This window comes from Diadema antillarum, unplaced genomic scaffold (genome assembly GCF_040938485.1).
Source record: "Diadema antillarum isolate AM-2024a unplaced genomic scaffold, OU_Dant_1.0 scf00000203, whole genome shotgun sequence".
NCBI lineage: Eukaryota > Metazoa > Echinodermata > Echinoidea > Diadematoida > Diadematidae > Diadema > Diadema antillarum.
Window position 1 is genome coordinate 1,039,775 of NW_027271092.1, and position 72,089 is coordinate 1,111,863.

A 72,089-nucleotide genomic window follows, 5' to 3' on the forward strand; every position below is an offset into this window, starting at 1 on the left:
GACCCGCTCTTTCAGAAAATATAAAAAAGTCAAGTTCGACTAGGTTGACCCATTTCACTTATTTCCAGTCCTCACGCAAAATCAGTGTGTGCGACTTTATGTTCGTTTTGAGGTGCACTGTCACATATACATGTAATAGGATAAAGACTTTTTACATCTGTGACTACCAGTCCTTGCATATAAAATATACAAAACATATCTCATTCATCATTATTTGTGAAAAGAATAATACCTGTTTTGTTTTAGAATCCAACAGAGATCCGACTCAAACTATGCTATTTTGTTTGAATAATAAAAACAAATGAGACAGCAGTTCTCTCTTCAGTAATTTAAATTGCTGAACAGTTTTGCCCAAACGTAAATGCGTCTATTATTAGCACCTTCACATAACCTTTCTTTGGTCACATTTGCTCTTGAATAAAAGTCATGTGATATCATATGGATAAATCCTCTTTTCAACCAACCATTCCTAACACATAAAAGTCACTTCGTCACAATCAAATCAACTATTGCTTAAAACAATTACAATCACACATCTGATCCATTCTAGGTTCTACTACATCAAATCTGGAATGTCAGCAAGGTAGGATGGCGGTATGATAATGCTGAAAAATTACATTATACCAAACTACTGCAGATCATACAACTTTAGATCACAGGGTACACCAACTATAAAAAACACATGCAAATCTACACAATGACTCAGCATGACAAACCTTAAATGATGGTAACGGCAGTGCAATACACCTGTATTCTTAACTCCACCATTGTGTGTGTCAAAACTATTAATGGTGATCGATACTCAGATAAATACTTCTTTAAATCTCTTACTAGACAGCACATTTACAAAATACCCTGGTCCCTCCTATCAATATACAAATAATGACTGCTTATGAGGGCACAGTTAAAATTATGGGCCCAAGGTGATGTGAAAACCGTAACTATGCCCGAAGCGAAGCTGAGGGCATGGTTATGGTTTTCACAGCACCGAGGGCCCATAATTTTAACTGTGACCCGAATGTCAAGCAGTTATTTGTTTTATATACCGAAAATATAGAATCTTCTTATCTGATTGGTTAAAAGGGGAGTCATGAATTAGGTCTAAACAAGGACTAAAAGCTGTTCAAAATTATAGCATCCGCTTTGATTTTGAAATGTAATAAGATTGTTAGAACTTACCAAAATTATGACCTCTTCTAGTTCTACTGGAGTACTGTGTCGATCCATCCAAATCAGAAAGTTTGACTGAGTTCCACAAAAGAGTCAGTAACAGTTAAAATCCATCACGGATGTTTTTGAAATCCATCAATCCAACTGTTCCAACACAAATAATTTAACACATGCACAGTCAAGAACAGTTAAACATATTTACAGGTGGCTGATTTCACACTTCTGAAGTTACTTCTGATGAAAATGCACCACGCAGTTGTGAAAATTGTAACTGGTGGGTTTGTTCTCCTGGCTGCTGGTGTTGGTTATACTGACAGGGATGTTCATTGTGCCCCGTGGTGAATTAGCAATGTCACGCAAGATTGCCTCCAGATCAAGATCCTGATTTACATGGCCAGGAATGTTATCAGCAATCGAGGAAGTTGAAGGGATGTCAATAGCTGATGGTCCCGCAGATGGTGCGATTTGGAGTTGCTGGTTTGGATTAGATCTAATTGTTGAACTTATGGCACGGGCCATTTCTTCCTTCTTCTTCTCTGTGGTTCTTGCGTAGTGCTTCAAACTGGATTCAGAATGGTGACCAGACACTGACATTATGTCCCTGTCTTTAAAACCTGCATCCCTCAGAAACGTGATGCTAGTAGCACGCAGACAGTGATTCGTATACACGCGGGTTCCAGCTTTCAGGGAAATTTCCTTCATCTTATCACCAAGCTTATTTTTCCCAAGTGGAGAGTTGCAGTACCATGGACCTGACCTTGGCACTTCTGGCTTGGGTTTCTGCCAGAACCATTCACATTCTGGGTTGAGCTTTTCCACATATGACAAGAAGGAAGCCACTGGACATCTCGCATCATTTGTTTCAATCATCACACCACCTTGGCTCTTTTCAAGATCATCCTCACGGTTGTTTTTTGTGAGTGTATCGTTAAAAGTTATGTATCGCTTTCCAGTACGCGACTCCACATTCACCTCAAAACTATCACGTGTCATTTCTCGCAGATTCTCTCGTCCTCTGTTGCAAAAGTACAACATGAAATCCAAGAATACCTTGTTCTGAAGGCCCAATGGATCAGATACATCCAGAGAATCTTGAATGATGCTCATATCTTCCTCGGCTATTGCCATCTTATGTTTTACATATCCTTTTCCCTTCTGTTTCAATGTTGCTGAGAAGCTCTTGAAGATTCTTGATGATCCAGCAAAATCAGCATGCAGGATGATGTCAGATTTACCTTCATTGATGAAAAAACGTTGGAGCCCAAAACGGATTGCCTGCATGGTCTTTTTGCAGTACAATTCACCATTCTGTTGACGTGCGCTGCAATAGAACTTCCCGATGATATCATCCAGGTCAGAATTCGGCAGTGCAACTACCGTTGCCAAATCCATACCAATAAGCTTCAAGTAATCTTCAAACACCTTCACCGCGTACTTCACTTGTTGCTTAGTACTCTTGCTAGCAGCGGCATCCATCATTGCCTTGAGTTCCTCATCATTCACTAGGTGAAATCTCTGATTTTCAGCCATGTTCTCGCTATTTTGACAGATGTAAACAAATGCGCTACTACGTTTACTCAGGGAGGTGAGAGGCGAGACAAAAAGGAGTGGGCACTCTGCCCTGAGGGTTTTCCCTATCACTCAACACAGGATTACAAGGGATCAGTGCCCCAACGAACAAGTAAACGACCTCTTACGTAACGAGGTCAGTCTGATCGTTATCACTGCTGTTTGATGTTCGATCCTCGGGGCCGCGGTGATTTGGCCCTCTATCGTTAGGAGTATGGACAGGCCAGTTGACTTGTGTGTGTTCACAAGGACGTGTATGAGGGTTTTACATTCTTTATGCAGGCTCACACGGCATATGCTCTTGGGACCTGCTAGTCTAAGAATTCAGCTCTCGATAGATACAAAAATTTTGAAAATCGGCCAAGAAGAAGTTGAGTTTTGACAATGTAACTGTTTAACAATAGCCATTGTTTTGTTCTTGTTTTAATCAAATTACGACGCAATGTCAAGTGTAAATCCTGACTAGTGCTGACGAAATTCACCTGTAGATCAGCAGATGTTGGGGTTTTTCTTTAGTCTGATGTATCACTTCATTGTTCGCTCGTGTTGGTTCTCTTGTCATATTTTTTGGGAAACTTGCATACATCCGCCAAGACATGTTTTTTCTGGTCCCACTAACATATTTTTGTGAGCAATTTTAGTTCTCCAGGGGATGAAAACACTATCTGAATGTTTTTTTGTTGTATGCTGGGGATATATTGAGGCAGGAGGGCTCGAATCTACAACAGAGTGGTCATGATGGAGACTACTATAGGACCTAATCTTGGTGAAATAACTTGCCTCCTTGCCTGGTGTATGGTGAAAACATGTGAGAGTTCAGTGAGAGCTGAACTATCTCACATGTCCTGTATCACTGTATGCCTGATAAGATGTTCACCATGGCGCTTTTTTTTTTGTCTGTCTCTCTGTTTTTGTTTTATTCTTATTTGAAAGCTGAATGGGTATTTTTATGATGGTTGTTGCTGTTGTGGTTAGTATTTTCTGTGCTAGCTTGGTATTAAAATTATTATTATCATCAGACATTATTAGGGCCTGTGTTCCACTACTCAGCTGTTCATGTTTCCTTCACATTCTTTCAATCAGTATGTTATTATTGGTGCTGCTAATCATTATTATTAAATGTTTTTAAGTCTGTGTTAATTTGTTTCCATTTCATGTAAAAGTTATTTCACCATAATAGCATGCAAAGTACATTTGTTCCCAAGAAATCTTATAGTACATGGACATGTAAATGCACATAAATTATAATACCTTGAATACTAGCTGCAAAATTCAAAATGTGACCATGCAACCAGTTCACTGCACATCACAATGCACCAGTGTTGTTTGCAGGCACAGCAATGGGTAATGCACCAGTTATGCACCAGTATACACCACCCATCCAGTACCACGTGGAGTAATCCAGGTTCTGGCCAGGGAGGGGTGAGACCCACCAGCCTGTTGACAAGGATTGCGCATGTGCACTGTGCGGCCAAGCGGCAGTAATCTAGTTAGTGGAGTGGTCTCTTGGGGAGTGCGGCTCCGAGGATGGTTCAAAAGACACTAATCCAGTGCCCACTCCTTTTTGTCTCACCTCCCTGGTTTACTACACGTACCGTGAACTGGCAGCGCGAAGGTCGATCGTCGTCTGCGAACATGAATGAAACTTAGGTCAAATCATCGCGCTGCGACCTGTGCAGTGACCGCTAGTCTCATTTACAGCACGCTGAACGAATGCGCTGCGGTCGTATCATTGGTGCGTACATAATGAGCGATCTATGTGTACGGGGACGCGACTGTCTCCAAACCTATTACAGGGCACAGTTGATCAACTGTGCCCTGCCCCCGGTCACAGTTACTAAAAAATGGGGCACAGCTATTTTCATGACTCCCCTTTTAACCAATCAGATGAGAGGATTCTAGATATGAGGTATATAATACAGAATCTTACTCTATTAGGGTAAGCAATAGGAATAATATTCCCTCTTACAACTTCAGTGGTATTACATCATAAACCCACAACATTGCTCCTACACTGTACTGTACATCTCTGACTCTTCCACGTTACCAAGATCATATTACATAGTTGCATTAATTAAGTAACGATAGTCAATAAACACCATCCAATCTTCCTATCACACTATGTTAGGCATTCTTTCTTTACTCATAACACACTGACTCACTACGCTTATCCAACGCATCTTGAATTGACCGTGTACTCCAACCCCACTTAGGCCTACAGTCTTTACGTACTGCAGTATATCATACGCACAAGCCTACGACCGCAGTGACTCAATGCGCCTATACACAACACACATATCCGCAGACTAATTCACACACATTACGACTGTGGCATAGACGTGCGTACTATACATACTAGGTGTTGCATCAAGCCAAGTGTAAACCGTACTCCTAACACCAAATTATCCATCTTTAGAATAACATCATACAATCTAACAATAACACTTCCAAACCTGAAATATGTATGTATAATATGACATAATGGATACTGCATGACATTGTGCCATAAACTGGTACTTCATGAAAAATGACGGAGTTCCACATAACGGACGCACTCATACTCACCTGTATAAAACAATGGGAGAGGTGCCCCAACAAAATTGACAGAGGCCCTCTATAGTTCAATGACAGCATACTGTGATCCATCACATCAGGCTGAGTCGGAGTTTGGAACGAGATGATTTTTCTTGATCCAGGCAATAACTTTGTTCAGTGCAGCAGTTTATCTTTCTTCAAAAACTCTTGCATCATTAGCACTAATACTGAGGGTTTTATCGTCAGCGAACATATTCATGATACCTTCTGGAGTAAACTAAAAAAAAGACTTCACATAAATTGAAAAAAAAAGTCCAAGATTTATAAAAAAACCCTTGTGGCACACCTAATTTGATAGCTGAGGGATGAGACTTAACCTTGGCTCCTTTGAATTTTTGAACCTTTTGTCTCTGGGGTCACTTGCTGTTTATCACTTAAATATGATTTGAACCAATGGACAGTCGTCTTATTGCACCCTATACACGAGAATTTACATAAAAAGTAGTTCATGATCTACACTATCAAAGGCCTTCCGATTAACTGTTAAGGCCACTCCAGAAATTAATTTTGATTTGATGATTTCATAATTTTATACTCATGAGTGGTAAGATTGAATTGGGCAATAGTTGTTATTGAACGAAGGAATAGTTGTTATTGAACGAAGGATAATGCTGTTTATCACTTAAATATGATTTGAACCAATGGACAGTCGTCTTATTGCACCCTATACACGAGAATTTACATAAAAAGTAGTTCATGATCTACACTATCAAAGGCCTTCCGATTAACTGTTAAGGCCACTCCAGAAATTAATTTTGATTTGATGATTTCATAATTTTATACTCATGAGTGGTAAGATTGAATTGGGCAATAGTTGTTATTGAACGAAGGAATATCACCAGCTCTAAATATTGGCATTACCCGAGCCTTTTTCCATTCAAGTGAACAACTCACGTTGACAGGAATTTTTTGATAATATCACAAAGAGATTCTGCATTAACATTCTTTGCCATCTTTAAAAATTTGCAGCTGGTGTGATCTTCTCCGGATGTTTTTTTTTTTTCTGTGCCAAGATGTTCACGCTGTTTCAATACAAAATCTCTTGCTATGACATTTAAGTTAAATTGAGACTGAGTTGGACCAATGTCTTTGTCCTCATCAATTATCCTCTCAGCAGTATTCCTCTGCAGATATTTCGTAATAGTAGCATTAGAAATGAAAAAAAAAAGTTTGTTGAATGCTTCAGCAATATTAGCGTTGTCCGGTACTTTTTCACCATCAGCCTTTATGGTATTGGGAGAAATAGGTGATGACTTAGGCATAAAGTTATCTCAAGTTCCTATACACTTTTATTGTTGTTCCGACATAACATCAGTGTAATGTTGTTTTTCCTCATTCTCATGACATGAGTAACTTTGTTGTTTAGATACCTATAGGTCTTCTAAAGCTCATCACTATGATTAATTTTAGCTGCTTTGAGAACTTATCACTTTCCGTCATGAGCTTAACAACCTCATCAGATATCCATGGACACGCTTGTTTTCTTAACAGCTTTTTGCGGAAAGGTATGTACTCGTTGATTTCATTGTTGATTAGAGTTAACCACATATCCAACACATCATCAACGTCTATATTAGTCCATGGGCCATGCCAGATATTGGTACCATCTGAGGTGGAAAAACCTTTTTGGTGTCATTTTGTTTGTCGGGCATAGATATGCTTATCAAGCTATGATAGCATTTCCAAATGAGTAGCTTAGTCATAATAAATGAATTTTTAACCAATTTGGTCTCGTTGTTATATCCCTATACTTCTGAATCGAAAATAACCGCTATACAAAGAAGAGCACTGTCTTCTGTATGTTCCATAGAGCTGTAAGATGCAGCTCTGTGGTATGTTCACAGGTGTTCTGTTGTAAACGCGGTGCGCTTAGTCTTTATTCAAGGCAGCGAAGGGAATATCCAAAGGTTATGATGTCCACAGCGCTTAGTCTTTATTCTAGACGGCGAAGGGAATATCCAAAGCGTATGATACAGTGTATATCCTTTTATCTAAAAACAACAACAACATCAACAACAACAACAAAACAATTCCTCGTGAATTTTACCGTATTTTTCAATTATTTATCATTTTCCGGCGAAAATGCTACGATGAAAACGCTACAACCACGCCAATGTCGCTTTATTTCCATCCAACAATATAAGATAATGCAAAAACAATGTACGGGTACACCACGATGAACAGACTGATTTTTGTTTAAAACTGATGTATTTGTTGATAGGGTAGTATAAAAACAGTGCAGATAATCCCTTTTATGAGGAACTTTAGATATAACGGTACATTGGTCTAGATAAAGACTAAGCGCACCGCGTGACAGCTGTGGATATCATAACCCTTTGGATATTCCCTTCGCTGCCTTGAATAAAGACTAAGCGCACCGCGTTTACAACAGAACACCTTTGGACATACGGAGGACAGTGCTCTTCTTTGTATAGCGGTTAGTTTCCGATTCAGAAGTATAGGGATATAAAAACGAGACCAAATTGGTTAAAAAATCATTTATTATGACTAAGCTACTCATTTGGAAATGCTATCAAATGCTTGATAAGCATACCTATAAGCAAACATATCTATGCCCAACAAACAAAATGACACCAAAAAGGTTGTGCCACGTCAGGTGGTACCAACAACCCATTTTTCGGGTCTTGGCCCATGGACTATATTTATTATGACCCCGGCAAGGACCTCTTATCAAATCACTGTAAAATTCCTCCTCATTAAACATTTGAATGAGTTAAATTCTGCATATTCATGATCTTCTATAGGTCTTAAGCTGAAGTCCCGAATTGCATACACCAAAATAATCACTTATTCGCGATTCACTTTAAAGTTCTATGATACTGAAATCAATTGCATTAGAAGAGTAATTGTGTACTTCTTGTGGCAGTATCAATTAACTTACTTAGCTCGTACATGTCTATATAAGACATAAATTCTTAGGCTTTTGCCTCATTTTAATGTGGCATACAACTACAACTGAAATCACCTTATACAATGTATAATACAACTCATATATTCCGAGAGAGCAGAATCCAAATTCCTGTCTAGTTCGTCGAAGAAATCAACGTGAGAATTTGGAGGTCTGTAAAATTCCCCAATCAAGGATGGAAGGCTTATTTGGATAATGCAATTCAAACCAAAGATATTCTGAAGTACATGTAGATGAATTCAAATCGTCTCTTAGTGAGTTATTCTGTAATCGAATCTTTTTGAAAATTAATACAGCCACACTACCACCATGTATTGTTCAATCATTACGTAATAGAACATATTCATCGATAAATATGCAGTTCAGTATTATCAATCATGGAATCACAAAATGCCTCATTCAAACGAATAACGTCAAGTGATGTATTTCTCAGAAGCGGAGCAACCGAACAATTTATTAAAATATTAATGATATCACTATTTTTTTTCAATTCATGTGGTTATTCATGAAGAGTATTGTGTGCTTTGCCAATGGTTAACTTATCATTGTGATAAGAATTTCGGTACCAACTTTCAAAGCGCTGTTAGAAATAGGTTATGATTTCGACTTCGATAAGCTAGAACCCGCACAATGTTCATCAGAGTTAGAGCGAGAGGTTAACAGCATGTTGCCGTCACGAATCGTAGATGCTCGTGCAATCCCTGTTAAGCTTTTGTCAGTGGAAGCCATCGGTGGGTGGGGTCGATTTCAGCCTCTTGGTGGAATTATCTTAAAATCCTGTGTGGATCCCGTGGCTTCAGCCAATGTCAGCATACGATCTCTGTTGAGTAGATGCAGTGGGTTGCTCTATGGTTCGCTTGATGAAATTTCGCATATTCGAAGCAAGAACACATATAGCTCTAACTGTCTTATTGATGTAGACCCCATCTTGTTCAAGATGTCTGTCACCGATGCTATTGTCAATGAAACTCCTGCGCTGTTCATTGGCAGCTAATTTTAGGCGATCTTTAACCCCATCGACTCGGCACCTCAGATGAACTGATTCCCACCTGCGATATGCACAATATTAGAGAAGGCAACTTCACACCCGTTAGTTGAATCACGTCCAGTAAGGATATCATGATTGTCATCTGCGGTCGATTCCGTACTTCCATCATCTTCCGACATATGTTGTTTGCCCCGACATGCAGAATGACGTCTCCTTTCGTCTTTACACCCTCGGTAACCTTCTTAGCGGAGATATCTGCCACCTTCGCCTCTGGGTGTGGATGTCAGATCACATTGTGCCTTCGGCTCAGAAGGCGGCCATTGATGTACTTTATTATAGAGTCCCCTTTCGATGTCAACATCTGGTAGATCGGTGAAGAGGCGCTGTCTATTGTCCTCCGTGCACTCTCTAATCTGGTCGCTTGATACTTCCAATGTAGAGGTAGATGCTCGGGAAGCACAGATTCCTGACAAGTGAAAACCGTTTTAATGATGTGACTGATAACTTTATTGCCGCAGTCTAAAAACTGGAAGCGTAGTCAAATTCTTTGCAAATATGCCAATTAGTTTTTATTGGACTGTAAACTTTTAGTTTCTGTTGGTTTGGTTACTTCCTTATGGTCCAGTGGGTTTTAATAGAGTGTGACGTTTAAGTGGACGTCGTTGGTCCTGTTGGTATCTCATGGCATAGATGTTGGGTCAGTTTCAACATTTTGCCTATAAAGATTTCAATTGGTCCAGTTGGTTTTGATGATATCAAGTCTGATGGTGTCCATTGAATCATTAAGTGCCAATCAGGTATTGCTGTTAGTACATCAAACTCCAATAAAAACCACTCCAAATTATCCACAAAATAAATGGTAATGCCGTTCTAATAGTCTCTAATGGATTGCTGACCTGGAAAAAAATACCTGAACTGATTGAAAGTGATATAGACTTTTAAAAGAGGTAGGAATAGCAAGAACACAGGACATTGGGGTGAGGAAAGTACTCTCCACACCCCCCCCCCCCGACACACACACACACACACACACACACACACACACACACACACACGTGCTACGAGCATGGCGCGACAACGTCAAGTGCATTCACACATGAGCTGCATCACTGACGGGTCCCCAGACTTCCCCACCACTCGTGACGTGAGTCGGGGTGTGAACTACACCTCCTTGGTGCCTGAAGCACATGAACGCTTTCGGTTCTGGGTGTTGATGAAGGCTCCTAAATCCATGATCTGTTCAAGCAAGTTCAAGAACAGGAGTTCCAACTGGCTATGATTATTCAAGTAACCGTATGTTTGCTAGGGATGCACAGAGACATTCACATGTGCAACGCATCTGTGACTGAACTGGTGATCGGCGTAGAATCGATGCCGCCATCTTTCTGAGTAATCTGAGGATTCATTTTGAATTAGATAATTATAATGTCTATTTTGCTCGTTTATACATTAAGTGACATGAAATTTCACCAAAATAATGAAACATATAAAGTATAGAGGCCCTGCAAAGGTGTGATTTTACCGCATCAGCCAATCCTCATTCTTCTCACCCATGTTAATCAGAATAGATGTGAAATGCTTATTTCTTGTTTTGTTTTGTTTGTTTCGTCCAGGGATATTTATCTAAAGGGAAATGTGATGGGATTCGGGTGCGTGGTCTACCCTATCAAAAGATATTAAACCTTCATCAAATTGTTTAAGCCTTAGTCACGGAAGCAGACATTATTTGAATATCATGAGGAGAGGCTTTTCCTAGCAACAAGGTTATTGTTATAGGTCCTATTCCTCTGCCTGTCTGGTGTACTGTAAACTGACATACGATGAATACGGTGTGTGTGAATGAGACTGGCATGTTCTTAACCGTCTTGTACAGGAGATATCGCACGGTAGTTTTTTAATAAAAAACACCAAACAGTCTTCCCTTATGGACTTTATCATTGCAAATATTGTGATGATAATGGTTATCTATCAGCTCATTGACAATACTCTACAGGCCTCTTTGTTTAGAGACAGACATTATGGCATACAAAGCACCACGTTTCGAGCAGTATATAAATCAAAAATGCAATAATGCGATTTTCTCCATACATTATTCTTTACGCAATAATTATCAATGACAACAGACAACCGTCTTTTCCGGTGGGACTATAGTATCATCATATACATGACCATTACATGGACAACGCTATTAATAAAATATGTGAAAATTTCACAAAATTGTATTTGTCATAAAAATTACAGATTTCATCGGCTTGTTATGCTGACAAAATATGTTAAGGGTAATATAGTCCTATTACTTCCCCTGTTTTCTGAAAGAGATAAATCATTACACTGCTCTTTCATTGTGCTGGAAATGTAAAAATATGTTGAATTTTCTTTATATTTCTTAATACTTTTGTTTACAATGACATCATGAATTGTAGTAGTCTCCTTATCCAGCGATGACAGCGGCTTAAAAGTTCCCTATGTATGTACAATTGGCTAGTATCCTCTGTTAGCTTTGTCATGCAGGGTCACCAAAACAAGTCAATATTAACATCCATTTACTATTTAAACTGCATGCAACTTAAGGGGATAAATAGTTTCCATAGTTGTACCTGCGAAATGTACAATCATGCCTGCAAGAAGAATAAATCATTCGCACTGAAACCTTGAATGGACACGTGGTTTTCTTAACAAAGCTAAAACCGCTATTCAACACTTCAATCTATTTTTAAATCAAGGACTACTTAAGTGAAAATTGAAGCATATCGTATTTCATACTACTTCCTCGACAATGATTAATTGTCTTATAAAAACACATAGACCAGCTTTTGAAAACAAACTTCTTCTTTTTTTTTCAGGGACTCGGTTCCCAAAGAATAGAAGAACCAGGCTCATTCAATACTTAGTTCTGACTTCTGGTATGAGTTTAAACGTTCAGTATCTTTATCCTTGGCATTTTTTCTATTCTAACGACTCTTAAAGGACAAATTTACCACTTGCAAATGAAACAAAAACCCAGCATTAGCGCTTCAAAATAATTCTAAAAAATGAGTTAGGGATAGAAACAACTAATGTAAAAATTTGAACCAGTATATTCTATGCTAAGTATTGTTAAATATTCAAAATGTGAACAATAGCTATCGTAAAAATATTTCCAGACTTACCCGTCTACAGTTATGGTTTTATAAGAAAAATAGTCATATCTCCTTATATTTTAGGCTTTATTGAAAAAAAAACAAAACAAATATATGGTAGGATGTTTTGTGATACAAGTACAACTGACCCACACATATGCATCAAAAGTGATATCTTGAACATTTTTTTTTTATATCACTGCTCCCAAAGGTAAAGAGGACCTTTAACCTCGAGTGTATACGTATCATCTATTTGTTCACGATGTGTTTCGTATGATTTATGTGTATTGTGTTTATTCATATTGTGACACTTCTCACATTTCGTACGATACATTTGAATGAAGATATCTCGCTCTCACTTCCAATCGGAATCATTGTGATTGATTTCGAATGAATATATTTTTGGATGATATTTGCTGCTTGACCTTCACAATTAATACGAATGTTGAACCCATTTGACTGTTCATCTTCAGAGACTGTCACGGCTTCCAATGACATAAAAATACGGGCATCATACATTAATTAAACAGTACATCATCACTTTATTGAATTATTAGCTACATAGGCGTTGGCGTTCCATGCCAAAGACCCGGGTTCGATTCCCGGCGGAGACCAACATTTCAACTCTTGTACTTTTCCGAAAAGGAGGAACAGTGAGAGGAAGAATGATATCAAAGCTACGCACCGATTTCTCCTTCCTTTCTCATCTCTCTCTCTCTCTCTCTCTCTCTCTCTCTCTCTCACACACACACACATATATACCAAACTACAAAACAAAGCATTGAAAGAAATAACGCCATAGAAATAACAACATTGTAGCACATTACATTTCGTGTACAATATCATACTATAACTGTGATTAACATGATGAATGTAATTTGCTATACATCATATTAATACTCCATGCATCTGACAGCATTAGATTCAAATGATGCCAATTGTCTCCATTTATTGCGTATCTACTCTCACTTTCATATCAATGTATGGAATTGATCTAGCATGTCTAGAGAGATCTGAACGAGTGACTAAGTGCTATGCGATGTTTACCAAAGTCTAGATGTTTTCTTCAAGGCAAGCGCTCTTTACAAGCCTTGCAAAACCACTCATGAAGAGCAATGCTAAGACGTATTGAAAGCGCATTGTTCTGCAATCAAAAACAAACTTGATACGTGTACTTACGACGGAGAGGCACACACACTGGTGTGAAGTGGGGAATACCAAGTTCACACGCAAAATCAGCATCAACAGGAAACCATCCACAACACAAGCAGCCACGAGCAAGTGAGTTCCATCTTTGAGTGTCTGAGTTGATTTTATTTGAATTATTTTGTAGGCTGAGGAAAGCAGGCAAAATATATACTGCATGCATAGCAGAGATTGTGTGAACAAATGAATGAGTTGCCGGTCAATGTACACACGTGTTCTTGGATTCAGGACATGTTATAATACAGGAAAGGGTTTAGAGAATCTATAAATAAATTATAATCATATGTTTTTGCTTTGATTTCCTTCATCAAGAACGGGAAGTGTGGGGATATTACTAAAAAGTAGAACTGAAATAAAACGAAGAAACTGAAAAATTGTCACCGTTCACTGATTGATCAAGGCACATTTGGCTGCTGATCTCTGCCATTGCGAGGGACGGACGGCTGGTGGGAGCTGAAAGGGGCGGAGTATGCCCAAGCGACTGTACACGGAGGAGTCTCTTCAGGAAGCCCTGAAGCGGGTGAGACTTGGCGAGCTGTCTCAGCGCCAGGCTTCCGTCCAGTATGGCATTCCAAGGAGTACCATCTTCGACAAACTGAGTGGGCGGAGGCCCGAGGAGTACTGCAGAATGGGACGCGCCCCTTACTTGACACCTGCTGAGGAGGACAGGCTGGCACAGTGGGCTATCCAGATGTCTCGCATTGGATACGGCAGGACCAGGGAACAGATCATGCAGGTAATACTCTTAGAACCTTTCTGTCGCAAGACATCTGCCGAATCTAGCCTTCTGGCTCAAATAACAAACCAACAACAACAATGAAATTTAAAAAAAAATCTTGAGGAGCTCAAGATGGGGTGTCGACAATATTTGTCGTTGTCCTACCAGGCGACACACCTGACATTTTCTCGAAGATGTTAAGGATTTTGTTATTGGCAAATGCTATCGTCAATCTTGCTTGAAACGTGAGCATTTTGACCAAAAATTGAGATATCATCACCAAAGCATGCTCTTCATTTTTTTTTATTTCATGCAAACACTATCAAGCAATGTGATGCATTTTTATTTGCAATTATGTGACCACGACATCATGTCATACAAAAGACAAGTATTGTCTACCACGATGATGAATATCTTCCGTACTAAAGACAAGTATTTTTTGTTTAAAGGGATGGTACAGTATTGGTGGAGATGAGAATTGGGCTTTTAACTTTTTGCAAGATACCAAGAAAACACTCATAATATAGTACAGAACATACCATTTTAAGAGGAATTGAAAGTTTATTTGATGAAAATCGGGTTTGGCATGACTGAAACATCCAAAAACAAAGTAAAACAAAGCGATCGTAACAAAGTGTGGGTCCCACACTTTATTAGAATCGCTCTTTTTTGGATATCTCAGCCATTTCAAAACCAATTTTCATCAAATAAACGTTGAATTCCTCATATAACACATGCTCTTTCATATTTCAAGAGGTTTCTCATTATTTCACCAAAAAGTGTTAGAAACCCAAAATTAGGTCTCAACCAAAACTGTACGATCCCTTTAAATCATGTATCGTCCTTGCTTCGCATTACACTGTAACAGTTCCCCCTTTTTTGTTAGTGTAAATAGCACAGTGCTCGTGTGATGTAGCAATGAATGTTATTATTCGCTGTCTGTAATATGATCGCGTCTTTTCCCTTTTCTGTTTCGATGACCTGATAATTACTCCCCCCCCCCCCAATCAATATGCCATTGTGAAACAGAATTATAATTATTGTATCGCCTGCCAACGTGCTATGTGCAACTAAATTGTAATTTGCTTTTTATTTCGGATGGCAATACTCAGTAATACGAGGTCAAAGGAATGTTGAATTCTCTTTGCATCCATTGTTGTAGGTAGGGATGTTGACGAGTTTGATTATTTTGACAACATACGTGCTTATTTTATTCTCAGCTCTTTTCTAGAAGGTCTGGAGTCCGTGTGTGTGTGTGTGTGTGTGTGTGTGTGTGTGTGTGTGTCTTTGATTCTGAAAGTGTGTTACCTTATAGGCGGATTCACCCAAGACAGTATTTGGAGTCGGTGAATGGGGAACCATTAAAAATAAAGTACTAGTAGCAGTAAAGGTCAATATACTGGACATTCTGTTTAAATTGTGTGTGTGTGTGTGTGTGTGTTAAATTCACGTGAAGTCTTCGCTTAATACGAAGGAAAACAGTCCGTGATGTCACAGTAGGCAGGGCGGATCCAGGAATTCTGTAAAAGGGGGGGGGGGTGACTAATATTTCTGGTGGCACTTCCGGGTTTCATTTCATATTTTTTCTTTTTATTTCTTTTGTTTTTTACGAAAAATAAAGGGGGGCGTGCGCCGTTTGCGCCCCCCTCTGGATCCGCCACTGGTAGGGAAGACGATTCACCTAGCAAATGGAAAGAAAATTCGACAAAACGTCATTTAAAAAAATAAACAAACAAACAAACCAACAAAACAAAACAAAACAACAAAAAAACTGTCATGTCCTGAACTTGACATTATCTAAGGGTGATATTATTTCCCCCGTCGTTTCAGGCAGGAAAGTCAATAGTTCTTTACATTATTCTAAAAAAAAATCAAGTATATTAAATTTTCTTATGTATTGTCCCCAAACTGTGACATCTAATCATGCTGTCTGTACCCTTCCTATCCCGCGATGGCGGCATGCGGTTTTGAAAAAGAGTCGAGGTCATAATTATCATGGGAATACTTCAGTACAAAAGTATGATTGTGTCAGTGTCGTATAGGCCAGCGTTTCTGTAACCTTGTCCACATGTGGCGCGTCATGTTCCTACATGAAACGTCTTCTACCTTTACTTTTCCCTTCGACCATAGATGGCTCAGACTATCGTGACAGCCGAGGAAAGGGAGACCCCGTTCACTGACAATAAGCCCGGGAAGAAATGGTTTGCTCACTTCATGAAGAGGAACCCAACGCTGTCCCTTCGCAATCCCCAAGGGCTCGGCATTGAGAGGGCCGTCCTAACATGTGATAAACTTGATCGCTGGTACAACGGCCTCCACGATTTCCTGAAGGCAGAAAACGCCATGAGCATCCTCGAGTGCCCTCATCGTATTTGGAATGCTGACGAGAGTGGCTTTGCTCTGTCCCCGAAAGGAGAACGCGTCCTTGGTATGAAAGGGGCGAAGTTTGTCTACTCCTTGGCCTCCACCACCAAGACAAACTTGACCACTCTTGTGGCAGCTTCGGCCAGTGGGAACTTCTGTCCACCCTTTGTCATCTACCCAGGGCAGCGGGTGTCCCGCAACTGGAAGCCTCTCGAAGGAGCCCCGGAATCCTGGTTCTACGGGTTCAGCAAGTCCGGATGGATGAACGCCGAGCTATTTTACTCCTGGCTCTCCAATCATTTCTATCCCTATCTTGTGAGTCAGAACATCCATTTTCCCGTGCTTCTCCTGGTGGACGGGCATACCAGTCACGTTGATCTTCACGTTGGAGAGTTTTGCGCAGAGAGAGAAATAATCCTCTATCGCCTACAATCTCATTCTTCTCACGTGACCCAACCCTTAGATCTGGCTCTCTTTGGGCCGCTGAAGAAGGCCTACAAAAAAGAGGAGACGGCGTGGAAGGACCAGCATGTCGGCCAGTTTGTCAGCAAGTCAGTGTTTGCTAGCATCTTTTCCAAGGCCTGGAATCAAATCAAGCCAGAATACGCCAAGGCAGGCTTCAAGGCAGCTGGACTCTACCCCTTCACCAAGAAGTATGACAGGAACAAACTCGGTCCATCTAACATATTCGCGAGCATGAGAATCTCTGATGATCCCAAGCCATCATCAGTGTCTTCATCCGAATCACAAACGGAGGGCTCGTCATCATCTTCGACATCATCAGTTGCTCAGACGATAGACCTAACGATAGACCAGAAGCCCATAACGGTGTCCATTGCAACGCAGACAGTAGACACCACTGCTGAGAGCATTGTTTTTCCTGATCCACGAAGGTTGCCAGCAGGGGCGAACAACAGAAGGCCGGATGATTTTGTTGGCCCAAGTCTGGAGAAGTACTTGGTTTATCCGGAAGCGGAGAGAGGTACCCAGAGAAAGGGCACAGGAGAGGAGCTTCCTAAAGCCCTTTCAGGTCAAGTTTGGATTGCATACCAGAAGAGAAGAAAGGAAGAGCAGCAGGCCGAGGAGGAGAGGAAGCAAAAGCGACGGGAGGAAAGAGAATCCAACAAGGCCGCCAGAGAACTTCTCAAGGCTGCGAAAGAGTTGAACAAGGGGGCCGGTGCCGGAAAGAAAGCTGCGAAGATTAAAAAGCGAGAGGACTTCATCGAGGAGGATGTGTGTGCAGAATGCGGGGGGCACTTTGATAGCTCAGATGCACAGTGGGTGGGGTGTAGTCACTGCCCTAGATGGTATCATGTAGAATGTACCAACCTCTCTTCCATGACCATGGAGGAAATCGAGGAGGTCGAATTTACCTGCAATGCTTGTCAAAATCAATAAGTATTGAAGTTCTCACCGTTGCGTCCATCATCATTTCGTCGAGTGTTGAAGTTCTTTCAGTCAATCATAATAGTATAACCAAATCATAATTGTGGCAATATCCATCTAAAATCCATATTTCGCCAGGTGCGCAGGTTTGTGGTTTACAGATTTCTTGCCATTGTAGTGTCATTTACTTCTGCCAATATCAACGGGAAGTATCTTGATAATGTATGTCCAAACATATGAGCTGCCATAACCTCCAGTACACCAGCCAAGTATATGCTTAGTCTGTACTCAAGATGTTTAATTGCAGATCTTGGTTTTTGCCAGCATCAGCTGTTTTGATACCCACACAATTTGCACTAAGTAAGCTAGTCAATGAAAGCAGAGATAACTCTACTACCTGAGTAGGTAAACACTACCGGGCATTCAAGTACAAAGTATCAACGTTTACATTAGAGCGCAGTAACAAGAATATCAGAATAACAAAACAATCTCGGCGCGCGAAACTAACTTTGCTACGGCACTATACCATTCAAATTAAAAAGAAATATATACTCAGTATAAGTTACCTACTACACATTAATGGGGTGAAAGGTCTTTAGTGTTTGATTACAACTTACCAGCACGTAATGTATACTTCTAGTCATGTAAGAAGAAACTGGTTTTAGGTGAGAATGATCGCAAAATGAAGTCACAACCTTAAAATGAAGAATACTGCGTGCGTGAGCACAATGATGATCGGATGATGAAGGCAGAGAGGTAGAAGCATGTATAGAGTGAGTACACGTATAATTATGAAAAGAAAAAGTATGTATTTAATATATACAGAGGCAATGTTTCCGTTGAAGTTGAAATAGGATATGCCATGCTAGCACTTGTAAACCACGACAAAAAGAAATGAATGACTTCCTATGTAGGTGTTAAAATGCTATATACCGTTTGTTAGAAGTACTTATACTGTTTTTGTCTGTGGAAGAGTGTGGTGTCATTTTGTGAAAGTGTGTTGATCGGAAATAGCACAGGAGGAACTTCTTGACAGATGTGAGAGCACCAGTTTTGCAATGAAATAAATTGTACACATGCAATTCTCGAACTAAGGTTAAAAAACAACTTAAATCTTGCACCATTAGCACTAAGAAGATAATGCGTCAGACAATAAAGCCACACTTAATGGCTAAATGCTGAAGTCTCAACTTGGATGCACCGCTAAGATTATAACGGTGATAAAAAAAGGAAAATAGTTGCTGAAAGTTTAAAATGCACTCAAAGCTCGCAACACAATTACGTAAAGATAAACAGTATCATGTTCTTGTTATCCAGGTGCACACAAAAGTGTGGAGTTCTGCGTATTTGGTTAGGGGAACTGATAGATTTTCTCCGTTTCCAGTTATTTTGTTTTCCTATTACGGAATAGAATTGAGAAATAATAGTTAAATTTGCATGGCGTACGGAATTGGCAGATATTAGTAATCTTTATGGCTTTAAAATGGTAACGTTTGTTGATAAAGGACAAACATTCTCCTGAAGGTTGCAATCGTCTTATGTGAAGCTCAATTCTTAATGCAAAGTGACAGTAAATGTTTTCGAGGTGAACTTTATCTCAAACGCAAGGATAGCAAATGTATATGTGACAAAAAGAAAACTTGGCAAAAAGTATAAAAGTTGTACATATGAAATTTGTTTTCTCCCCATTTTTTTTTTTTTTGGAGAACTATTATTCACCAATAGATGTGCAACTTGAATACATCTCATCGTCCTGTCTACATACATGTTAAGTCACATTGACTTGTCCTACATAATTGTTTAGGTGTCAGGTATGCCAGCCATGTAAACATTTGTAAGCGGTATCGTTCAATCGCAATGCGTCCTCCCTTTACAGGGTCTTTGCTTCTTCTGTTTTGTTTGTTTTTTGTTGTTTTTTTTTCTGAATACGTCCTCTTGAATGCTGCAAATCCATGTTACGCTGTCGTCACATACTCAATCTGAAATAAACTAGATGCATGGAAACAAACCATCACTGTCGAGTTTGTGTGCGTATGTGCATGTGTGTGTGTATGTGAATGAGTGTGCGTGTGTGTGTGTGTGTGTGTGTGTGTGTGTGTGTTTGTGCTATGTTGGACCCGTTATTGTCGTAAAAAATTTAATACAAGTTTATAAGATTAAGAAGTGGTAAGATACCGTTTGGTACTCATGGTTTTCGACAGGGGCTGAACGAGAGAGAAATTGATTCATAAATTGAATATTTGTCAGAGAGAGAGATAACAACTTTTGTGATATGCAAGTACGTGCATTGCACTGGTTGAGTTGAGGAATATGAAGCATTTCTACGGTTGGATATGTTTGCAGGGAATTACTAGTAATCATACGTACGAACGTAACACTGTTAGGTAAGACAGAAAAGGAGGGTTTGGCACCACGCTAATGTACAATGAAAGCTATTATAAGGGGCGTGTTTGTGTGAAAGCGTCTGCCTAATATGGACAATTAAAAACGGTTAAACAAGGAAGTGAATACATAAAATATGTGTCTTGTTTGTCACCAGATACTTCGTTTCACTTTGTACAGAACAAAGGATCTTTCCAGACATCTTACGTATAAACTGAAAAGTAGATTTCTGTGATCGCAGTTGACCATGTTTGTGTTATTATCTGTGGCGATGAAACTGAAACTCAATAAATGTGTTGGTCATTATAACTCGATGATCTCTTCACACAAGACGTTTGAGTGATGATGTTGTTGGGTCATTCTATAACAGCAAGAATAACATTCGTCTGGAGTTGTGAATCCACAGAATTCAGTGAGTAAAACCAACCCCTTGGCGACCCAGTTAACCCTTTCATACCCAAGGGCAAGATTAGCATAAAGAGTATAGTAGCGGCACTTTCACTGATCTTATGAGAGTGTCGCTTGTGTAGTTCTATACCATATGTCCCCCTAAAAAAGAACAGAACGGGACTATCCGCAACGATACATTAAAATACTGAATCAATCTAAATACAATTTCAGGGTATAAAAATATAATCATTATCCACATCTCAGAGTAAACTTCCTCTGATTTGCCACAGTGGTCAAAGAGAAAAGAGGATCTTTTTAGAGCATGTCAGGAATCCCTTCCCTCCAAGTTCTGTTCATTGTGTTCACACATTAATATGCAGTTCCAATAGCATTCAAGTATTAAACTTGAAAGAAATTGACCCATGACATGCTTTACAACGATCCAAATTTCTCTGTGACCACTTAACCACTTTAGCCAAATTTAATGTTTTTGTTTTAAAGCAAAATATAGGTATGATGTTAAATCTTTAGACCCTGAAATAGAATTCAAGACAGTTTGATAATATTGACAGTTATCAATGCAGAAATCCAATTGTACTTTTTTTTTTATGGGGGGGGGGGGGGGAGGGGCATGCTGTACAGTAGGTCCTGTGTACAGGACTAGTTAACAAAGACTGTATCTAGATTACATACTAAATGCTGAACCGCACTTGACCTGTCTCAGGATGTTAGGCCTACACTGGTCAATGTATTGTCGTATTCCAAATGTGTCATCAATTTTTACAAGTGCAAAACACATATACATGAACTTACATATATAAACTCAATACACATAAACATTAGCTAAACACTTCATAGATTCATATGCATACATATTTTGTAATATATATATATATATATATATATATATATATATATATATTCATACATATTCATACATACATAATACTGTATATTGCATACTAATGTCAAACTCTATACATCTACCACAGAACACGAGCGGTTACCCTCATTGACGTTGTGTCATACTATTCAACAATGCACTCTACACTACCTATTGCAAGTTGAGAAAGAGAGAGGGACAGAGAAAGAGAGACAGAGAAAGAGCAAGAGAGACAGGGAGATAAAGATTGAAACTTCTTATAGGTCTTTATACTTGTGCCGAAGCGAGGGCAGTTGAGATTAATGTCTCAAGCGTGACGTGGACTGACAGTAAATTTTGCTTTCACTTCTCGTTGTGTGCACATAATTATTATCTCATATATATCTAAACGATAATAGCAGCTATAGTATCAGCAGAAAGTTGAAATTGATTTATGACAGATATTGATGTGTATACACGAGGGACACATGCAATATTGTCTCCTTTATTGCTGTGTCATGAGGGTTTATTCAGTATCAAGATCATTAAAACCTAGTTGTGGTGTTTGAATAGCTATGACCTCTATACACTAGCAGTCTGCATATATGTTATAGAAGACCACGTATAGCCTACATCGTGTCGTCGTGTTGATTTATGATTCATAACTCAGCTCTTATACCTCTATATAACTACAAGCATACCCATAGAAAGCTTGTGTGCCATACTGATTTAAAGGGCAATTCTGATCAGAATTTTCGCTGGGCAAAGAAAAAGTAAAATTTGATAAACACAAAAGTCGAGATATGATTGAAATCGGATGAATATTCCGGAAGTACAGTAATGAAATTGGGAAGTTTAATTACTTTTCACAATGCCCTTTAATTCGGAAACGATTGTTATCATTGTCATACAGCTAGGTAAGGCCATGAGTTTGGCTGCCTATCACATAACCATGTATTGTCCAGAAACAGGAGTGTCAAATTTAAAATCCAGTCTATGTCAACACAACATCTCCATCCTATTATACCTAGGATGAAACCATCATCTACAATTTTGTATGTTGTTCAACACTCTTCCGAATTATTACAAGCATTACTTTGATTACAAATCATTGGTCAATTTATGAGCTTGCATAAATCATAGGCTCCTATTGCTAGCGTAAATGTATAATTAGACATTTGTTACATGCAAATGCCAGTAGAATTTTTCTGATAAAAAACTTATTGTGAACAGTGAAATTACTTTTTGTATATCAAAAAATGTTACATCAGAGTTATCATATATATACAAACAGCAAATTACGAAGACACATATCTTTTTGGTATAGAAAATCCCCTTGTTATGTAACATTAACAAGAATCTGTTCTGGAAAGCAGTAGACAACAGGTTCGATTCCCACTGGTTCCTTTTTCCAACATATTTTTAAAAATGTAGAACAGGATACAATAGCGATCTTACAAATACACATGTACAGAAGGTGACCATTTATTGGCAAAAAAAATAGAAAATCTGTCAAAGCACAACAGTGTTTTTTTTTTTGTAAAGACAGTCCACTTTAGGGCGGACGTCCACTTGGGCGCGGACAAGCTCCGGAAGGGTTGCGGAAGCAAATTTTGTTATTTCGGCATCCTGTCCGCGACAGACGCAGAATAACTTTGTGAATCGGCTTGTCCTGGGACATTCCTAGGACTGTCCGCGGACTGTCCGCGGACTGTCCGCGGACTGTCCGCGGACTGACTGCGGACATTCCTAGGAATCACTCCGGAAGAGCGCGAAATACCTCGGAATATGCTAATCGTAGCCGGGCAGCGCGGAAACATCTAGGATCACACCAGGAATGAACGCGGACAATCAGGATGCCTTCCGGACAACACAAGTTAGGCATGCGGACAAACTGCGGACAATACCAGGAAAATGGAAAGGTATAAATTTGGCGCTGACTTTGACTTTTCCTCATTTGACTGCTAGCCGTCATTGATGCTCCTTGTTGTGCTTCCGCAGTAGCGGCTGATATTATATTGATATGATTTGTCAATATTATTTGATAAAATGTGACCACCAAAAGTCGAAGAATAGGATTGTCTGCATGTTGGCTGACGACTCATTTTTTTTTTTTTGTCTCATCTGGGAGAACAATTTTTTTCTCTGCCTACAGTCACATGGATGATATTCGCAAACTTTTTGAACCATATATATATATATGTATATATATATAATATACATAAAAATGTAAATGTATATACATATATATATATATATTATATAATCATGTTGATAAGGTAGTCCACGTGTGGGCAAGATAAAAAGATAAGTAACAAAACTGCAACAAAGTTCATGCTGTATTCACTAACGATTTATTTCTTCACAAGAAATAAACCGTTGGTGAATACAGCATGAACTTTGTTGCAGTTTGTTACTTATATATATATATATATATATATATATATATATATATATTATTCATTCCCTTTTTTTAGACCTGTGCTTTATCCATCGCGAAGTATATACATGTTTTGTCTGATACTTCTGTAGAGCATGCTAAAATGATCCTAATCATTAAATTTGTTTTTCTTTCTCTCATTTTTACCCTTGTCTATCTCTAACCCTCTCTTATTTTGATCACTTTTGAACATTTTCAAGTCTGAGAATTTTTTTTTTAATGCTTAGAGCTTACTAGCCTATTGTCAATGAAGTGTAAACATGGGGAAATATTTCTAACCTACTTTAATTTACTTTTTTTTGGGGGGGGGGGGTTCAGCTGGGCTGTCAAATTGGACAATCGAGTTTATTTGCAACTAAAACAAAAAGACAAGAAAAAATTATTAGGTAATAACAACTACGAAAATCATTCAGGTAAAGAATATTTCTGAAATGATTTGTGATGCTTAATGTGTACTTAAATATATGCACTCAGCAAAAAAACAAAACAAAAGAAAGACAGAAATTTAACACTTTTTCGAGTTCATGATTTATTGCTTTTCTCTCATTTCACTTGAATTTTGAAGTGACAGAAAATTCTTCATTTTCCTCCATCATCTTTAGCTTTCATTGTTATTTTGGACTTCAAAGACATTACATTGTCATGAGACCACTGCAGGTATATCTTTGCAATTGAATTCATGCTTTTTATTGTGATGAATTTGTCTTTTGTTCTAATATGTTGCATCATTAGAAAGCATTTACGCATGAATAACAACTTGTTCATGTTTATATAATACATTAACATTTAGCCAAAAATTCTATGTTTTTTTTTTTTCTGAGTGTACTTCCACCTACTTTTGTGATTTTTCAGCTGGGCTGTCACATGGGACAACCTAGTTTGTTTGCAAATAAAATACGAAAACAACATAAAGGAAAATGTACTATAGTAAGTAATAGGAACCAGGAAAGTCATTCAGATGAAAAATAATTTCTGAAAAGATCAAATCAAAACAAACTTATTAGGAAGTTAGGGGGCTGATTTCACTTTTTCTGGTTGCTTTTGGCACAGTCTCTACTCAGTACTACCTTCTTCTTTGCCTTCTTGGACCGGAAATTCCTTAGATTTACCTGTTCTTCATCACTAGACGAAAGGTGTGCCTGTGATGGGGATATTTGCATGGGGCCTCGCCTCCCTTCTTGCTCATTTTGCGTTTCATTGGCATGACGCTCGCGGAAAGTGTCGACATTTTCGTGTCTGGATCACAAAATTTCCGCATCGGTTCCGGACACTTGCATATATAGATCCGCATCGGCTCCGCGCTGTCCTAAAACATTCCTGGTGTCTTCCGCTTTCATTCGGGAAGCTTCCCCACACCGCGGGATTCTTTCCGGAGCGTGTGCGGAAGGAGCGGAAGGGTTCCGGACAAGCGGGACATCCTCAGGACATCGTCAGGACAAGTCGCCGAAGGTGTCAGGAAGTTCATTTCCGCGTCCAAATTTTGGTCTCGATCAAAATTTGGACGCGGAAATTTTTCTCTCTCCCGAAGGTGCGGAAACGCCCGGACATGTTTAGGACAGTGAGCGGACACGTTCAGGAACGTGCGGACAGGTTCCCGAAGGAGTGCGGAATACCAAATTTGCATTCCGGGGCTTGTCCGCGTCTTGTCCGCGCCCTAGTGGACGCCTGGTCTTACTAAACAACAGCAGCAACAACGAACAAGAAAACCTACAAACACAGGAAAATAGAAGAAAGTAGATTAATACACATATAGATATGTATGTTTATATATTATATATAAACATAAATATATACATATACATATATATACATATATAATATCATATGTATATATATATATATATATATATATATATATATATATATATATGTATTGCCAGCAAAACTTGCACAGACATGGCTGTGGTGTTGGGTAGCACCCCTTTAATCAAGCTTTCGGGCTAATTGCCCTTCTTCAAAATCTACAATGACAATTAACAACATATATAAACAAAATCAACCTCGGTGTAAAATCATTCCATTTAGATTAAATGGGAACGAGCCTCAAACAGAGTCCCATCCCCCCCCCCCCCATACACAAACATATTATATACTATGATTTTTACACAAACCATATAATAAGACCGTACACAGCAGTTACACAGTAATTTCTGTTCTGTGATTGTATTCAGCAATATTATGTTTTTTCTTTATTTGGCTTTTGTTAGAAATGTATTGTAATTTTGTAAGTTTTGTATTCATTATGTTTAGTATAATATTGAATGTATAGAATTGATATACAATGTATTGAAGGTTACTTAAATTAAGTATGATTTTATACAGAGATTGATTTTGTTTATATGTTATTCTCACTGTAGAGCCTGAAGAAGGGTAATTAGCTTAATTAAAAGGGTATTAGATTGAGGAGGGCTATTCTAAGTGCATACAAACAAAATGAAACATTATTCAGGGGTATTTTGGGTCAGATAAAGCAAATTTGAATATCAAAGACCTACTCCATTTGCATTTAGTATTGTATTTTGTCCATTTCTGTCATCAAACTGATTGCAATCCATTACCTACACTGTATGTAACCTACACAATGAATGTTATGCATGTAGGCTTGCATGGACATGCATGTATACACAGGCCTATACAAACATCCAATGTGGTGCGTGCAAGTGTTTCATTCATGTTCAAGTAGGTATGCCATGAAGATGCTGAAAGAGAAACATGTGCACTAAAATCTAATACAGCCATTGGACAATGGCTTAGATCACCAAGCTCTATAGGACGTACATTATATCCTTCCCATAGAATTCAGTGGCTTACGCAGGTCTATTTGCTCTTCAAAACACTCTGCTCCCCGTGTGTATCGCTGATTGGATGGCTGGATGTGAGGGAAAAAAAATGGAATGGGCTCTTTGACATTAGGTAAGTGAAGTTCAGTTGTTAAAGGGGAATCCGGGCAATTTTCATAATTTCATATCATGTACAAAATGTATGATTTCAGGCATATCGCATATTAGCATTATCAAATTAATAAAATATATGAAAAATTAGAATTGTAATTTCCTTATTTTTTAAACCACTTTGGTTGATTATGCCACAGGAAACATGTGCCAATTTTCATGGTAATTACATAATCAATGGTCGAGATCTCGGGGGGGGGGGGGGGGGGGGGGTTGATTCATGGATCACTGCTCACACATGCTGAGGATCCTTCTTGCTTTTTCTGTGCACACAGAGCATGATGCAAATCAATAACAAGTTATGATGGTTGTTATAAGCTACTGGAATCCTTGCATCTGATTGGCTGAGAGCAAATTTGTCATAGAAATGCAGCAGTTATTACTGATAGCAAGTTTTATGAAATGGGACCCAGGGTTTTACTGTATGATGTATGTGTCATGAAGGCCCTATCATATACTTTGCAAAATGTATCTGAGGGGAAACGTTTAAAGGGACAGTATAGTTTGGGTTGAGATGGGGATTCAGGTTTTAACTTTTAGTGAGATCATTAGAAACCACTAATGTGAAATATTAAAGATCATACGATTCTAAGAGGACCTCAAAGTGTATTTGATGACAATCGAATTGAATTGAATTGAATTGAGGTGATTTCTACTTATCTCATTGAAAATTAAAACCTGAATCTTCATCTAAACCAAAACTACATCAATCATCCCTTTAAACTGCATCTGCACACAAATTACAAGCATTCTAGGTGAAGACACACAGTAATGAGACAGTTATGTTCGGACTGCTATCAAATGGCAAGGTGATACTTTTAATAAATACAAACAACACACAGCTCAACTGTATTATATATATCACGGCAGTACGTTTCTGAACATCCTCACACAAATTTTCTTAATGTATTCTTAATAATTATGTACAAGTAGCTAGTAATGTTAGCTGTCATTTAAAATAAAAGTCCACATACTTCACACTAAATTCTCTGTACTGATACACTAATGTGACTCTCTAGGTCACACCACCAAAACTTTCACACAATTGCATTTAGATTTAGACACATGTACTATGTAAATCATTGTATGATCATACTCTGGGTACATTCTAACATCAACACAAGGTTTATTACATACAGTTAGGGCTGATAATTCATCACAATATTATTGATTTGACTTGATACACTATGACTTTGCCATGAAACTATTCAATATTATGGAACAATTACCCTGGATGGGCAGCTAAATTCATACTCCATTTGTGGAAGAAATACTTCTCATAAAAGAAGCATAATGTATTCAAAGAGGTAGTATACTTGTATAAAGACATATTGATGACAAAGTTTTTTTTTTTTGTGTGTATGCCCTAGATATCACTGATATCTGGTCATTAACTGCTGTCATGTTATCACCATTTTCTCAGGGAAATGATTGTCCTCTACGAATGTGTCACTATATATTATGTGTCTTCATTTCTAAATGAATCCAAATTGTATCAGCTTGACTGCCATAGTGAGCTTCCTGTATGTCAGTTTTCTGAGATTGTAGGGTATGGCATTGACATACAAGTGTATCAATTTTCTGCAGGATGACAATATTATTGCAATAATATTTCACAGTTGAATAATTACAACACAATTTGGCAAATTCAAATTTTTGAGGATATGATGCATGCACATCACTGAGAAATGATTTTGAATACGACCAGCAAAAACAGGTTACACAAGTTGTAAATTGTGATGATATATGACATGTGACCCCACCCAACAAAATGCAAATAAGAGGGAAGACTTGACAAAAGCAAAATCTGCATACAACAGCCACTCAGGGAAAAACAAAAGACCACTACACTCAATCTAGCGAACAATTTGAGTTTATCACATGATATACGTGTATGTAATACATATCATATGCAGGGCTCGACACTAACGGTGGCCCGGTGGCCCGGGGCCACCAAAATTGAAAGTCGGGCCACCAAATTTCAAAAAAGGGCAAATTTGGTGGCCCGCCTCGGGCCACCAATTTTTTTTTTGAAAAGTACGTCAATTAATTCGTAACTTTTTGCGCCGGAAATTAGCCGTTATATTTGTTTAAAGGATGGATGAAAAGGACTGAATGAGTGCCTGAGAGTGACTGTTGCGAGTTTGTTGAGGTTTATTTATGAGTAGAGTTATGTCCAACTTCCAATTCTTACTATGACTGGATAAAACTTAGATATTTGACTCATCAAAAAAAAAAACAGGTCTTTTAATGTTGTTTTTATTTTTTTTTCGGGGCCACCAAATTTTTCTCTCGGGCCACCAAAAAATTTGAAATTGAGGATTTTGGTGGCCCCATCGGGCCACCAAACAAAAACGTTAGTGTTGAGCCCTGTCATATGCATGCCATTCCCCCATGTTGTATATCAGCATGTGCAATTGTATGTCAGAAATATATGAGGGCATGACATGCTGTTAAGTGTATAGTTTCTAGTTTCATTTATAATTAACAATTTGATGCCCCCAGGAAAAGAAAAATGAGGGCTTTCGTGTGCAATGGAAAACCTCTGGTGAAGAGAAGAGCAACTAAAGTAAATAGACAGGGCTGAACATAAGACTCTGAGGATGCTACATGCAGTACATTCTCAACCATGGTAGACAAATTTGGAGGCTGCTGGTCGTGGTAGACAGGACTGGTTGCCTCAGCACTGTTTGCAAGGTCTTTGGCACAGAAGTAACTTCTCTTTGAGGGAACTTTGTGGAGGCCACATAAAGCAGGTGTCTGCTATAGACAGGTGGCCACTAAGGCAAGTTTAAAGCTAAAAACATAGTTCTTAGAAGAACGCAAAATTCATCTTCCACCATTTTGTAATTTGCTCACAATTAATCGAAAGGCTCTACCAGGGAACTTGTCTGGCTGATGTGTTTTGCAAGAAGGATAATCAGTTGTTTTGGGGTATTTTGAGACCGTATCAAAAGTGTGATATAATAAAGGTAGGTCTACCTGACTTTTATTCCTGAAGTGCTTTCCCTGTTCAGTAGTGGGCAGGACAAACATTACTAGTATGTGATGATTGGAACATGCCCAAGCAGCAGTATTGAATTGCGTGCAACTAACAAGCTGCAAATGTGATTCACTCTCCAGCCAATGAAACAGCTGCTGCTATGGTCCAATATATTGTGATTGATGTAATCGATGATAGAACATCACATAGCAACCACCTTCGGGATTGCTCCGAGACTGCAATATTTCTGGCTCACCCTTTTTCATGTTTTTGTCATTAACAAACTGAAATTGCTTTATCACAGCATTACTTCAAACATCTCCTATGCATGGGTCTCTATTTTAGAGCAAAATAGACAGTTTCTTTTAGTCATATGGGAACTATGTTACACCTTTAACCATATCTTGCTACATGTATCTTATACACACAGTCCTGAATGCATTGAACTGAAGTATGAATTGCCCAGCACACTGCAAAACCCAGCACAAGCAAAACCAACTGAAACCTCTCGCGGTGGTTTAGATTCCCGCGGAAGACATTTACTACACACAGTTTAAAGGAATGGTATAGTTTTGTTTGAGATGGGGCTTCAGGTTTCCAACTTTTTTGATGATTTTTTTTTTTTTAGATGATCATAAACCTCTTATGAAAGAAAGAGCATATAATTCTAAGGGGAATCCAAGTTTGTTTGATGAAAATTTGTTTTGAAATGGCTAAGATATCCAATGCCAAGAGATTCTAATAAAAGGTGGGACCCACCTTTTATTAGGATCACTTTTTTTACTTTGTTTTTGGATATCTCAGCCATTTCAAAACCGATTTTCATCAAATAAACTTTGAATTCCTCTTAGAATTGTATGCTCTTTAACATTTCATACAGTGGTTTCTAAGTATCTCTCAAAAAGTTAAATCGCCACCTCAACCAATACTATACCATCCCTTTAAAAAAAAGAAAAAAGCAATACAGCCTGAAGTTGTGACCATCAAAGTGTAGAGCCAGTTACTTCAATCTGTGCTGTACCGTGAGTGAACAAATAATGAAATCAAAACTGCTTGCCAACTTTTATGAGGAACTTTTATCGGATTACACGAAAATTTGGCGTGCCTTGTAAGTACATATGTACTTCCTGTTCTGTCAGGCTTATGACTTTTTAATGTTTGAATTTGAATTTGAACTTGAATGAATGAAGGGTTTAGGAATGAATGTCACTTTGCTATCATGTTGCAGGGCCCCTGAGAATAACAGAGCATTAACCATTGATGAGGCCACCCTGAGTAAAGAATACAAAATAGATAGACAATATTTCAACTGGTATATCAAATCAAAGTTATGTGGGCATGCTGCCTAGTTCCTTTGCTGTGCAAGGTCACATGTTCTCATTGGCTGTGATTTAGACACAGCATCTATTTATTACCCTCAGTGTGGATTATCTATGAATGAACTAAACTACTGAGGTATGTTTTATTGCTTACAGGGATAGTACAGTATTGGTGGAGATGAGAATTGGACTTTTTAACTTTTTGTGAGATACCAAGAAAACACTTATGAAATAGTAAAGAGCATACCATTTTGAGAGGAATTCAAAGTTTATTTGATGAAAATCGGGTTTGGAATGACTGAAACATCCAAAAACAAAGTAAAACAAGGCGATCGTAATACAATGTGGGTCCCACGCTTTATTGAATCGCTCTGTTTTGGATATCTCAGCCATTTTAAAACCAATTTTCATCAAATATACGTTGAATTCCTCATGGAATTACATGTTCTTTCACATTTCATAAGAACTTTCTCATTATCTCACCAAAAAGTATTAGAAACCTGAAATTACGTCTCACCCAAAACTATACGATCCCTTTAACTAATTTTAGTATAATTGAATAGAACAATTAATAATCTGGTTTGAACAAATTTGTACTATACTGTGGGGCAAAACTCATAAATTTTCTTTGGCTGAATGAATATATCTAGCACCCTGTGTACACATGTCTATCATAGGCAAGGGACTGATACAACTTTCTCCATGGACGTTCAAATCCCTTTGCAGACCCTTGGGCCCGAATTCACAAAGGTGGTTTCAAATGAAACTACGGTTTCTAGAAACCACGGTTTTTAGAAACCGTGGTTTCTAGTCTGCGATTCACAAACGGTGGACTCAAAAAACCACGGTTTCATTTGAGTCCACGGTTTCAGACCACCCCAAACAGTTGACTCAAAATCGTGACGTAGAAGACTGCGGAGAAACCATGGTTTCTGCTGAAACCACCTTTGTGAATTGCAAGTCGAAACCATGGTTTCAAATCTGAGGTTTGAAACCATGGTTTCGAGCGAAACCACCTTTGTGAATTCGGGCCTATGTGTCTTTGTGCAGTATACATGTGAACAGGTTATTTCTGTAAAAGTATGGTAGACAAGAGGAGGCTAAATCTAGAACAGGTACCGAGTCCTACCGCCACGCCGTGGACCTTTGAAGACTTCTGGGCACCTGAGGCTTCCCGCTTGCGGTCACCGGCCTGTCACGACTGCTGGACGGCAGTGACCGAGGTCTGTTTGGCCCTTGCTGGATTTTTGCTCCTACTCCTCCTCTTGTACTTTGCTGGGATGCAGGTTTCTGAAAGAGCAGGAATGACAAAAATTCAATTCATTTTGAGACTTAGGACATTCTACAGAAACAGAAGCAATGACCAGAGTACTTGTAGTTGTTCAAATGGAAAGTAGTATTTAGTACCTTATACTGATAAAAAGAACCACTAGATCTTGCCAAATCATTATGCTCAAATGGATGTTCTGTTTGTTTTCTGTTGTTGAAAACTACACTCAGCAAAAAAAGAAAAAGAAAGTGAACACTTTTTCAAGTTTATATTTCTCATAGAATTTTTGGCTGAATGTTAATGTACACCATATGAAAGGTAATTTAATTGGCTCTCAACTGAGTAAGTCGATAAAAAGGGAAACTTTAAGCATGAGTGAATACCTTTGTTTTTCTCTCCCAAGGTACAAAAGTAAAAATTGCAAAAATGAACAAGTTGTCATTCATGCGTAAATGTTTTTACATGTAACAATAAGAACAAAAGACAAATTTAAGACAATAGAAAATAATGTATTCAGTTGCAAAAATGTTTGATTATACCCACGATCTCTGTAATATCTTTTGGGCTCAAAAGATCAATAAAGGCTAAAAATAATGAAAGAAAATGAAGACCTTTCTGTCAAATCCAAATTCAAATGAAATGAGAAAAGAAGCAATATCAACAAAAATGGTAGGATTTTGAATTGATTTCTCAAATTAGGAAAATTGTAAATTATATTTGGTTCCTCCATTTATCACATGAAATCTTAAATTACAAAATTGAATGAATGAAATAAAGATATTTGTTCATTTAATCATCTTTTTGCCCTTATACTCTATGTCATTTGAAGTTTGAGTTGACAGAAAATTCCTATTTTCCCCCTTAAGTTTCCCACTTTGATATTGTTTGAGGCTACAAAGAGATAAAGAGAACGAAAACCTATTTTTGCTATTTCATTCATGTCTTTCATTGTGTTAAATTGGTCTTTTGTTATCACTGTTATCTTAAAGGGCATTTGCAAATGAAAGACAATGTGTCAATTTTTGCAATTTTTGCTTTGTGACTTGGAGGACAAAAACAAACGTGTTCACTCATGCGTAAGGTTTCTCTTTATATTGACCCACTAAGGTGATAGCCAGTTGAATTACCTTTAATATGGTATATAATACATTGATTTTCATAAAAAAATCTTCTACGAAAACTATAAACTTGAAAAAGTGTTTGCTGTCTTTTTCTGCTGAGTGTATATTTATAGTCAGACAAATGCAACTCTGGGGCCAATAACACAAAAGAAGATACCCCAGAACTTTTTGCATTCACTAGAAGTCAGACAATATACTTTCACATACTCTACAAATGTACGTAAGGGACTCATGGCTGGAAGCATAAAAAATAAACAAAACGCAAAAAAAAACCACACACACAAAAAAACAGTCTTTACTTTAAGGGGTCATCTGCACAGCTGGACCCAAAGCGTGCTTCATCCATTCAATCGAATATATATATCTATATAAACCTCACCTTAAACAGACCTAACTATGAAGTCTAAATGTTCATATTTTTTTTTCTTGCAACGATCTTCATTTCTACTGAAGGCAGATTTTTCATCACATATCAAATCGCACCATCAAACTATACTACAAATCAATCATATCCAACAAGTTACCATTTCCATCACAGACTGGAAAACAGTGGGCACAAATACCTTTTCATAAATTCTATTATATATTCTATAATCATACATACATTCAGCAGGAAAAAAAATTAAATCCATTGAAAAATGAAATATACAGATACCTGTACTTTTCCTCGTGAAGGAGGCCCTCTGCCAGTCCCTGCCAGCTGCCCAATAGCAGGTTTGCCTGCCGCTCCCACTGGTCCACTAGCCCTGCTTGCTTGCCCCGTGGATTGGTAGTGACCAGTGGTGACACCGTCAGCTCCCTTCCCTTTCCCTTGAGTTGATGCAGAGTTGGTGGCTGGTCGGTTGACCAGTGATCCACCAGCTGCTACTTTCTCTTTCTGAATGACACCGCTCTCTGGATGGCAAGGATTTGAAAATGAAATGACAGAGAAAGGAAAGGTACAAATCGTTGATGTGGTGTACCACAATGAAGCAAGTGATGAGTCAAGTGGCACAGAGAGAATACAAATAACAGGCTATTAACCTGTTGAGGACGAGTCCCGAGTATACTCTGGCAAGTGTCTATGGGAAATATGAGTTGTAGCAAAATCAGCTTGTCCTCGATGGGTTAATCAGCTTGTCAACTGTCCCAGTAATGTGTATCTACTATCAGATCTACGGTGTAAGTGCTCCTAGGCTTTGTGATCATCGATCGCATTCATTGTGATTAAACTCTTATAAACAATAATGCCATAGAAGAAAATAAAAAAGAACAGACTATTAAATAATCAGACATCAAAAAAACAAAAAGCATATCAGTAGCTCAAATGCCTCAAGTCAAATTTCTCAGCAGCCAGTATACAATGTAGGTAAAGCAGATAACAATTTCCTGAACATGACTTTGTGCAAATGCAAGCACTGCAGTCAAAGCATGGGGTCCAAATGAATTCACTGGAAATCTATAGTTAAATATTGCTTTCTCTTTCATCCTAAAGTTAATTATTATCACAAGGAAAGGTCTTTATTACCAACCTGTACAATACACCACCTTATGACAGGAATGTAGTTTTCAGTGTTGCAAAAGGAAGACACAAATTTAAAGTTCTAAGGGAGCTTATTGTAAAAACATTTGTGAAAGTTTGACAAAAATTGGACAATCCATTCAAAACAGTTATGAATTTTTCAAGTTTCAGCGCTGCCATCGCTGCATGCAAAGACTACTGCAGCTTGCGATGTCACATGTGTAGAATGATATAAAGAAAATAGAACTTATTTTCACTTTTCTCGATGGTAAAAGAGCACTTGACTTGCCACTTCCTGAAGGCAGGGGAAATAATATTACCATAACATATGTGACCGTGCACCACAAAACGAACAAAAAGTCGCACACACTGATGTTATGTGGAGACTGAAAATAGGTGAAATGGTTCAACCTAACCCATCTTGACTTTTTCATATATTCTGAAGGAGTAAGTCTTCTTCTACATTATGTTACAATTTGGGATCATAAAATGGGCAGGAAAGTGTGTTTTTTAGCAGTTTATCTTGAACTCTTTTTGTAGAATAGTGTGATTAGGTGTATTTTTAGAGTCCTCTTTTCATTTTTAAAACCTTGAACACACTCTTCACTCTAAACTCAAATAACTTTTGAAAGGATGATGTCACTGCTTTGAAAGTTGGCATCAATTATGAACAGAATGTGTTAATACTGCACTCTCAATTTCAGTTTAATCTGATAATCCCTTCATTGTTATTACTCTGGTGATTTACATCCTGTTTTTTGTCCCATTTGTTGCACAGCCAGCATGGCTTGGTACAGATTTAGTGCTCGAATAGACACTGTACTTCAGAGCCTCTTTTCTCAGTTCACACTTTTCCTGAGTGTGTGTTTTCTGTCCAATATTTAGATACATTGTAGGTTAGGAGAGTCCATTTGATTTGAGTTATACGTCATTTTAAAGCTTAAAGTCTGCTCTTTCATATTATGCTCTTAACTGAAATGTCATGTCTGGCGACTTTCTGTGCGTTTTGTGATGCAGGGTCACATATTATGTCAGTGACAAGTCAAGGGAATGTATACTTTTTTTCAAAAATGAAATTTTCTCTATATTTTTCTTATTGTTCTGCACATGTGACATCTATGCAGTGGTAGTCTTCTCATCCAGCAGTACGCACGTAATGTAGCTGCGCATAAACTTTATAAATTCCTAACTTTTGAATGGATTGTCTAATTTACCTAAATCTTTCACTGATACATATGTTCTACTAATATTGCTACATTCACTCAATCCACATGTACATGTCTATGAAGGTGAACCTGTTCTTTAAAGCTCTTTGAATGCTTCTATTGAAACCGTTTGCTCCTTACCTCTTGTGACCTTGGTCACCTGCTGTTCCCTGCCTAAAGTCTGGGTGACCTTGAGGACTCCTGTTCTACTGGCATGCTGCCCCTCAGCGGCTGGGGACATCTCCAACAGCTATGGACAGGTGGATACAATATAACATATTGAAGGTTAAACATCGACTGCAGTATGGAAATGAAGTCTTTAATTAGGGTCCAGCTTCATTCTATTGGCAAGGGGGAGTAACATATTGTAGTGTATACGCAGAATATTTCTTGAATTTTGAAAGTCAGGTGCTATTCGCGAAATTGAAGACAGGTGGATATACAATAAAGCATGTCAAAGGTTAAAACATTGATAAGAGCATGGGAATGAGGTCTTAGTGTCCAGCTCTGTTCTATCAGCAAGGGGAGAAGCATTGGGTGCTACAAACATCTGATCTTGTTGCTTTCCCTAAAAGGTAAGCCCAGTGTTGTTTTGTTTTGTTTTTAATGTGACACATGGGACTAGCAAAAGCTTACACATCAAAATCGGGGAGATTCTGATAAAGATCAATCAGCAAGATGCTTACATGTTTGAGGTATATTTATATGCAGTATTTATTCCAAATTTAGATGGGATATTTCCTTCTTTTGTAAGGATTGCAAATAATAGTTGATTTTTCAGGGAGCCTTTTGCAGAATCCGGAAGACTAGGCTGCTCTGTTGTTAACATCAACACCTTTAAACCTTCATCTCTAGTTAACATTTAATTCAACAGTGACACAACCTTCATGAAGAAACTAAAGTGCATTTCATAATATAGTTCAACTTCACCTCAGTTGCAGGTTTTGTTTGGTTATTTTTTTTAAACAAGCAACATGCTGCTTATTTTGGGGTAAATTACTTTCATCTGTCACATGCAATGTAGCAAACTTGAACCGCATGCACCTACAAGTTAATGTACAGTAGCTTGATCAAGCTTACCTTGGTTATGTACTTCTGCAGAGCCACTTCCTTCCAATCTTCTTGTGTGGATGAAACAGGGCTGAAAAAAAGTAATGAGCCATCAAGTTTTAAACATCCTCAATACCAAAATTACTTACTGACATGTTTATGAGCTATTTCACTATGCTTTGTATCTAAAATGCATGCTATCTTATGGTTCAGTGTAAATGTAGCATATCAATACTAACAGTCTTTTGTATCAACACATGCACAGATTTACTGTCTGTCTAGTCGGACTTACATAAGCCACAAATAGTTCATCTCAGTACTACAGGGAATAACAACACTGTATTCTTTACAAAAACCATGCTAATCTTTTAAAACAACAACTAAAATAAAAATGATTATCATTCAGTCAGCTTTAGCATATCTTAGCCAAGGGTACTTCAAGTGTACACATGGATGCCCTCCATTCAGCTTGTCCACATAGCTTGAAAACATCATGATTTTTTTCATGAAAACAATGTGAATGTGATGATAGTATGTTTCTGCCTCCCCCTAATCAGTGATTTTGACAACTTGTGATGTCATCCATCCTAGCAGTGAGGTGAACATGAAATCCCCCATGGAGGAATTCTAGATTCTGGTACTGCACTTGCTAGAAAACAGGGAGCATGTGCTATGCATTCATATGACCTCATCGGACCAAAGTCACCACGGAATAATTTTCCGACTCAAATTTGATTAGCAATTTCAGCTGATGAACAATATTTTAAATGTTATCCTGTACACTTCTATGGAAGAAAACTGCTACACAAAAGTTAGTTTGTGTAGCAGTGTTGTAAAAATGCATAGCAAATTGCGATGCAATACCAGGAAAATTATTCCCTGATTATTTAATAGTCCACAGTGAGAATGCGCAAATCAAAAAGGTCTTCATACTGCAATCTACATACCAACAGATGCAGATTGGAGATTGTCAACTCTGAAGTGAAAGCAGGGTAAAAATTGACTACCTGTTTAACTTGTCCAGCGGACCAGAGGAGAGTTCACTGATGTTGTGGTCAAAGCTGGAGGGGTGAAACCCCACCCCCGGTCTCTCGGAGGAGGGGTGATAGGGAGCCTGGCTGGTGGGCGGGATGTGCAGCATCATGCTTTGGCCGGGGTGGATGTTGAGGTCTGGGGATAGGGTCTTCTCCTTAGTGGGGGAGGAGGTCAGGGTGGATTCATGCTGGCTGATCCAACCCGCTTTACAGAAACAAAGGAGCAAATTTAACATTACCAGGATACTGCAAATATAATATGATATCAAAAGGAAGTGCCTTGGGATGCAGAATTCAGTGCCTAAATTTATTGGAAATAAAGTGAAATGCCATGTTTTCTTCTGTTTGTTCTATGACAGTGCGGCACAAGTGTTGTACTTGGACAATGTGTGTGCTTTATAAAATATACAGATAACATTGTGAAGTACTTACTGCCTTTGTCATCATCATCACCACTATTTATTCATTATCCTTATCATACACTTGTCAATTCACATTATCTCTACATGACATAATGTTGGGGCAAAACGATCGGAAGTTACACACCATACCTTACTCCATGAACATTGTAAATTGTAAAACCGTGAAGGTAAAAATAAGCCTGTGGTCCTTAATATCCAAACAACTTATTTGCTTTCATTTCAAGGGAGATAGTTTGCATCTATGGTTGCTTGACAATTAGTGGATTGTACTTCGCTAAGTACTTTCTTTGAGTCAGTGAAGAGAACTCTGCAATTACTTTAAATATTGTAGATGTGTAACAAATAAGCAATGATAATGCAAGTACGTGAAAACATCTACAGGTACATATTACAGTGTACTGGAAAGCAAGATATTTTGGCAGCATGAAATTTTCACGAATAGGAGGCAATGGCATTTTTTGCAGCATGAAATTTTAGTGAATTGCGTCTGGCATTCAATGCATACACTGTAGACAAGAACTTTTGCATGCACTTCAATTTCACGAATCTTGGCTCTTGCAAATACTGTGTGCTTAAAGGGGAAGGCTAGTAACTGATCAGTGGGAATCAGTGGAAATGCTGGGAGATAATTGTTCCAATCCTTATGGGATTCATTCAAGAGTTCATTGTATATCTATTGTTGTGTGAAAATGATTTGCTTCAGAACGGTCTCATATTCAAGTAATGTGCAGATTAATGCTCCGTCACTGACCAGGGACGCTAACCTGGAAGCATTAAACTGCACATTACTTGAATATGAGACCATTCTGAAGTAAATCAGTTTCACCCAACAATAGATATACAATGAACTCTTGAATGAATCCCATAAGGATTGGAACAATCATCTCCCAGCATTTCCACTGATTCCCACTGATCAGTTACTAGCCTTCCCCTTTAATGATTTTAACCGACTTCTGCAGCCTAAAACAAATATAAAACTGGATAACATCCTCTCAAAAAGAGAATCGTCAGTTATGTGGATTTGGCGCATTATAAGTACCCTGTATTATCATTATTATTATTATTATTATTATTATCATTATCATTATTGTTATTATTATTATTATTATTATTATTATTCTATTATTATTATTATTATTATTATTATTATTATTATTATTATTATTATTATCATTGTTATCATTATTATTATTATTATTATTATTATTATTATTATTATTATCATTGTTATCATTATTGTTATTATTATTATTATTATTATTATTATTATTATTATTATTATTATTATTTCTGTGATGTTTAAAGTACTCACTTAAGCCATCCTCTTCTGCAAAGCTCCCCCCTTGTTCTTCCTCTCCATCAATACCATTTTTCCATACGGTATCTTCACTGTGCCTCTTCAGCTCCACAAACCCACTCTGACTGGTTAAGGCCGTCGAAGCGAATGAATTGTCGACATTTCTTGTCATCCACTCCCTCGGGTTCACATTCTCACCGTCCGAAAAGTCTGGTAAAAAGCCCATCCCACCCGCAGACAAATTTGCCGGCATCATCAATGTCTGCATCTGGGGCAGTCTTTCGGCACGGTCAATTACAGGGGCTTGGGTCCTGAGATCTGCCGACGGCCCGGTGGGGAGCATGAAGGCAAATGAAGCGTTTGTGTCCTGGTGCACCGCGCCCTGTGATGCTTCGCTGGATGGAACAGGAGTGGCAGGCATTGACTCCATGGCGTGGAAAGACACCTCATCGTGAGGCGCCGTCTCGGACGTGCCCCTTGACAGGTGGATTTGCCTGAGGGCGAGGCGTGCCTTCTCCTGCGCTTCTTCGATGGCTGCGGAATGAATGTCTGCAAGGTCACGTGGACAAAAATTAACCGTGTAATTAACAATGTAATTAACAGGTATAACCATGTAATTAAGCATGTACTTAACATATAATTGTATTTAAAGAAAGACAAAGAGAAAGGCTACGCAAATTGGTTGAAATCATTGCTATGGCTGAAAAACTGCAAACTTGTCCACACCAAATATTTCGTAAGACTTTCTAAAACACCAACCAGGTCACATGCAATGAGTTTCTGAATTCCCTACTTATTGCAAAATCAGGAATTGTAGGACAATTTCACTAGCAGTGAAATTTGCACCTAAGACTCACAGTAACAGAATGAAAGAGATTTTGAAGTATTATTCCTTTTCAAAGAAGCAAAATCAGGAATTTCACAGCTTTGAGATCACATATACGTTGTACCATACATTATTATATAACAACTGTGTTTCTGGAGGATATATTTTGGCATGTTCTTTTCAGGAATATTGGTCAACTTACCAAGTTGGCAAAAGACAAAAGCAAAAGGAAATGCATGGGACATCCTGTAAAAAGCACAATTACCTTTGATGTGATCTCCCTCTGCAGTACTGGCATGAACTGACTGTCGAAAGTCAGGAACAGTGACGCTGTGATTGTAGTCTCTTTGGCCAGGCTGCTTTGGATGACTGGTGGGTAATATAGCACCGTTTGTCCGAAGAGTGACTGGAGTGTAAGGCTGGAATTTGCTCTGCATTTTTGCCTCATGATCCGATTGCAGCAGCTACAAGTAACAAGGAAATACAATTTATGCATTTTTTACATCACACTAACATGAAGTCAAATTGATGAACAGAAATATAGCACCGTAAGAAATATGACGCAGTTATGAAATAAGCTTCTTTGAGGTCAGCACCCATGTGAAACACATTTAAGTACAACAAAACTTTTTTGTTCATAGTAGCTGGTAATATTAACCCATTGAAGACGAGTCCCGAATATACTGGGGCAGGTGTCTATGGGACATGCGTGTTGTAACAAAATCAGCCTGTCCTCAACGGGTTAACTGGGGTGGTGGAATGCTATCGAGAGGGGGAGCTATTTCAAAAAATGCAAATATCATGAAGCCTGGACGGAAATACACGCACACAGAACATACAAACACATCTACAGGAAGATATCAGTGTCACAGGAGAAATGTATTTCCTCTTTTCTTTTCTTTTTTCTTTCTTTACATTCTCTGGGAGAGGTTATAAAGGGAGTTGCAACTATGCACAGAACACCTACACTACATAAACCAGTAAATAAAAACAAGAATAGTTGCCATTGATGGTATAATGGAACTGTGGGGAAATGCGATGAAGCGCTACTTAGACTTGTGTTTTAGCATACTGAAGATTTAGTTTTCTGTTGCACGCTACAGACAGCTGTAGAGGGAATGCCATTGCAGTGATGGAACAAATATTAAAACAAACTCGAAAATAGCTCCCACAGGTGAGCCATCCAGGGTTTCATGACAGTAGGGAAGGAAAGTTTAAGGGTGTGGCAGACTGAGCGGGGATGTGGTCGAGGTAGGAGCTACATGTATTGAACCTCTTCAGCCATTAATTTTAGAGCCAGGCTGGACCAAGCTTGCAAGCCAATTTGAAGCCACTTTTCTTTTCCTCTTGACAGAGATAAATGCTCTCCAGCCAGCAGTAAGTGTTCTCATTTATTTATTTTTCCCTTTACTGTTTCAGTGGGATAACCATGATATGACAAAAAATACACTAGCTGTCATGTACTGTATACCATGTGAGATGGAATATTGATGTGCGCTTATGGTGGGACACAGTGTTATAATTACGTGATAATCTAAATCCAGGTTAGGATAAGATTGATATGTGACCCGCTACAACAAAAAGGTCCTAAAGTCGCGCACGGTCGAAGCTGTGAAAATCGAGTTTGAAGTCAGAGCATTAAAATTGGTCAAAACTTACGATTTTGTGATTTTGATATATTATTGGAGTCTAACATGTCTTCTATCTTCTGTCGAAATTTTGAAGCAAAATGATCAAAGGAAAGATTTAAAAATAGCGTTTTTCTGAGCCATGTTTTTTTGGCGTTTCAACGAAGCAGAAACTGGTTTGAAAATTTGGATTGAGTGCCACAGATAGGTTCCGCCCCTAACAACGACCAGAGTGATCTCATTGGTCAGTTTGCCGCTTGCTGCTAACCGAGGCGTGAAGCTCGCACACTGCCCAGTCGACTGGTGCGTGCGAGCGGAGTGCGCTATGCTCAGCCGCTTCTCACATCCTGGTCACTGATTGGTTGGTGAGGAGACCGCCGACGCTGATGTGCTTGAATGAACTCTTCGGGGGTTGCTAGGGCTTACCTTCTATTGTCCAGAGGAGAAAACTCACTTGTGTGTCCCTTGATCGCGATTGCGTCGAAAGGAAGACTTTTAGGGCGCTTTTCTCGAAACAGTGATTTTCCAGACGTCTCGACATGCTCTCTTTTAAACATCGATATCTCCGCAGCCGATTATTTTTATAAAATGTGTTATATATCAATTTAACGCAGAAAGATTAGGGGATTATATCATGCAATTTTCAAATAATCGACCTCGCCCGACTTTAGGATCATTTTGTTGTAGCGGGTCACATATGTTTATGCCCATCGTTTGGAGTGAGTGTCATATTGCAGCGTTAGAAGAAATTGGGTAGTTATGCTCCAAATGTTTATGTCAATTTATAATTAGTTACAAGTAGTTTGTAAGTTTTCATAATAACTGATTTTAGATAATAATTTAGATATCAACTGGGTCTCGGGACTTCGTCCGATAATCGAGCTCCTTTTTGATGAGTTGAGCTCGGAATGGATTTGTCTGCACACATACAGTGTATGGAAAAAGATAAGCGTCATCCCTCAATCAAACAGGCATTTGGTTTAATTGGAATGATTAGTCACAATTCTACATCTCAAAGATTTTATCTCGATACAATATCTAGTGGTGGGGGGTGTACTTCTACGTAGTAACATATGCAGTAATATTTATAGAGTTATTGGTATGATTGCCAGTGTGTGGTTATAGTTATATTTTTGTTATTCTCCTCCATGTGAAATATTATGAGTGTGATTTGGAGTATTGATAAAGATGATTATTAAGCGAACACAAGTGAGGCCCTGTGTTCACCTTTAAGTGAGAGGTAGCTGCAGAGGTTCTGCAAAGCCTACAGTCACAGTTGTGGCGAGAGCAACGGTGAACGCGAGGATTATCAAAGCAGGATCATTGCAGGATCTTGAGACATCCAATGTTATATGGGTCTGGGAATCAGAAATAGTGTACATGACTGTTGCCATAGCAACAGACGATGGCGTGTGGGACACTGCTGAGGAAACAAGTTGATGTATACCAGTGCCGTTGAGGGTGTTTGTAGTTTATGAAGAGCTGACGGTGACGTCTAAATAAACACATGTCTGGTTGGGATATCTGATCAGTAAATGGCAAGCATGATTATTTGACTCTATATGTGTAACCCATGAGACAATCAGATACTAATGTCAAACAAAGGGTGCACTTGCATTTATGAAAATTTTGAAAAAATCTTGTGCTATTATGAGAAATGACCGATGATTATGTTTGTCTGGTCATTAGCTGAAAATACAACATACATTGCTATAGCTGTTGAAAAGACTACAGAGGTATTACTCATTTATAAGTTATTAGTTTATTGATTGAGAGGGGTGCCATTTTGTTTTCTTTTAATATATCACAGAACAGAATTAAACTACGGAAAAGAAAAAACAAATTACCTTTACAACAAATGCTGATCTCACCAGGCCTTTCCAAAGTCATCCTTTCATACTTCCTATTTGATTCCTCATCCAAGTCCTAACTGTGAAATATATCACTTTCATTTATCTACCATAGTATTGTATATATTCTTTGGGACCTTGTTACACAAGCTGTGCTTTACTTTTGCTACTACGTAGATCCCTCATAACATCCAGTGTCTAAACCTGTTTCAATTTTGTAATACTGATAGACACTGTTTGTACAGTCAGGTACATGTTCCCATGCTGTGTATGTGTAAATGCTAACTATGTGAATGTCTGTGAATGCAAACTGAAACTGAAACAGACACTCAGCCCCACCCACCTACCTTTGGGTTAGTGATGGACGGTCTCGGAGAAGAGTCGATAGAACTGATCATCATGACAGCCTCGTTACACTGGGCCTGCAGGAAAGTCTGCAGCTTACCCACCATCCCAAACCTACATGGAAGACATACAACAAACAAGCAAACAAATAAACAACCAAACAAACATACAAACAAGTAAACACACACAAAAAACAACAACAAAAGGCAGCAATGGTGCAATGTAATCCTGAGCTATTTTATGGACTAACAAACTTGATTTGCACTTTACATGACTGCAAGGATGCCATATGACATCGAGTCTTCTGCAATACATTTTTACAGAATGGGAGAGGTTTCAGCTAAATTCGTTTTGAGATGAGAAAGTTCTAAAATTTCAAGATGCTCATGTTTTTAAATCTGATAGTTTTATTGGTTATTACAACTTATAATATGCAAATTAGTTGATGTGAGGGTACCATTCACACATGGCACTCCAAGTATTTTATGCACAAAAAGAACATCACAGTCACACTTTTGATTTGTTGATTCATACTACAACTATGTCTTCACTAAAAGTCATTACAAGTTACCAGTATTCTAAAAACACCATCAATAATCGATGCTATGTGTTTACATTATTAATTTTCTTTATTTCATGTCAAAACTTAAGAGAACTATGGTGAAAATTTGTGACTAGGCCAATGGGATACTTCGGTGGACCATGCCATCATCACCGCAACTAAACTGCATTTCATGTATTGTCATGCGCAAGGCAGACCGTCTTTACGGCACTTCCCTGCACATGGCAGATTGTCGTTAACACGCTTCCCTGCGCATGGCAGATGGTCGTTAGCGTGTGGGAGTGCGCATAGTGTTAACAACAATCTGCCATGCGCAGGGAAGCGCGTTAACAACAATCTACCATGCGCACAATACGTGGTTGCCACTAATGTTGCTGTTTAATGGAAGCACATGCACAATTTTAAATTTTAGTCATAGTCTTACTTTAAACTTGGGTTTGGAGAAAGCTCTTTCATTTTTTTTACTTTAATTTTACACTATCTACATTTGTAGCAGCTTCAACTTGGACAAGGTGTAGACTTGCACTAATAGAAAGGAGGGAGGTGTGCAAAAGTACAATTTATAAGCAATAAATGTCACGTGATGAGAAATTTTATTCTAGAAATAAATTCCTTATTAGCTTTTGATGATGGTTATGATGGTAATTCAGCCACATTTATGGAGACCAAATGATCCCATTATGCATCATAAAGTTTCAGCCCATTGCAGCTTGGTTGCTAATAAATGCAAAGCTGTGAATTCCTTGAATAATCTAGTTTACAGCTGTGCTCTAATCAATGGGTAATTTAAAGACCTGGTACACAGCTATTTAATTCCTCTCTCCCTATTAAATACATCTTAAACATTTAAAACGTAACTTGTATTCATTCATAATAGATGTTGCACTGTCTCACAATAGCTTAGATTTTGGGTAGCGGGAACGACCTTTCTCACAAAAGTACTGTACAGCAAGAAATATTCATGGCATATTAAAAATTTTGCAAACTGGATCTCACAGCCTTTTTTGCAACATGAAACTTTTTTGAATTGCCACTGGTATCAAATTCATTAGTGTACACAAGAACTTTTGCATGCATTTTAATTTTGTGAATCTTGGCTCTCACGAAATTAGCGAGATCAAAGTGCACATGAAAATTACTGGTTTTACAGTATGCCTATGGTATGAATGTGCCAGTACACAAACCACCTAACTGAATCTATGGCTGCTGGTACAAGATAATGGGATCTGTCACGTTACTTGCAGTTTTGAATTATAAAAAGAACTGGCAGCCACTGCCAGAGGCAATGATGTATACACAAAGGCTCCTATCTGATATGGTTAACCAGCATCCATGACAACACTGCTATCCAGTGTCATGTACTTTAGTAGCTGATCGTACAATGACTATGTAACAGCTATTGACTGCCACCAATTCATGACATACATATGATAATTTGAATGGCTATTTGGCGTATTATTACAGGTACTGTAAAAGTGGTTATTTTCGCGCGACTAATTTTTTGCACTTGGCCGAGTAAGAGGAGTTTCGCGTGTTTTTAATTCCGTGGAATCAAGACATCAAGTACAGGAATATATGGCAAGCAAAAATATTCACATGCTTTTATTTTCGCACTAGTGTCTGGTTGCGCGAAAATTTCAACACTGCAAAAATTTCCACTTTTACAGTAAATGCTATACTCAATTTTTACTTTTCACTGATAGTGTTCATTATTTGCTTTTCTCATTTGAGCCCTATCTTGCTCATCAGTTCTTTCTTTTGGCTGCAGGATTTTCAAAAGACTCTTTTATGGCTACTAAGCTGATTTTTAAATTGGCAACACATCTTTACTTGTAGAAGATTTCAATCTGTTTTCTCTCTTAATATATTAGCATATATATTTGTACACATATATTGCTTTCTGATTTGCAATTTAATGAAATTAACCAGTTCCATCTGATATTTCCTGAATATAAGATATACAATGAAACCAGGAGTTGCCAATTTAACGACAAGATAATGATTCTGCAGAACTTTCCCAAGGAGTTGATAGATGAATAATTAGTCATACAGCTGTATGACAAGTGAAGGCGGATTTTCAAACTCACTTTTGCTGCTGAATCTTTTCCAGCTTTGTGCTCAATTTGAGGATCTCTTGCTGACATTCTGTTAATCTGGAGGAGAGAAACAAAACAGTGGTTGGCATCAAAGACATTTCAGTAATGGCAATCAGACATCCTACATACAGTGTATAGATGCAAGTATCAAGATACATCTTGATTGTTTGACAGTGTATTTAAAACATGACAGAAAGTGTTTATCTATGTGAGTAAATGATCCCCAGTTGTACTGAATTGAATGCAATACCAGTAGAAGAACTTCAATATCATTAACTTGTTTGCATGAGATGGTATATGTACAGACAAATATCCAATGAGGTTCTAGGACAATGACCTCAAACCCGTCCCCTTCTCCTAAAACCCTAATCCTAATCCTGACTCTTAACCCAAGTTCTAACCCTAACCCTTGCCCTAATCTTTGCTCTAACGCTATCACTAATCGATATTTAGCCAGGGTGTAATTGTCCTGATACACTTCCATAAACATAATAGTTAAGAATAAATCTGCACTCCACAATTCTTGAGATGGGAAGAAGGGGAAGAACTCCTTACCATACTTAAGAAAAAAATATTTTCCAAGTTAAACTTTCAATCCATAAATTTGAGATGCATTTGTGCTCTTTTCCATCACAGGCTGTAGATAAAAATGGATGTCATCACCATGGTTACGCTCCTCCTCACCTAGACTGGTACTGCTGCTGCGCCTTGTTCCGGCGCTGCTCTCTCTGCGCGACCTCCCGCTGGTGGACGTCCTTCTGAGTCCTCAGCTCCTCCCGGTGCCTTTCGCTCATCTCGGCGGCCTGCCTCCGGAGATCCTCCTGAAGGGCGCCCTCTGTCTCCTCCGCCTCCCTCTGCAGGGCCTCCATCTTCTCCCGCATCACCCTCTCATGCTTCTCCTCCATCTCGGCTCCCTGCGTCCTCAGCTTGGCCTCCCAGCGGGCCTCCTGGAGGCTCAGCTCGAGGGTGGCCTTCTCCTGATTTAATGCAGAAAGTCATTTCATCATCGCAGTCATTTCACCATTGCCGTAAACCCAGAAACATTCGCGGCATGAAATTTTGCAAATCGCCACTGGTATTCAATGCATGTGTAGACACAATATTTCATGTGCATTTTACTTTCACAAATCCTGGCTCCTTATGAAATTCACAAAAGTTCCATGCACATGACAATTTCTAGTTTTAAGGTACTAATATTATAATTCATTCCTTAAGTGAAGTGACACACTGATTCAGCTGGCTTGTCTTGTTCCATGATGAGTACATATGGCCTGATACAAGCCGAAAGTGAACAGGGTTTATGCAAACTTCCTGATTCAAGTCATATCACACTGGTCTTCTCATAAGACTGTTGTCAAGTTTCATCTGACTTACATTGTGGACACTGAAATTAGAGAGGAACTGGCAAAATCCACAAAAAAGTGTGAGCTCAGAGCAAAGTACATGCCCAAATAATGGTTTAATCACTACTCACAATGAACAATGTGATAAATATGTGTATTTGCACTACAGTACTTTCAAAGTTCCCTTGCCGTACAATGCACACATTGAAAATCTGCAACTGGAAAATGTTTTAGTAGAGTAGAATTAGAGATACACAAACTGTGAACAAAGTATCATTCTGAGGGAGTCTAATACTAAGTGAGTCAAGGGGTTAAAATGCAATGTTGTGCTTTGACAGCAACCCGTATACTCCCCTCTTGTATAAGACTTTCAATGCTACCGTCCTACCTTTTCTCTCACTGCCTTATCCCTCTCCCTCTGCAGCTCATCTGCCTCCTTCTTCGCTTTCTCCAAATCTCTTCGGACGTCTTCCAAGGTCCGCCTCTCTTCATCCAGCTTCCGCTCCATCTCGTCGAAGGAAGCCGTCCCCTCCGTCTCCACGGATGATATTCGCTGCTCCAGAGCTAGCTCCTTCTCTCTCCACTCCTCTCTCTCCTAGGGATCATTGACAAAGGAAGTGCTTTATGTTGATGTAACACCAAAATAATGGGTAGGTTACATACCAGTAGCCACTACAGTCAGGGTGCTACATAACTTTTTTTCTTTTTTTTTTTTTTTTTTTACCACTGGCCTGGTCGGGCAAGCAGATTGTCAAATTGTTGCAGAACACTCGCCCGAAAAGAAAGTAAAAAAAAAAAAATTTAAGAAAATGATATAGAAAATCACTTGTAAGTCAAGGACTTTAAATGACACAAAATCATATGAATAACACTGCACACATTGATTCACATGCTGACACATTGGAGTAAAGAACTTGGTTTGATTGAGTGATGGATTGCATTGGGGGCTTCATCTCGTAAGTGTTGGAAAGTCGCTGAAATGACCTTCTCTTATTAAAGTACTTTGCATCGCTAAACAGTCACTACCTTTGGGTTTCTATATGGCTGACTTTTTGGATTTGTGGGGGGGGGGGGGGGGGTGAAAAAAAAAGAGGCTTCAAAACTTTTTGCTTGCCCAAGTCAAGCCAGCATTTCTTCGCATCATTTCAAAACACTTGCCCAACTTTGATTTCCACTTGCCACGGGCAATCGGGCGAGTGTATATGTAGCACCTTGACAGTGCTTACTTGGAATACGACCTGCATTATTGCCATGCGAGGACACAGAGAGAGGCACACGGCTCGCCCCTCAGTGCAGACTGTGCTTCTTGCTAGCACACTATTAGCCAAGGAGCAGCCATGGAGTGTAAACTTGCAGTACGTCTGGTGGAATTGTTTTGTGAGTGCATGGAGGACGTGTGAGCGGAGCAAAGTATGCCATTACTATCAGGGCACTTCTACGTCTCCTTGTGATTCATAGAAATTTCACATAGTCGGCTCCCAGGTAGTGAGCATATGAAACCTCTTTGTGTCAACTGAAGGTAAATTGTAGTTATCAATGCATTGATAATCACTTTAATCACTGTTTGGATTAACAAAGGTAAGGAAGTATAAAGGTGGCAACTGTGTTGGAATCTGCATGAAAACAGAATGAAACAGACCCAATCAAGTTCACAATGATATGTGATCACATGCACTTATCAAAATGCAGTCTTGATCCATAAAGTATTGCATATATGTGCTATGGAAAAAAATAGGTAACTTGCAAACCTTGCTTCAACAACCTCCCTGGCTCTGAATTCAACAAACTTTTACCAATGTGTACATATATCTTTTTTCTTTGTTGTTTATTTAAGTTCCTGTTAATTCTTACTTTAAGTTTCGTGTACTGAATGCGCCGAATATTTCACAAGGTTTTTATTTTCGCGAATTTGGCGAGTCAGGTGCTATTACCAAAATAAAAGACACGCGAAAATATTGACTCTGATCCCGATGTGAATGTGACGCACGCGTGTACACTTTTCCGCATTCAGTACAGGACTCCACGATCTCGAATTTAACCACTTGAGAAATCGTCGGGAATTCCCGATTCGCGAAATATTTAGACTCGCGAAATACATGGCATATACAGAATACATCTGTCACATACCTTTGCCAGTCTGTCCTGTAGTTGCTTGACTTGCCGTTCTGCTTTCAGGCAGTCCTCCCCCACAGATTCCAGCTGTTTGTTTGTAAGCTGTGCCAACTTCTGTGCTTCCTCCCACCTCTTTTTATGCTCCTTTTGATGTTGCTTCAACTGAAATAGAGTCAAGGTCAAAGTAAGTTAATATCAAACAAATAACAAATTATAAAGTAGATTGGGGATCATATTTGCATGGTCACCTTGCCAAAAGAATATCGCATGCTGAGTTCATCACTTCACTGTTCTATCAAATTATTTTGAATACAAAAGGTGGCTTTGGTAATAAATTTTAAAGATTTTTCTCACAGTACAACTTGATCTCACACAAATTATAGGAGGTGGTCACATCATAACATTTTAGTTCTCCTGTTTCCTTGCAAACAAATCTTTCTTTAATCTGCTTAGATTGAAATGATAGGGACAAACATGTGTATTTTCCAAGGAATAATTGAGGAGTTGGAGTTGTACTGATTTAACAATAAAGGTTTCTAACTCAACTTAACCCAATTAACCTAAATTTTTTCAAAGAGCAAAGCAACGGAAAAGTTGTGACACATGTGATACACTGTTCGGCTTCTTTAAGATTTGTTAAAGCCAACTTGACAGAGGAGAGAAACTCACAAAATAAAGGGATATACTCCTTCACCATCATTCATGTTTGCCTATCAAGCAACAGTACTGTAAAACAGATATTTTCGTGGCATGAAATTTTCGTGAATTGGAGCCGATGGCCTTTTTCGCTGCATGCAATTTGCGGGAGTTGCCTATAACATTAAATGCATAAACTGTAGAAAAGAACTTTTGTGTGGATTCTAATTTTGCAAATGTTGCCTCTCACGAAATTAAAATGTGTGATCATGTACAAAAGTATTTGCAAATGCCACAAAACATAAAGTTTATGGCTGTGGAATTTCAGAAGGGAGGGTGAGTACGATCATACTGTTTGTCTTTCTTCAAACAGACACAGCATGCAAGACAAATGGCTACAAATTCACATATTAGGAAGTTGAAATTTGGTCAATGGATTAAAAAGCAAAGTTTATTTGGGCAACAACACTTTGTATACCCAAACACAATTCCAATTATGAACACCCAAAGACATGCGCATGGGCAAAATATGCCCTTATCACTTTTGTTTTAGCTCATGGAATAAATTCAAACTGCTGATTTGTTTAGAAATACAGAGGGAATTTTGGGGCCATTGGAAAAAAAAAAACCCATAAAGCAATACCACTTCGCTACTCACCTGCTCTCTTACGGCTGCTTCCGTCACTCTGAGGGACTCACACTGATCTCTCAACTCTGCAAGTTCTCTCTTCTGGTCTGTGATCAGCTGCAGGGAATGTAGCCAAGGATATTGACAATCAACTTCATGAGTTCACACAGCTTACCATTTCACCCCTCTCTTCTTTGACTGAGCTCCCAGTTAATCTTTACTTTTTCATCATTAACAGTGACCATCACATCTGAGCACGGAGGAAGTACTCAGCATGAATAACCATTGTCTATTTCCATTTCTCTGTTTTTAAGTAGCTGTTAGCATCTAAACTTATTCATGAAATTTTTCCCTTACTTTGCCTTTTCTTTTAAAGATTTTGACATGATTAGATATTGAGGTGTGCCTCAACCTTCAATCCTCTGCTGAATATTCTCTAGCTTTCGCGACTAGATACAATTGTATGCTCATGAGCTCTTCAATGCTGTAGACACAGTTAAATATTATGCATACCTTATGGTATACTTCTTTTTTTTGTTAGATAATCAGAAACCTCTTATGAAATCGAAAGAGCATTCGAAGTTTATTTGATGAAAATGAACTTAATTGAATTGCACTGAAAAACGAGATATCATCAAACAAAGAGGCCCTAGTATTCTAAGTGTTAAAGTATGTAAAATCCTTTGTATTCTTTTGATAAAATAAAATATGTAAATATAATTTCTTCCCTTTGAGCACAAAAAGCAGTTTGCTAGACCTGTGAAAAAGGTACAAAAGCCACAAATATGTGTAATTTTGGTCAAATCCAAGTCATACACTTGTATGTTACCATTTCATGGATCTGGATGTATACCATTACAATTAGGTAGAAATATTAGTAAAGTTGTGTTTTGCTGAAAAACAAATATGGGGAAGTTAATTTGAATCAAAATCATAATTCAGTTATTCCTTTTAAAACTAAAATGTTACATGGATGAGAAGTGTAAAACTACTTACATTTCCTAGACTACTGTGCTGTAATCACTCATGTCACATGAGGGTATCTTGCTTGATACCCTTTTTAACAAATAGAATTATGGCTTACTGTTGGAACACTTCATTGAAACAACAAAGCAGATAAAGAGGTCGGGAGTTGGTGTCACAAACTCACAATCTTCTGCTTCTCGATTTCCAGCATCAGAGAGTCATTGGCAGTCTTCAGTTTCTCCAGCGCTGTCACCTTCTCCTGCTCTCGCTGCCTCAGACTGGCCGACACCTTGGCCATGGTCTGGAGTCAGGGTCAAACACAAAATGGTAAGCAAGAGAAACTAATACTAATTTAATATTATTATTTTCATTATTATTATGATTATTATTATTATTATCATTATTATTATTATTATTATTATTATTATTATTATTATTATTATTATTACTATTATCATTATTATTATTATTATTATTGTTATTATTATTATTATTATTTTTTTTTTTTTTTTTTTTTTTTTTTTTTTTATCATCTTTATTATTATTATTAGCATTAAGATAAATAACCTCTCAGCCAGGTCTGCCAAACTGAACCACACTTATTCTTCTTGATCCACATCTGTGGCAGACTGTCTCTTTTTCTTCACTCTGCCAAAAGCAGGAAGACAAACTGAAGAAAACTAGATGAGATAAATGTGTACATTCATGACATAGGCAAGATTGACTCTGAGCTGTCTCCACACCTTGTCAAGCTGGGCAATCATGCCGTCCTTCTTCTTCTCCGTAGCCTGGGCAACAGCCAGGAGCTGCTGTACCTCAAGAATCCTGGCTTGGAGCATGCTAATCTGATCCTCACAGTGCTGGAAGAGGAGAGAGAGCAAAGCATATGATACCAGTACAGAGACTCCAACCCCAAGCACCTTCTGATCTGGAGATTCTCCTGCCCGAAACCCCTAGCAAACGGGAGACTCCAAGTTGATGTGTGCGAAGCACGAAGTTCCTATGGTTCTAGATGTTCTCAGGTGCTATCTAAGGCTTATTTTTTCAACATACATAGCAATAAGTAAGAAATCCTTTCCACCGGGAGACACAGAGCCAGGGCGGGAGAAATCAAATCTCCAGCGGGAGAACGGGAGATTTTGCAAAAATGGGTTTTCGGCGGGAGATCTCCCGTCGAAAACGGGAGAGTTGGAGTCTCTGCCAGTACACAAATTTAGTTACAGTGAGAATGACTGTGGCAGACAAAACACAACAAACAAACAAACAAACAAAAATCCTTCTTGTAATTATATTTTTTGTAATGCATTTCTTCTCCTGTTGGTACAAACAGTTCAGAAACTAGAATCAATCTTTTTCCAGAGAGCTAACTTCAAATCACATTCATGCCTCAAACAAGTCATAAGAAGCATCTAATTCTTGGTATCGCCAATACCGTTTCGTGCACAGAGCAAGCATTTCCAATGCATTATGGGATAGCTCAGGGGACAAACTTGCGTCGGTTTTGGCTGCATATGCACTCAGGTCAAGTTTTGCATTTATCCAGGCATATTTTTTGTTGAAGATGTCTTTGCTTTCCATCATGTGACCAGCACATTGAAGCCTTGCAGTTGAGAACCATGACTCTAGTGACCGCAAATCAGTAAAATTTAGAAACTCTCAACTCTTTTAAAGCTGAATTATAGCCAATAAAAAAAGGAGTAATAACGTGAGAGCAGACAAATAACTCCATTGAATCATATGGGAACTGGGACGCGCGTGAGACAACCAAAAGCGACAATGGCACCGAGGAATCCCACAGTGCATCTGTGACAGGTCTCTTTAGCGTGCGCAGAAGTTTTCTGTGCATTGGCGATAACGAGAATTTTATCATTCTAAACCTTTATAAATCCAACTTGATGTTACAGTCACAAACTATGTTGCTATGGAAGATGTGGTTCAAGAAGAATATTAGTTTATCACATACAAGCCAGATTAAAACAATAATCCTCCCCTTTCTTGGTGTTTACTAAAAGTATTGGTATTATATGTCTGTCAGAACAACCTCCTTTTAAATTACGCCAGAATTCTCCTGCTGACTGCAAACCGAAATTCCAGCAATTATGTATAGTTTGAAACCATCTACATACAGGGACAGACAGACAGACAGACAGACAGACAGACATACATTACACAAACACAGACAACAATATTTGATGATACGTGAAGGGTTAAACATTCAAACACAGCTTCTGGTACAATTTGTGAATTTCACTTTTCAAATCACCTTTCGCCGGCATCTCTCCCGCTCCAAGCCATCTCGCAGCAGCCTCATCTCTGCTAAAAGGCTGTTATCTGCCGGGCCGACCCCTGACCTTTGACTGGAGGTCAGACGTGAAGTCTGATGAGAGGCCAGCCCACTGTCAAGAGGAAGTCTTTCTGGTGATGGAGACAGACCGTGGAATGCCTGTGCCCTGTATAAAAGTAATTGGCAAATGAACCCGTCCGTGAATGCCTGGTCCTAAAAACCTATCACTTCAGTTTCATCTCCTGCCCAAAACAATTATTGAGGAGACCCTTCAAATGTCATTAAGATGCAAAATACATGCAGAAAATGAATCCAAATGATATGAGCCAGTTTGAAAAATAAGGAAAATGATATACGTATTAAATTGACTACATACCACTGCATGTACTGTACTTTTTTTTTTTAGGAACTGGATGGTGAACTAGTCCTCGGTTTCACTGTTGGTGGCAGAATGAACGTAACGTAATGACACACACAAATACATTGATAACGTGAATTAGTGAATTATCCCTTTCATGTATTAAAGTAAACATGAAATTCATTTTCATCATATTTGCTGAACCAAGACAAAGGAAGGTGAAAGCAGATATTGCACTTGATTCATCTTATATACTACATGTATGTCTAATAATTTAAGCCTATCAAACTGGATTGGAAATTTGTAAATCACAGTACAAAACCATCATGGATGAGTGGGACTATTTCATCCTACAGATTAATAATACATGAAGACATCTTCAAATATCTTTCATTTATTGCTGGCTGAATGCTGGCTTCATAAAAGTTCCGCACAAATTCAACTTGTACTCTAAATCTGTATTCACGTCAATGTATTGTATGAGTTTTATACACTGTACAAGTCCAATATACTTTTATTCCCAACACTTTAAACACTTATTTTCTTTGTGCGTGGGTTTGGGAAAGGGGGAAGAGGGGATATGAACAGGTGGATGAATTTGACTTCAGCTACCAACATTAATCAATCACACCTACCCTATCAACGAGTCTGTCTTGGCACTCTCTGTTGACTGACGAGGCTGAAGCTTTCCATCCTGTGACTGTCGGTGCAGGAGAAGCTCAGATAAACTCTCATCTCTTGTCAGGCTGTCTTGACCTGTGAACAAGTATCAACATGGTATATTGTATAATGACAGCAAACACTGACTTTTCTGTTGATCTTTTTCTTTTTTGTGTGTGTGTCTCCTCATATCATTCACACCATTTGTTCAAATAGCCAAAGATCCTACGAATAACTACACCGTACAAGCAATACACTACATAAACAAGAATTAGAAACATATGATAGAAATTTCCCTCCATCAAGATCCTGCCATACTTTAGTATTCATTTTATCCAAAAAGTAAAAAATAAAAGTGATTCTACTTTATCCCGGTTATAAATGCAAACCTCCAGAATTTTTAGTTAGGCTAATGTGATAAAGGATACAGAATTCCTCGGAAATATTAGCACAAAATGACACTGACGCCTTATGCCACCAGTTTGTTTACTGTATGATACATTTTGACCTTTCCATTACATCCAACTGCTAAGTGTTCAAATTGTTGTAATGACAGATATCTTTATTTTTCTAAATCTAATCAAGAAACATTGGTAAAATTGGACAATGACTTGGGTTCTGTTTTATCCTGTACACATTTTATAATGCAAGAAGAAGAAGAAGAAGAAGAAGAAGAAGAAGAAGAAGAAGAAAAAGACAATACCTGAGGGTGATATCATGCTGCTCAAGGTCTGTTGGAGGTTCTCAATTTCAGCAAACTCTGGAGGCAGAGGTTGAAAATTCTGTGATAGAAAACAGACAAACATCCTGTCATATTACTGGAAATACTTCGCCTTTAACTCAGTATGAGGAAAAGATTTTTCTAACTTTCAGGAATATGCTCCAATCTGACAATTGAGGCAAACATTGATTTAATACAGTATATTTCATTTAGGCCAATGAAAGTGTAATACTGTATACTGTAAAACGAGGAATGTTCGCTTGCATTTTGATTTCGAGAATTTTGCGAGCGGCAATATTCTTGAAAAATAAAATGCACGTGAAAGTTCTTGATACACTGTATGCATAGCATGCCAGTAGCAATTCGCGAAAATTTCATGCCACAAAAGAGGCCGTTGGCTCCAATTCGTGAAAATTTCATGCCGCCAATACATGTATATCATGTTTTACAGTAACCATAAAATATCATATCTGTCTAGAATAGAGTACAATGACCTGCACGCATCATTTTTTTTTTTTTTTTTTTGCTTTATAACATTATGGGAAACTGCTAAGTTACTATATATGCTGTATCATTGGAAAGAAATATTCCAAGGTTCCTGCATACATTGCCAACATCCTGAAAACTACAGTATGCAAGGATTAAAATAGTCAAATTCTTGGTCATTATTTCATGTGTAATATTTTACAGGTGTGGAAAGTTGTTTCAGCATGGAAATTATTCCATTTAATATTCCATGATTTTTGTTGCTCATATGAACTCTAATTGCCAGACAATGCACGCAATTAAAGGAAATAGCATAATCACCTGAAAACTCTCGAACTTCGGATCACTTTGCAATCCCCGTGTTGTGTCCTTGGGACTTGAGGATGGAAGATTTCTGGCTGACGCCAAGGCTGAGAGTCCCATGGACTCGTCCATGACATCTCTCCCTTCTTCCCTCATTTCATCTCTCCCAACTCCTTCATCAGCAGCATACTGCAAATGGTAGCCATGGTAATGAGGAGGCACGCTGTCTGTCGAGTGGACGCTTTCTGCTTCGTCTCGCAGCTGCTGCTGAACGTCCATCTTCGGATTCTGGGCACTGTACTGATGCACTTTGTGAGAAGATCTACTCCCCGTGTCGGCCAAGGAGGAAAATGTGCCACCTCTGTTGTCACTTCTAGCAGCACCACTGTAAGCACTCAAAGTATTTACACGCCATGAATGGGAACCAGTAGAGGGTCCTGCCAGTGTCTCTGTAGGCTTACCAGCTTTGTGATTTTTGACATACTGGGCCTGCTGTGTGAAGAGCTGCTTGTTCACCACAACCTCTGACGTCCTCACCATGAGATCATCATTCATACGACTGCTCCGGTGTGAACGATCATACTGCTTGCTTTCACTGTATCCCCCTCGCTGCATCACAGACTTCCAGTCTCTATCGACAGTGCTGGGCTCGGAAGAAAAATGTTTTGGCACCTTGCCTCTGACTTCGGGGGCAAGCCACTCATAGGAGTGAGGGATACAGTCTCCAGCTCTTGGAACTGAGGCAGAAGCAGCAGTAATTGGATTATTGTTATGCCTAATCTGCCCAAGTGGAGAAAAGAGTGCAGAAACATCAACAGTTGCAGCATCAAGTCTCGTGGTGGCCGCAGAATGTTGCAATGTGGCTAGAGATCCCGATGAGTTGGCAGATGTTTGAGGTTTGGGGCTCTGACAGGGCGTTGAATCTGAAATGCTACCCAGAGGTTCAATGCCACTTAACGCGTCATTGTTGGTAGTGATCGTGCCATCAAGCTTGTCTGGCGTGAGTTGAATGCCTGCCACACTCATCATGCCGGCATCATCTATGAAAACATTGAAAATTGTACAAAATTGTGAATATTTTATGGACATATACATGTACTTTGTTTCAATATCAATGCTTGGATATTTTACAAACCATTGTAAATGGATATGATCCTTATTTGTTAAGCTGTACCTTGCTGCACACTGCACTCACTCATCCAAATATTCAACCTCTCACATACATACTAAAATAATGCATACCGTGGTATTATCAGACGAAAGCATGAACTACTTATGATACTTGTCTGTTTCCATCCAGATACCCATGTCCCATGGCCCTAAATAGTTCTGAAGCCATTTCCACAAATTCTACTCCAAGCCCATGCCCAAGTATCCAACACGCACATGTACGCAACAGTACAAATCAATAGTGCGAAATGAGTGTAGTTAGACCTCACTGTACATATTAGATTTCATGATCACTGACAGTCCACAGTTGGCCCGACCAGGTGCATAGCACGGCATCCCCTTGACCGACAAGTATGTCTCATTCCGCGAAAAACTTCTCATTTATAATAATGACATTTGCTGGGTCAGTTTTAAAAACTGACCCAGCAAATGTTATTATTATATTAATGACAAGTTTTTCACAGAATTAGACATGCTTGTTGGTCAAGGCATCCCCATGTGCCAGCACGGCTTGTCGTGACACTTGTGGTGCGTACAGCAACAGGGCTGCGTATCAATTATCTAGTTTAGTCTACAGTAGTACAGCTAACCCCGTACACTGTACCCAGTTAATCATATGCTTTGCGTTGGGGCTAGTCGCAGTTATTACTACTAGGACCTACTAGTCCACAATGTACAGTAGCATGATAATCATGACAATACTTGCATCATGATCAGCTCAGATGATAGATGATGACATTTTTGTGTGAGGCTGCAAGCTTATCATATTACCAGTAGGGTCCTACTACAGTGTACATGTAGGCCTAGAATCTAATTTATAGACGTCTGCAGAGACTCCAACTCTCCCGCTTTCGACGGGAGATCTCCCGCCGAAAGCCTATTTTTGCAAAATCTCCCGTTCTCCCGCTTGAGATTTAATTTCTCCGGCTTGAAATGATTTCTTACTTTATTGTCATTGTATGTTGAAAAAACAAGCCTTAGATAGCACGAGATAACACCTAGAACCCTAGAGCTGGACCCCGGCCACAACGAACTTCGCGCTTCGCGCACATCAAGTTGGAGTCTCCCGTTTGCTAGGGGTTTCAGGTGGGAGAATCTCCAGATCAGAAGGTGCTTGGGGTTGGAGTCTCTGCGTCTGGTATGAGTCAAGTCAAACCTTTCAACACGACACCTGACTCATCTGAGCTTTTTCCTGATCGAGATCCATATTACATTACATAGGGTCTATATTTAGAAAGAATTAACGACTTTCAGTTTCACTGCACTGCACAGTTGCCACAGTAGCAGTGGCAGACTGTGAAACTTGTTTAGATTTCTACTAAGTAATACTACTAGTACTATTCTAGGGCCCTACTAACTGCGACAGCCGCCACACGCAGCGCAGTGTGGCGGCTGCGCCGTGCTCCCATTTCAGATCTTCATGTTGAACAAACGGGTGCCTTTGCGGCGCTATATTTCCTTAAATTTTCAACAGAAACTACTAGGAATACTTACATGGGTCGATGAAACCTAAATGACTATCATCGGCGACTGTTTGAGGCATTTCATTGCTTGTGATGCACAAAATGATGTCTTATAAGCAGCTCACCGATGTTCACAGAATTCACAATCACTCGCACAAGCACACAGAATAGGGGAGCTCTCACATTAGCGAAACTGGGGGGGAAGCCGCCAGGACCGCGCCGCCAGGCGCGGTCTCCGGGGCTAGGGCCCTACTAACTGCGACCAGCAGCCCCAAACGCGTAGCTACGCGTTTGGGGCTGCTGGTCGCAGTTAGTCTAGGGTCCTCCAGAAAATTCTATTCTAACAGGCGTTAACCGTTCGTTTACCAGGCATATGGTTTCATTATGGTCTCGAGCGCCCGAGCTCCTCGCCTTGCGCCTTGCCTCGGTCAGTGAGGCGAATGAGGCGACAGCGCAGCGGCAGCCACGCCACCTAGTCCGGGAGCCAGCGGGGGTCAGCCTAGCTGAAAAGGTTACCAATTTTTACGTATACAGCAATTTAATACATATGCCCCTAAGTATGGAAATGCACGTCTGGCTGGTCATCGGTGGTGGGTGTGGCCAGGAGGGCCAAAAAAAGGACCCCTCAAAATTAGGCTAGCCTAGCTGGAAAAGTAACCCCATGAAAACAACTGGAACTTGTTCGTTACACTTACAGGATAAATGAATGACCATTGCCAGACGTTTTAAGTGGTGGGGGGTAGCCGCCAGACGCTCTTAAAGGCCCCACTCCAGCTAGGCTAGCCTAGCTGAAAAAGTAACCTCATGAAAACCACTGGAACTTGTTCGTTACACTTACAGGATAAATGAATGACCATTGCCAGACGTTTTAAGTGGTGGGGGGTAGCCGCCAGACGCCCTTAAAGACCCAAATTTTTCCAGCTAGGCTAGCCTAGCTGAAAAAGTAACCTCATGAAACCCACTGGAACTTGTTCGTTACACTTACAGGATAAATGAATGACCATTGCCAGACGTTTTAAGTGGTGGGGGGTAGCCGCCAGACGCCCTTAAAGACCCAACTTTTTCCAGCTAGGCTAGCCTAGCTGAAAAAGTAACCTAATGAAACCCACTGGAACTTGTTCTTTACACTTACAGGATAAATGAATGACCATTGCCAGACGTTTTAAGTGGTGGGGGGTAGCCGCCAGACGCCCTTAAAGACCCAACTTTTTCCAGCCAGGCTAGCCTAGCTGAAAATATGACCTAATGAAACCCACTGGAACTTGTTATTTACACTTACAGGATATATGCATGGCCGCGTTGCCAGACGTTTTAAGAAGTGGGGGGGGGGGGGGGGGGGGTAGCCGCCAGATGCCCTCAAAGACCCAATTTTACCAGCTAGACTATAGCCCTGGCTGGAAAAGTAACCTCCTGAAAACCACTGGAACTTGTTCTATGTTTGTATCTCACCTGATAAACACTGTCGACATAGTATTCTGGTGTTCTTTCAATAACTTTCCACACTTTTGAGCTATATGACCACCAAATTCACTCCTCAGATCATCTAATGATTGCTGCCAAGTGTTAATATTGGTGAAGTCCGACTACGTCAACAGTCAAAAAGTCAATGAACTAGGCCTATGCCATTTGAAAATCTCTGTAATCACAAAGTCGATACGTGGACGAGACATCACTTTGCTTTTGCCTTGTTAGATGGTGAATATTTGTAAGCTTCCGTTTCTAATTCATACAGCACCAGCATACATGTCTGAGAATAGCGGTAAAGAAGATTAGAGTCTTTGGCAACAAGTGCAAAATTAAATTCTGTGCCTTATTTGCTAAACAAACGTGGTATAGTGATAGGAGGACAACGACCTGTTAGGCAATATGGCGGACCAATAGCTCTATGTTATTAGTGTTATAGAATAAATGACAATGATGCAGTTCTGAAGCATACTTTTCATTAGATGCTTTTGCAATGACTCAATGTATACTTTTAATCGAACTAAGTATATATCCATGACTTGCTCATGAATTACGGCAGAACGATTCGGTGAGGAAAGTTTTCTGTCATGTCATTACGGAAGAAGTGAACGTGTCAATATTTTGGTATTTGTTCCATAATCATTTCTGAAGTGCTTAAATGTATTTTCCTAAAACATTTTTTCTTTTATACAATACCTACGTTGCATCCAAATGCCTATTCGTTGAAAAAATGCGGGCCATGTATTCAAAGGTCAAAGATCATAGGTTAATGGAAGTAGGGCATACATTGTACAACATTTCACTTAGTTGTTGTTGTTTTTTTTTTTTGGGGGGGGGGGGGGGGGCATGATTCAAAGTGTCCTAAAACCTTGTATAATACATGTATTTAGTTTTGTAGTCACGACTCTTGCTATGTATGATGCCAAACTCTTCCCGCTCATACAAATGCAGCCGTTTCAGGGAAATTATGATAATGATTGGTAATGCTGAAGTGGTTCATAACATTCCATTGATACTATGTATAGAACAGAAAGTGAATTTGACAATGGTATATGATATCCGCAGTCTACTCTTTGACAGGTTCTATCATCCGATTAATAATGTATAAATTGAATATACAGTAGTCCCCTATTCAGTAACTACAGGTTAAGTTAGATAAGCTGCATTCATTTTGCACGCGACCATGGCGTTATAGCCAAAGATGATTGAATTCTGTAAATCTCTGTGTGCCTGCACAGGATTGGAAAACGAAACAACTTTCTGTGTATAGAACAACGAAACAGAAACTGGTGCATGCATTATTCTCAGTCACTTTGTTATGCATAATGATGGTTTGCTCATTGCAGTTCCGGAATCTCAGCTCGAGGGACTCGAATTGATCCCAAATCAGTCGGCATGCGTGTATCACCCAAAACAATATCTGAACACAATTATAACTGCAGTCCTCCATAGTCTCTATTGGTTGCCGATAAGGGCTGGTATCAAGTTTGATTTTCATATTATTTACAGTACCTTGTATTTAAATGTTTTCATCGAAATGCCCGTATACGGTATGCGTATCTCAGCTAACTCTTTAAACCATAGTTGTAATCTACGTGCCAAGAATCTCATGTTTTCAATAAGCGTGAACTCCAAGACATGTCGTGATAAGGACTTTAAGACAATTGGCATCGTCATTATAAAACGAATTCCCCTTTTACAAGACACGTTTTAGATTTTAGATGGAAATATGGATTCGTTTGAATGCATACAAACAGCTTCTTAAATCCTCTTACATTTTGTTTTTAAGAAATGGTGTATACTTTAGAAGTGTACAGAAGCATGCTCTTGTTTTAGAGGCTTTGAGTACTGGTAAGAAGCATATGTTATTCTTATAGATTATGTGAATAAGTACGCATTCAAGAACGTTTTGAATAAAACGTATCCAGACAACTGCATATATCATATTTTCACCTCTTCCTTCATGCAGATGTATACTCTTGCCGAGAAGGTTAACTGTTTGATAGATATAGTGCTCACCTTATTGAAAAGGTAATTGGGTAAATTTTTGGTTTCAGTATATTATTCAAACACAACTAAGTTAACTTTTACATTAACATTTTCACAACTCACAAATTCCACACGCACACACATTTCATGATTCACAAGATCCAAGTTACACTAATCCTATTTACTTTGCAGAGTGCAACAACAACATAAGTTATATACTGAGCAAATAGGCTTACATCAGTTCGCACTATTCAAGGTTTAGAGTAGTTAAGGAAATAAATCGTACCCGATTATGTGATGCTAAGTTGCACCTTGAGATGATGGGCAATATTGCCCCTATAAAGGAGCAGGCAGTGACACTGACTTGCTCCTTTAAAGGAGCAATTTTGCAGTAGTCATGGAGCAAATAAGCACCACATAGGTGCAACATCATACCAATAAGGCACAAGATTGCATCCTCAAGAGAGGGTACATTCTTGCATCCTTCGGGCATAAAGTTGCACCTAAAGGTACGAGGTGGCGCCTTTTTTCAAGGGGGCAAAGTTGCTCCAGAGGGTGTAACTTTCACCCTTTCTTGCGGGTACAAAGTAGCACCCAAAGTTCCAAGATTGCACCCTCAAAACAAGGCACAATCTTGGAACTTTGGGTGTTTCTTTGCACCCTCACGAAAGGATGTATAAAGTTGCACCAAGATGTAAAGGCTATAAACACGGGGTGCAAAGGTGCGCCGAAAGGTAAAGGGTGCAAGATCGCACCCTCAAGAAAGGTGCAACTTAGCACCACTTAGTGTGGGTGGAAAGATGCACCCTCAAGAAGAGGTGCAATCTAGCACCACTTAGTGTGGGTGGAAAGATGTACCCAAGGGAACATTTTCGCACCCTCAATAAAGGGTTCAACTTTGCACCCTCTCTGCAGTATTATTTTATACACACGTGAATTCCTTGTTCCTGTGAGCTACGTTTAATATGAGCGTGACCCAGTATTAGACACGTGTCAAGCCTTTGCAGACACATAATTTTTTTCTTCATATTGTTTAAAGGTCATTTAAAACAAATTTAAATATATATTTATTTCTTTTAAGTTAAGAGGAGCAAATGTGGAGATCATGACCTGTGATACATGTTACGGGAAGTCTATATTTTTATGTGTACTCGGTTTTTTTTCAACTACAAAGAATTACCTATGAGCTAATTGGATAAAGAAGCTGAGCATTCCTTTTTTTTTTTTCATCAGTTAATGTCAGTGCTGGTGTATTGTTCTTGAAAAGTTGGCATCTAAATGTTCTCCAAACCAAGTACTTACTGTATAAAATTATGATCCTGTGAGTTACGTTTCTTATGAGCATGACAGATCTGTAGACACGTGTCATAGTGGTTACAAACACTAAGTTTCCTTTGCTTTCATCGTTATCAAGAAGCGATTTTGAACAATTTCAGATGTTCTGTTTTTTTCAATTTCGTTACGAGAAGGCAATAATGATGTCATGTAAAACATGTAAAGGAAAGTTGATAGTTTGGTTATTTTATCATTACTCATCTTCGTCTTCTCAACAAGAAGATAATACACATGAGCTCATTTGCTAAAGAAGTTGAAGGATGTTTAATTGCTGGTAGCCACGTAGGGGCTTTTGTCATAACATTTTGCATCTTAATCCCTCGAAACTAAGTACATGCAGTATTAGTTTATAGATAACATAATATTTTTGTTGTTGCTGTGAGCTTATTCATATGAATTTTAGACATGTTTCTCATATGTTTCTGTCATATGCTTTACTGAAGAACAGCAAATGTTGAGTTTATTGGCAAGAGAGGTTGATCATTACTTTACATTTAAGTTCATTGAAGTGCCGGAGCATAAACTTGTCTTGAAATGTTAGCATCCAAAACTCTCCAAACCAAAAACGTGCAATACTAGACACGACAGGAATTCCTTGTTGTTGTGAGTTATGTTTCTTAAAAACACTGATTTTTTTCTGCTTTTGCAATGTACTATGTTCAAAAACACTCTTGAACAATTTTCAGATTTCGTTTCTTTCTTAAGAGAAGAAAACGGTGAGGTCATGTGAAGCATGTTCCTATAAGTTTTATTTCGTTAATAATTTTTCTTTACCCATCTCCTCAACCGTAAGGTGATACGGTACCTAAAAAGTCATAGGCCAAAGGTGTTGAGCTTTACTTCCCCTTTTTAAAGTAAATTTAAGAGCTGGGGCATTATTTTTAAAAAGTTGGCATTTTAAGCTTTGTACACCGAGGACGAGTCTTACTGAATGGATTTCTTGTTGCAGTAGAATTGTATTTTTTATGAGCTTGATGGAGTATTAGACAATTGTATAAAGTGTTTGCAAAAACTGTTAATTTATTCCCTTTTGCTAATGTCCGAAGAGTTCATTTGCCAAGTTTTGATTGTCTTTTGTTTTAATCATCAGGGGTTTGTTTTATCATGGTCATAGAGGAAAGAAACTTAATTAGAAAAAAAGCCTTCATATAAGAAGAGATACTGTAGGACGCAATTTCATCAAAAGTTGTGATTTTCAACATTTCCAAAATGCAATTGATGAATATTTCTCCCCAGGGCACTGAAAGAAAGTAGTTTCTGGTCTTGTTTTTTTTTTTTCACGTCAGTATGTTATAATACCCGCGGGTTTACGCCCATCCCACCAATTTCCATCCGGATACTGTACCCAGCCCTGTTTTTTGTTTTTCGTTTTTTATTTTTGTTTTACACTGCAAAGAAAATGAGAACACTGATGTTTGAGAAAAATCCCGACATGTTTGATTGGGCAATTCTTTTGTGATGTCTATTATTCTTTCCAAATAAGTTTTTTGGTTATCACTGAGGACAAATACAGATACCCTATTTCTTCTACCAAAACCACAGCACTGTATATTCTCATATTTCTACAGTATTTCGTCTCAACACTTGCCCTATTGATATTTCAAAGCATGTTTCCCTGTGCGCTCAAGAAACTCCCCCATTAAAGGAGACCTCCGGGTGATTCTCAGATTTTTACATTTGTACAACTATGAATTAGTTATAGGGCAAGTCCAAGATAACACGCACGTTACGTATGGGACATTCAGAGACTTTTATGACCTGAAAAATAGTGTTAATGGCCTTTGATCATATTGAACTTCATCACGGTGATTGATATCTGGGAGAAGTATAATCTTGTAAAAAATTGAGAAAAATGACCTTGACAATTATATTCTAGAAGAGAAAATATGTGCCGTTACGTATGGGACCAGAAAATTTTTGTTTTTTTGAACATTTTTTTCAACCTCAAAACTCTCTGAAAGTATACCATTCTACAACTTGTAACTCACTGTGATGAAAGTCACAACACTCAAGATTATCACAGGTATGTTTCATGTCATTAGGCAAAAAACTCTAATTACAGGTTCTAATTAAAGACAGACATGACGTGTTACGTATGGGACAGTTACGTATGGGACACTTTGTCCCCCATTCATTTAGTGTGTGAAGAACCATGTTTATGGGTATTTTGCATAATCATTGAAGTAGAATCAGTTGAAACTACTCAAATACTGATCCAGATTGTCAAGGAAACAATATTCCCCAAATATTCACCATCATAATCATATTCAATCATATTTTTATATTTTTATGACCAACCTGGGTATGCATGCCCTTTGTCCCCCATTCGTTAAGTGTGTGGAGAAGCATGTTTATGGGTATTTTGCAAAATAATTTTGCAAAATACCCATAAACAAATTTTTGCATAATTATTGAGGTGGAATCAGTTGAAATTACTCAAATACTGTACTGATCCAGATAGACAAGGGAACAATATTCCCCAGATATTTACCATCATAATCACATTCAATCATATTCTATATTTTTTATGACCAACCTTTATTTTTTTAAATATATATCTATATTTTTTATGACTATGTATGCCCTATTCTTATCAGGATAGTTACTACTGAAAAATTGAATACCTGGTAGTAGGGGATGGCTAGTAACCGATCAGTGGGAATCAGTGGGAATGCTGAGGGATGATTGTTCCAATCCCTGTGGGATTCATTTAAGAGTACATTATATATATCTGCTGTTGTGTGAAAACTATTTGCTTCAGAATGGTCTCATATTCAAGTAATGTGCAGATTAATACCCCGTCACTGACCAGGCACACTAACCTGGAAACATTAAACTGCACATTACTTGAATATGAGACCATTCTGAAGCAAATAATTTTCACACAACAATAGATATCTGTATATATAATGTACTCTCAAATGAATCCCACAGGGATTGGAACAATCATCCTCCAGCATTCCCACTGATTCCCACTGATCAGTTACTAGCCATCCCCTTTAAGTGTTTACTTCCATTGATGAAGGGCAGTTTGCCATTTAGTTTCAATAAAAAACAACTTGACACAAGAAATATTAAGTTTAATAAATAAGCAATACCTGCTGCGTGGAACCCCAATGATCGAGTAGATACATTGTATATGATGTCTGTCTAGCAGTCAGGTCATTGATTCGAGTCACACCTCAGTATGTATACCCATGAATTTTGTTGTGGCTACTACTGAAAACTGAATAAGGACAATTTGGGTATCACTTGCAATAAAAAAAAAATCATTTTACATTTTATTTTTATTCTATATATATCACAACCATTTCAAATTGGATCTCCATCACATAAACTTTTAATTCCTCTAGTCTTAGGATTTTATGCTCCAAAGTAATTCATATAATTGGTTTCCAATCATCTCTTTAAATGTTGAAAACTGAATCCCCATTTCTACAAAAAACTATACCATCCCTTTAATGCTGATTTTTCATTGTGTATTTTGCCATTTTCCCCTCCCCCTTTCTGAAAATTGTTCAGTCAAGTTCATGTATTGTTTCAAGTGTCTATAACTCAAAAAGTAGCTACAATGTTGGGATGCTTTCTTCAGGATGATTGACCATTTGTGTACTGAGAGACCTTCCCAGCTAGCTACATGCATTCACATGCAATATGTATGAGGATGTCCCATACGTAACGCATTTGTCCCATACGTAACATTATTTCAATGCCTACTAAAAAATATTTCTTTTACTTTTTTTTCTTTTTTCTCTGGTATCTAATTTCTCTAAACAAGAAATTAGAACTTTCCAAAAGGGCATTAAAATAACCTTAGCAATTTCAGAATAAACCTAAAAAAATGACCTCATTTTGTTACGTATGGGACATCTCATGATAGGACACGAGCTAATTTGCATAATCATTTGCATAATCCCTAAATTTTCATACCAAGTTAAACTATGTGATGAACTTCTTATGTCCACATATTAATCTAATATTATTTGCTTTCCTTTGAATTAATATGAATTTTTATAAATGTCCCATACGTAACGCTGTGTTTCACATATATGCAAATGAAGCCCTTGAAATTTGCATAAATTTACATGATATCATTTTTTCCTCCACGGAAATCAAAACTTCAACTCATAAGCTTCAAAATGATACCAAAGATGTCAATATTGAGCAAAGATGAAATTTTGCCTTCTGAGGGGACCTTATCTTGGACTTGCCCTATACTGAGGACAGAGTTTCAGAATTTGTGATAATTGGGATGAAGAATAAGAATATTTTCAAAAAATAGAACAAATTGCAATGAACAAGGATGATGACATGGGAGAGTCACCATAAGAATGCATGAGTTTGGGCTCAAGGAAGCAGAACAAAAGAATAAGGCATGCATAGATTATAGACAGGTGAACTCGCAAGCAAGCGGTATTGTTATGGACTTACACTGCTATCATTTCTGAAATATGTGAACCTTATAGCTGGTAAAATTGGGTCTTTGAGAGCGTCTGGGGGCTACGCCCCACCACTTAAAGCGTCTGGCAACGGTCATGCATTTATTCTGTAAGTGTAAGAACAAGTTCCAGTGGGTTTCATGGGGTTACTTTCCTAATTTTCAGCTAGGCTAGCCTAGCTGGTAAGAGTTTGGTCTTTGGGGCGTCTGCCGGCTATTGTCTGGCAACAATCATTCAATTATCCTTTGAGTGTATCACAAGAACAAGTTCCAGTGGGTTTCAGGAGGTTATTTTTCCAGCTATATATAGGCTAGTCTAGCTGGTAAAATTGGGTCTTTGAGGGCGTTTGGCGGCTACCCCCCCCCCCCCCCCCCCCCCACCACCACCATTTAAAACGTCTGGCAACGGTCATGCATATATCCTGTAAGTGTAAAGAACAAGTTCCAGTGGGTTTCACAAGGTTACTTGTTCAGCTAGGCAAGCCTAGCTGGAAAAAGTTTGGTCTTTAAGGGCGTCTGGCGGCTACCCCCCACCACTTAAAACGTCTGGCAATGGTCATTCATTTATCCTGTAAGTGTAACGAACAAGTTCCAGTGGGTTTCATTAGGTTACTTTTTCAGCTAGGCTAGCCTAGCTGGAAAAATTTGGGTCTTTAAGGGCGTCTGGCGGCTACCCCCCACCACTTAAAACGTCTGGCAATGGTCATTCATTTATCCTGTAAGTGTAACGAACAAGTTCCAGTGGGTTTCATGAGGTTACTTTTTCAGCTAGGCTAGCCTAGCTGGAAAAATTTGGGTCTTTAAGGGCGTCTGGCGGCTACCCCCCACCACTTAAAACGTCTGGCAATGGTCATTCATTTATCCTGTAAGTGTAACGAACAAGTTCCAGTGGCTTTCATGAGGTTACTTTTTCAGCTAGGCTAGCCTAGCTGGAGTGGGGCCTTTAAGAGCGTCTGGCGGCTACCCCCCACCACTTAAAACGTCTGGCAATGGTCATTCATTTATCCTGTAAGTGTAACGAACAAGTTCCAGTTGTTTTCATGGGGTTACTTTTCCAGCTAGGCTAGCCTAATTTTGGGGGGTCCTTTCTGTGGCTCTCCTGGCCACACCCACCACCGATGACCAGCCAGACGTGCATTTCCATACTCAGGGGCATACGTACTAAATTGCTATACACATAAAAATTGGTAACCTTTTCAGCTAGGCTGACCCCCGCTGGCTCCCGGACTAACCAGCGGCATCGCGGCAGCCACCCACCACCAGCAGCAGCGGTCTGGTGACGACTCGACGCCGAACGATGCCGCGAGCACACATGCACGGGAAGCTAGTGTAGTGCATAACGTTAGTGGATGTGTAGCACCGTAGTAGCTACGGCTACTGTACGCTGCGCACATTATTGTAGCTCACAAGTTTACAACCTCCTCAACACCACTCTGAGAAATGTTCTCACTGTTCTAAATGTCGTACATGGGGAATTTTACGCCGATGACATAGACTCTACATTGTGATTACATGAATAAAGCATTTCGACGGCAAGATTACAACTTACAGTTTCGGGATGTTCCAGGAGACACCGTTCAAACTTTGCTGCAAAATCAAAATAACTGGTAATGCGCACGCGCGTGTCAAAATTTTATTTCGCTGCTGCACGCATGTTGCCCATATTACACGGGTATTAAAACGGGTATCAAACGAAGTACGGTACGAGTCAGCCAATTCCCATTCATTGGAAGGAAAAACAAGTGCCATGTACAATTTGTATACCGTGCATTGCACTCACGGTGAACGATTCCCCCCGCCGTACGTCGTAATTTCCTACACTTGTAATTAAAGGGGGCTTTGCGGGATTCCAGCCTCTATTTCAGCTTTGGATGGTATGAGTTCTCTTCGGACGACACATCGCAAATCTGCAAAATTATGAACGACTTTGTTAACGTAAATGTCGGGGGAACGATATACACCACGTCCAGGGCTACCCTTTGCCGTTTTCCTGATTCAATGCTTGGTTCAATGTTCAGTGACCGACTACCGTCCACTCGAGATGAAAAGGGGAATTACCTAATCGATGGGGACGGTCCCTTGTTCAGACATGTCCTCAACTTTCTTCGCAGGTCAGTCTTAGTTCTTCCGGAAGACTTTAAAGAACTGGACATGC

At 38.8% G+C, this 72,089-nt stretch overlaps 4 protein-coding genes across 5 annotated transcripts in view; 2 read left to right on the top strand and 2 right to left on the bottom strand.

Annotated features, from left to right (window-relative positions):
* Positions 1–1,398: 1,398 nt before the first annotated feature.
* LOC139723939 (uncharacterized protein KIAA1958 homolog) lies at positions 1,399–2,700 on the bottom strand. Its single transcript, XM_071635140.1, has one exon. The coding sequence runs from the start codon at positions 2,698–2,700 to the stop codon at positions 1,399–1,401; it is 1,302 nt and encodes a 433-aa protein (XP_071491241.1).
* Positions 2,701–13,581: 10,881 nt separating this feature from the next.
* Positions 13,582–18,176, top strand: LOC139723951 (uncharacterized). Of its 2 annotated transcripts, XM_071635151.1 has the most exons (3): positions 13,582–13,651; positions 13,977–14,312; positions 16,425–18,176. In XM_071635151.1, the coding sequence occupies exons 2-3, from the start codon at positions 14,046–14,048 to the stop codon at positions 18,054–18,056; spliced, it is 1,899 nt and encodes a 632-aa protein (XP_071491252.1). In that variant the 5' UTR covers positions 13,582–13,651; positions 13,977–14,045; the 3' UTR covers positions 18,057–18,176. The 2 variants fall into 2 exon arrangements, with proteins under 2 accessions (XP_071491252.1, XP_071491251.1); XM_071635150.1 differs by having other exon boundaries at positions 13,619–14,312.
* Positions 18,177–32,496: 14,320 nt separating this feature from the next.
* On the bottom strand, positions 32,497–58,708 carry LOC139723940 (uncharacterized). The gene is made up of 19 exons (XM_071635141.1): positions 58,094–58,708; positions 57,269–57,347; positions 56,541–56,655; positions 55,527–55,713; positions 54,007–54,123; positions 53,448–53,564; positions 52,328–52,414; positions 51,049–51,195; positions 49,310–49,516; positions 48,263–48,555; positions 47,570–47,635; positions 44,923–45,034; positions 41,363–41,561; positions 40,287–40,820; positions 38,526–38,757; positions 37,549–37,609; positions 36,610–36,718; positions 34,418–34,656; positions 32,497–32,661 (listed from the first exon to the last, which is right to left on the bottom strand). The coding sequence occupies exons 1-19, from the start codon at positions 58,688–58,690 to the stop codon at positions 32,497–32,499; spliced, it is 3,663 nt and encodes a 1,220-aa protein (XP_071491242.1). The 5' UTR covers positions 58,691–58,708.
* A 13,143-nt stretch (positions 58,709–71,851) lies between these two features.
* The window catches only part of LOC139723941 (BTB/POZ domain-containing protein KCTD6-like), a 711-nt gene continuing 473 nt past the window's right edge, over positions 71,852–72,089 (top strand). Inside the window, exon 1 of the mRNA XM_071635142.1 lies at positions 71,852–72,089. This exon is cut by the window's right edge and continues 473 nt beyond it. Within this exon, the coding sequence (XP_071491243.1) occupies positions 71,852–72,089 (238 nt within the window).

What these genes read in the sequence shown, in the direction of transcription:
- LOC139723939 (XM_071635140.1), bottom strand. Translation starts at nt 2,700, where the DNA reads ATGGCTGAAAATCAGAGATTTCACCTAGTGAATGATGAGGAACTCAAG.
- LOC139723951 (XM_071635151.1), top strand. Translation starts at nt 14,046, where the DNA reads ATGCCCAAGCGACTGTACACGGAGGAGTCTCTTCAGGAAGCCCTGAAG. An exon ending in CCAGGGAACAGATCATGCAG is followed by an intron (nt 14,313 to 16,424) that starts GTAATACTCTTA and finishes CTTCGACCATAG; the next exon opens with ATGGCTCAGACTATCGTGAC.
- LOC139723940 (XM_071635141.1), bottom strand. Translation starts at nt 58,690, where the DNA reads ATGCAGCGAGGGGGATACAGTGAAAGCAAGCAGTATGATCGTTCACAC. An exon ending in CGAAGTTCGAGAGTTTTCAG is followed by an intron (nt 57,348 to 58,093) that starts GTGATTATGCTA and finishes TTTCTATCACAG; the next exon opens with AATTTTCAACCTCTGCCTCC. An exon ending in CTTCACGAGGAAAAGTACAG is followed by an intron (nt 32,662 to 34,417) that starts GTATCTGTATAT and finishes CTGCTCTTTCAG; the next exon opens with AAACCTGCATCCCAGCAAAG.